Genomic DNA, 71,863 nt, shown 5'->3' on the forward strand with positions numbered 1-71,863 from the left:
CATGTTTATTGTAGCAATATTCATAAAAGTCAAGTTATAGAATCAGCCTATATGTCCACCAACAGATGAATAGATAAAGAAAAAGTGATACACACACACACACACACACACACACACACACACACACACACACATGCTCAATGGAATTTTACCCAGCCATATGGAATAATGAAATGGAACTGAGGTATTTGCAGAAAAATCAATACAACTGGAGAGCATCATGAGAAATTAGGAATTAGACACCTTTGTTGGCACACAGACAAGGAGAGGAGCCATGGCTAGGCAATAAAGGTGCAGAATTTCCAAAATGGCCTATTTTCTTCCTCACCTTCCTGACTTGAGACAAAGGCCTGGCAGTTTAAAACAAATGCCTTGTAAGCTTTTGTCTCCCACCAGCAGGCCCCCTGCTGATGGACTGGTTCAACAAGTTCAAGACCTGACCAGGTTATGTTACACAACAGTTGTGGGCCAATGAGCCATCCTATATTTCTTCAAACTGACCAACCCTAAGTTAGGGAAGGAACACTCTTCAGAGATTTTAAAAGTAAATTATAAAAAGTAAATAAAATATAGAACTTAAAAATTTGTTAAAAGCTGAACATGGTCATTCACTGCTAGTACTTGAAACTGAGGTAAGAGAAGGTTTGTCTCAATAGTCCCCCTTATATTTTCATGCCATGTAAAGTGAGTTCCAGGACAAACAGGGATACACACAGAGAAACTCTGTCTTGAAAAACAAAACAAAACAAAAAATAAAACAAAACAAAAACAAAAAAGAAAAAATATGTAGCAGGAATCTTAAAAGTTCTTATTAATAAAATCAAACCCAAGGCCAGTTATTGGGGTCAATGCTGGTAGATCAGAGAGACAGAACAAGCCACAGCTATCTCACCTCGCCGGATCCTCAGCTGGTCTTGTTTCCTCAGACTGGATGCTTCTGTGTCTTCATCCCAAATGGCTCTCAGCTGAACTGCTGCTGGAAAGCCTGAAGCTTAACCAGCTAAAAGCTTAACCAGCCAAATGCCACTAGTTTCTGGTCTCCACGCCTTATATATCTTCCTGTTTTTGCCATCACTCCCTGGGATTAAAGGCTCACTTTTTGGGATTAAAGGCGTGTGTCACCATGCCTGGCTGTTTCCAATGTGTCCTTGAACTCACAGAGATCCAGAGGGATTTCTACCTCTGGAATGCCAGGATTAAAGGTGTGAGTGCCACCATTTTCTAGCCTTTGTATCTAGTGGCTGTTCTGTCTCTGACCCCAGAGAAGTTTATTAGGGTGCACAATATTTTGGGGAATACATACCACCACAAAAATATCTGTGCACAGAGAACATTTATATAATTGAAATGTCAAGGTTTTTGACCAACAGGAGTAAAAAGATAATTTTAAGTCAGCTAACATATTATTGTAATATAGATGCTAAAGTTGAGGAGATGCTTAGAGGAAGAAGCCTATCGTACAGATTTTATGTTTGAAGCAAAGTGTCACTGAATAGTCAAGGCTGATCTCAAACTTGAAACCCATTATTTTGTATGCTAACTAAATTATAAAAATAAATAAAATACAGAACTTAAAAATTTGTTAAAGACTGAACATGGCCATGCACTGCTAGTACTTAGAAACTGAGGTAGAAGGATTGCTTCAAGTTTGAGATCAGCCTTGACTACTCAATGACACTTTGTTTCAAACATAAAATCTAGACTACACACAAGATAAAATGTGGTATTTGTTTATAAAACTCAGTGAATTCTTACTATTGTTTTCAAACACAAGTTTTTCTCCTGCAGCTTCTAGCTCGCTAAATTGATCCTGGGGCAAGGCAGGGTTAACTCTTTTGCTACAGATGGAAACTGTGGCTGAGATTGTCTGCCTGAAGGGAATGACCTTTCTCTTCCTTGCTCCATCACTCACTCACTCAAGAAAGGAGCTACCATCAGTTAGATGGAGGCTCAATAGGAGTTAGGGAACCTTCTGACTCCCAATCCTCGAAGTTGCCCTTAATTTCTTGTAGAGAATCAACAGAATTCATTGAATTTTATAATTTGGAATAGTGATAGATCAAAATATAAGCAATTCTTGAAATCATGTGCAACTCATAAAGTCTAGGGTTATTGATTGGATTTGTTTTCTCTTCCAGTTGAAGAATTAAAAGGCAGGAAAATTCTGAAGCACCACAGATGGCAGTGGAAAAATCTCATGCACCACAGACAGAAACAGCAATTGAAGAAAGGCGTTTATTGGGCATGAGGAAACATACATATGTAGCAGATGCACAAAGGACACAGAGAAAAAGACCCTCTGTAAAGTGGGGTGGAGATCAGGAAATGGAAAAGTCCAGTCTCTTTTCCAGGGCTGACGTTTTTTAAAGCCTCTGAAGACTTTTCCTTGCCTGATTTAGGTAGGGTTGGTTTGAAGAAATATAGGATGGTTGATTGGCCTGTAACTGTTATGAGGCATGTCCTCATCTGGCCTTGAATTTGTTGAGTCAGTCCATCAGCAAGGAGACTGCTTCTGGGAGACAAAAACCTACAAAGCCTTTGTTTCAGGAAGGTGAGGAAGAAGCTGGCCATCTCAGAAATTCACCACCTTTATTACCTAGCCGTGGCCCCTCTCTAAATCAGTGTGCCTACCAGGGAGTCTAACTCCCAGTTTTTCACAACCATAACCACGATGCCATTTTTAGAACATTTCTGTAATTTAAAAACACCCTAAGTAGAACTAAATATGGTGGCATATGCCTTTGAAGTCAGAGGCAGGCAGATTTCTGAGTTCAAGGGTAGCCTGATCTACAAACCAAGCTCCAGGCTATTTCAGGGCTACACACTAAGACCCTATAACAAACAAACAAACAAACAACAACAACACACACACTGTATTTCATTCCTTTTTATGGCTGAATACTGTTGCAATGTATAGATAAACCTCATTTCATTCATGTACTGATAAAAATTTGAGCTGTTTCCAAATTTTGGCTGTTGTGAATACTTCTATGAACATCTTTTGTGGGGAAATCCAGTTTGGTTCTATTTTGTAAGCCTGAGAATCTTCTAGGAGTTAGGTATATAGGAGTGAACTAAATAGATAAAAATCTCCCTGCATTCATAAAGCTAACATTCTGTGTAAGGACAGCTAATAAACAGCAGAAGGAAGAAGTATAAAAGCCCCAAGATGGGGGAGTACCTCTGAAACAGCCAAAGGACATTGTTGCCAGAGTTGGGGTCGAAGCCTGTGTCCCAACAAGGTAAGTTTTGCCACCCATCCTTCAGAAGCCAACGAAAACAGCCAAATTAACAGGGAAAAGTAGAAAAATATTTATTCAATATGGCCACATTGGGAAGAGGGACAAAGAGACTCAGTGACTCCTTCTACAGTCCATTTCTGTTTCCTGAGGTGAGATTTAAGTTTAAACAGGGTGCCAGGGGATATGTACATCTAAGCAGTCCCAGTAAAGGTGTGATCCCTGCCTATCAGTTACCTATTACTGTGTAGAATTTAGTTTCATTCTTTAAGGGGGTCTGACAAATTGTCAGGACTGTGTGAAATCTCTTTCTGGAAGAAAAGTTTTACCTCTGGCTAGCCCAGGTTTTAAGTTTTCTCTTCTCTCAGCATGAGATTCCCGGAAGAATTCCACTTTCTTGGGTCCATTGTTGCAATGGCCTCACTGCCAAAGTAAGGGCAACAAGTGTCTGTTTAGAGTATCTTCACTCCTGCCAAGCCGGTTACAGCATCATGGCAGGAAGGGGAGAATAAGACCAAGTGGAAAGACAGGAACTCAGAAGAGAACTATTTGCACAACCCTTGCAAGGATTCTGGCTTTTGCTCTTAGTGAGACGGTTTATGAGTTTCCTAGTATATATTAAGTTACTTAAACCCTAGAAATTTAGTCTTTCACAGCACTGAAGACTAGAAATCTGAAAGTACTCAATCTTTGCCTGTTTTATTATTGTTGTTGCAGAGAAGGAGTGAAACAAGGTCTCACTGTGCCCCTAGTCAAGCTTCAAGCTCACATTCTCCTGTTCAGCCTTCTTTCTTCTGTGATGACAGCTGTGCCAGTCAAGTTTGCATTCATTTTCACATGGGATTTTCCTCCTGTCTGTGTATCTTTCCTCTTACAAAGACACTTGCTATTGGTTTTCAGGCCCACCCACTTAATACTGGATGACCTTATCTCAGGATTCTTATTTTCACCAGGCAAGGTGGTACACATCTGTAATCCCAGTAATAGGGAGACTAAGGGAACATTTTGGTGTGAGTTCAAGGCCATCCCTGTCTCAACCCTATCTTCTTAAAACAAACAAAAACAAAAAACTCCAAATCCTTATTTTCATTATATTTGCATATACCCCTTTTCAAATGAGGTCGCATTCAGGGTGGTCTGGAGGTTAGATTGTAGACATAGCTTCACTCTTTTTTTTTTTTTTTCTCGAGACAAGGTTTCTCTGTATGGTCCTGGCAATCCTGGAATTCACTCTATATATCAGGCTAGACAATGCTGGCCTGAAACTCAGAGATCTGCCTGCCTCTGCCTCTCCAGTGCTGGGATTAAAGACATGGGTCACCACCACTCAGCTTGGAGGGATCATTCTTTAACTCACTATAGAACCCTTAAAGGATTATTTATTTATTTATTTATTTATTTATTTATTTATTTATTTATATATTTATTTAGCAATATGAGAATCAAGCCTAAGGCTTTGGGTATTCTGGGCAAGCACTCCACTGCTGAACCTTATCACCAACGCTTAAAGTATTTTAAGCACAGACAGGACCTGAGTTTAATGGCACTTTCAGGCTTCTGTGTTAAGACAATGTATTTAGGAAAAGTAAAAAAAGGTGGGCCTGCAGGAGGCCACTGGAGAAATAGAGACATTATTTATTTGTGAGACATTATTAGTAGTGAGAGAAGGGTGAAGAAAAACCACCAGATTCTGGAACTCTCTGAAAGCAAAATCTTTCCTAAAAGATTTTAGCATAGATATAGGACAAAGATGAAGCCAGTGGACAAATGGAGAATGAGTATATTTACTACTGGGGCATTATAAAACAATAATCCTTAGTTCAAATGGTTTTATCTGTAAATAGTCAATTCTGATCATCACCATTATTACCAAAATAAATTCCAGAAAGACTAACTACTGGGCAAGGAAACACCGAAATAAGTCACAGTAAAAAAAAAAAAAAAAAAAATCTAATCTTGGCAGTGCAGATCAGAAGAAAAGGAACAAATTTTTTGTTGTTGTCAGCAGCAACTAACTGGAAAACTATTGGCAAACGATTCCATTTACAATGAAGTATTAGATAACTAATGATTTATCAAATTCACTAGAGCTAGGTTATGTATCCAGAAAGTCAAAAGAATTTACCGAGGTTGAATAGGCAATAGGGTGGCGGATATTCCAGAGATTTAACATGAAATAACAGACAGAATAACAGACAGAAGAATCTACCAGACAAAAGTCGAGGCTCAATCCTGGAGCTGTTACTTCCTGGCTGTTACATATTGCAGCCACTAGATCCCGGCTGTGGATTTAGAACTGAGGCGTATAGTTTAAATGTGAGACACACACTGGAAAAACTTCATGCAGGAAAAAAAGTAAAATATCACATATTGCTACATATTGCTTCCATGTTAAAATAACATTTCAGATGTGCAGGATTATGTAAAATTAACTATTGAGAATCATTTTCATTCTTTTTAGTCTGATGAGGCTGCTAGACAATTTTAAAAGTTCACACGGGGCTCGCACTCAATTCCTACTGGCCAATACAGTCATAACTTGATAGGGATTTCAAGAAGTAAACGGCTTTCACTTTCACTTTATTCTTCAACGCTTTTTTTCAACTGAGACTGGAATGGTAATAAACAGAAAATGTCTGTATAAGTTAGCACTAGATAATATTTATAGAGCGCTAGTAGGTGCTGAAGCAGAAGATAGATTGAAACCGCAACACTAGTATATGCCCACCCGCTCCAGACTGCCGCTGTAGACGCCTCCTAGAGGTTCCAAAACGGATACATAAGAGTTGGGAGGAGTTTTCAAACGCATGCGCAGTCGCACCTCAGTGGGCCAGCCAATGGGATTGAGCAGACAGCCCGCGCATTCCTTGAGACTTCTCCCCACCCCCTTCACTACCCATCCTCCTCACCACTTCCCTTTGCTTGTCCCATCAAGCTAGGGGCGGTGCAACGGTGGGCGGGTCCTAGCGGCGGCCTGACGGGCCTCAGACGGTAGGAATCTGCAGTTTCTAGCTGTTGGCGGCTTGGGCGGGACCCACGCGGTGCGGTGCAAGATGGCGGATGCAGAAGGTAAGGGTTACGGGTGTCCGTCCCGTGAGACCCCTGAGCTAGTGATAGTGAGGTTGTATTGTGATCCGCGGTTCTGCACTTTCCAGCCCTCACTTTGGCCGCTTCGCCGCTAGGCCCGAGCTCTAGGCGAGTGCACGAGTGCGAGAACCCTCCAGTGCCTAGGCTCCATTAGGTCCGGGCCTCGCGCAAAAGACTACACCCGGTCCCCTTCCATAGGCATCTCAGCCGTGGAGGCGACTGTGTCGTGATAAGGAGACGTGGTAGCATTTCTGCTGCCACTAGACAGGATATTACTGAAATGAGGGTAGCAAAGGAAGGAGTAAAGGAGCCGGGAGCTAGTGTAACTCACACTTGTAAGAAAAATTTAAGAGATCACAAGCCCTTACGGACGGTGCAGTGGTTATTTGTGGAACTTTCCAGCCTGTGGACAAGCGCTTCCCTAAGTATATTTGGCCTTGCCACAGCCACGTGGAGAACACGAAGGGAAACCAACACGTGCTAGAGTAATTTACTAGCCAAGCCATCTAGTGCTTGGCCTCACAAACTTAAGTTTTCTTCAGTAATGCTAGTCTTAATATTTTCTTCTGTCTGTCCTGTTTAGACTTAATTTTAAATTTTGGTTTTAGTTTTCAAAGAAATCTCCAAATCTTGAGTTTGTTTCTTGTAGTAATTACTTTCCCAAAGAAGCATAAGAAGAAAAAAGACCGGAAGCCATTACAAGAAGAAGATGTAGCTGTGAGTAGGAAATGTTTTACTTTGCTTTGAGTGAGAGAGATTGAGATAATTCAAACACATTAAAGGGGGAAAATGCTTTAAAAATATTCTCAAGCAATATGTTGGTACAAAACCTGAAATAACACAACTCCCAGAGAAGTTTTCTATCATGCATGGCTTACTAAATGGTGAAATGTTCTCCCTGAATTTTTCTTCCTTATTCCATCAGCAGACTCACAGTTTTGTTAAAATATTGGACTCAACTCACTATCCCTAGAGTTTAGTGAGCTCCTTTTTCAATTCACTTTTAGAGGTCCTATTGACACCCACTTTCAGAAATTTACACCCCTCCTTCCCCCTTTGTTTAAAAGGGTGCACTTCTGTCCTAGTATTAGAATTGCCCAAAGTCAGGTGAGAAGATAATTTGTTTCTGCTCTATTGAAGGAAATACAACATGCTGAAGAATTTCTTATCAAACCAGAATCCAAAGTGGCTCAATTGGACACTTCTCAGTGGCCCTTGTTACTAAAGGTATGTGCTGTGTGTATCAGATGAATGCTTGAATTTCATATTTCTAATTAAACAGCTAATAAAGAATGCTTACTGCTGGGCTGGGCATGGTGATGCATGCCTTTAATCCCAGTGGGCCAGGCCAGCCTGGTTTACATAGAGAGACCCTGTCTCAAAGAAAAAAAAAAGAAAGAATGCCTAGTGCCAGCATATTTTACATTTAGAAACCTGCCAAATGATTAAGACAGTCTTTCAATGTATCTGAGATGAAGGACTCATTTATTTAAATTTGTAATTCATCCAATGTTGTTCTGGAATATAGTACATCACCAAAATGTTAATTGCTGTCAGTTTTTAAACAATTGCACATCTGAAATCATGTCTTGTAGAATGTTTCAGTGCCTAAGAACATGAGTTTTGAAGCCAGACAGACACCTTTGAATCAAGATTGTATGTGACCTTAGGCTAGACATTTAACTAACCTCATTGAATCTTAGTTGCTCATGATATTTTCTCTTTGGATGATGTCGTGGGAGTTACAGCAGGTATTCTATGAAGCATGCTTAACAGTTCCTGATTGCATGTCATAGATTTTATGATTATTATTTAGGGATTTAAATGGTGACATTGAATAATGGGTTGAACTAAAATTTATAATTTTCAGCCGGGCAGTGGTGGCGCACGCCTTTAATCCCAGCACTGGGAGGCAGAGCCAGGCGGATCTCTGTGAGTTCGAGGCCAGCCTGGGCTACCAAGTGAGTTCCAGGAAAGGCACAAAGCTACACAGAGAAACCCTGTCTCGAAAAAACCAAAAAAAAAAAAAATTTATAATTTTCACAAAATGGATACCAGCTATAAAGTTGAGACGTCTCTTAAGAAAGAGTTTTTTTTTTTTTTTTTTTTTTTTTAAAGATTTTTTTATGGTATTTTGCCTGCATGTATGTCTGTATGAAGATGTCAGACCCACTGGAACTTGGGTTACAGACTGTTGTGAGCTGCCATGTGGGTGCTGGGAATTGAACCTGGGTTCTGGAAGAGCAGCTAGTGCTCTAATCAATGAGCCATCTCTCCAGCCCCAAAGAAGGTCTTTAAATATAAATTTTTATTTCACTTATTAGAGTGTATGGGTGACACAGGGGGAGCACACCACACATGATATGCATGTGAAAGTCAAAGAACAACTTGCAGAAGTCCATTCTCAACTACAATGTGAGTTCCAGAAGTTGAACTTGAGTTATCAGGCTTGGCAGCAGACATCCTTACCCATTGAGCCATCTCACTGGCCTGACCAAGAATTTTAATAAACCATATGTATGTATTGGTAAAATAGTGAGGTTTGTTTATATCATTTAACCAAGTTGATTTTCTGCTTGATTATAATTCACTATCATTTGAATGGCATCTGCGTTTCTTATGTTGTCCCTGGAAAAATAGCTAGCACACAGAGATGGGAGAGACAATTAAACAAGCATTGCTATTTGTAGTAGGCATACTGAAACTAAACTGATATATCAAGATGGGCTTCAGTTGGTGAATTCTTCCTAACTGGTGGCTAAGCCTTAGGCAGGAGACTGAAAAGGACCAGACAGATAAAGAGCAGTGGTAGGTATCTAGAGCATAACCAAACTGCTCATGTTGAGGAATGTTGCCAGCCATCTTCAGTTTGGGTGATCTGAGAAAGTCAAAGCTACTTTGTGTTTTATAGTACTCTCAACAGGTCTTTTTAGAGCATTAACTATAAATTCTCAGATTTGTCCTTTTCTCAATAGTATTGGGAGTTTCCCCAGTATATAAGAAGGCTTGATAGTGGTGTTTATAATAGGAACAAAACTATACAATTATAGACTTGAAGGGCTGCCATGCATGGTTGGTGGTGGTACTTACTGACTTGTTTTACTTCTATCGATGTGTTATTAAACTTACGTTATTGCTTTCTAGAATTTTGATAAGCTAAATGTAAGGACAACACACTATACACCTATTCCTTGTGGTTCAAATCCTTTGAAGAGGGAGATTGGGGACTATATCAGGTAAGCATGGTGAAATGGCTCTGTCCAAACTTAAATTATTTTGAAACTGATGCTTTCACATTAGTTATTCATGGAAGTAGTGGCAGCTTAGAACAGCTTTGCCCTGAATATATAGTCTATACATGTGATTTGCTTTTCTTTGTAACTCTTCACACTGTTTTTAGACCACAAGAACAGGTGGTACAATTACTTTTTTTTCTATTCTAGGACAGGTTTCATTAATCTTGACAAGCCCTCTAACCCCTCTTCCCATGAGGTGGTAGCCTGGATCCGACGAATACTTCGGGTAGAGAAGACAGGCCACAGTGGCACACTAGATCCCAAAGTGACTGGTTGTTTAATTGTGTGCATTGAACGAGCTACTCGTTTGGTGAAATCACAACAGAGTGCAGGTGTGTAGAAGAAAGAGTAGGGGGCTATCTTTAGTGATTGGAAAACATTCTGTACATGTTTCACTTCTACATTTTGGCTCTTGGAAACTTTCTTTAGAAAATAAAATCATAATGCAGGAGTGTCATTTGGTTTCTATATAATAATTCTATTCTCTGTCAAAATCTGGTGGTTCTTTTTTTAAAAGTCCAGACACTAGGGAGGTGTATATTGAACTAACTAGTCCGTTCCTGTTGCTGGGGCATGTCCAATTCTATGCTTGCTGCCGTTGGTTTTTATTGTTTGTTGTTTTTTGTTTTGTTTTTGTTTGTTTTTTTGAGACAGGGTTTCTCTGTAGACCAGACTGGCCTCAAACTCAAAAGATCTGCCAGCCTCTGCCTCCCAAGTGCTGGGATTAAAAGCGTGCGCCACCACTGCCCAGCATGCTTGCTGCTGCTTAACTTTCTGGTCATGCTTCTATTCCAAGTGTCTTTCCATCGTTTTTATTAGAGAAAATTATTCTTAAAGTGCAAGGTGGTTTCCAGTCAGACTAAACAGTAGGTACTCCATCTGCCATCACATTTGGCATTAAAGTGTGTGTATGTTCTTTTTACCTTCCTTTTTTTTTTTTTTTTTTTTCGTGACAGGGTTTCTCTGCGTAGTTTTACGCCTTTCCTGGAGCTCACTTGGTAGCCCAGGCTGGCCTCGAACTCACAGCGAACTCACAGCGATCCGCCTGGCTCTGCCTCCCGAGTGCTGGGATTAAAGGCGTGCGCCACCACCACCCGGTCCTTTATTTTTTTGAGACAAGGTTTTGCTGTGTACCTCATGCTGCCTTGGAAACCTGATTCTTTCCATCCTGGCCTCCAAACTGCTGGGTTTAGGTTGTAGGCATGTGCTATGCCTGACCCAAGAAAAAACATCTGTCAATATAGATTTTATTGAAACGTGATGTTGGATTCCCTGCTGCTTCTCCCATGTAAAATGGCAATGGTAGAACACAATATAAAACAGAAAACTCAGTGGCCACACCTGACTACTCTTTTGTCATTTTTCAGGCAAAGAGTATGTGGGAATTGTTCGGCTGCACAATGCTATTGAAGGGGGTACTCAGCTTTCTAGGGTAAGTCTATAACTGTAGGGAGGGTGCCTTTGGTGATTTGGGTGTCTGAACTCCTAAATATCTAGAAACAGGGAAGTTTTCCTGGTTAGTAGATCTTGTACCCTTTTATGAGTTGTCCTAGCCTCCTGGGTGAAGAACAACCGGTCATGTCTTTCCTCAGGAAGAAGTTCTGATTAGCACTGAGCTATAGTGTGAATCCTAATTGGTCTTAATAATAAAAGACCGAGCCAGATATTGGGGTAAATGCTGAAAGATCAGAGAGACAAAGGAGCAAGCCACAGTCACTTCTTACCTCGCCAACTCCTAAGCCTGAAATTACCCCAATATCTGGGCTTTTATTATTAAGACCAATTAGGATTCACGCTACGCTGAGCCATCCCTCGATTGAAGAAGAGGAAACTGAACTAAAGGGCCGTTAGCTCTTAAGTTATTGAAAGAAAACTTTTATATTTGAATTATGTCCTTAAACTCCCTAAATATGCCCTTTTGTCTTATTTAAAAATGAGCCCACATAATGAATGTTTTTTGGTTTGTGCTTTGTTCTTAGGCCCTAGAAACTCTGACAGGTGCCCTGTTTCAGCGACCCCCACTTATTGCTGCAGTAAAGAGGCAGCTTCGAGTGAGGACTATCTACGAGAGCAAAATGATAGAATATGATCCTGAAAGACGATTAGGTGGGTCATTGGGCCTAAGCCAAGCTGAATTGCTTTAGACCCACAACAGGTGGGAATGCATTCTCAAGGATTCTTTTATGAGTAGAAACTATGAGGAAGTTGTGTAGTCATACACTATTCCCTATGTCTCTTAACTCCAATCTTTTTACTTGGTTTAGATAGGGTCTCTCAGTTATGTAGCTCTGGTTCGTCTGGAACTTGCTATGTATGTAATCCAGACTGTCCTTGAATTCACAGAGATCCACTTGTCTCTGAGATTAAAGTTGGGTACCACCATGTCCAGGGTATCTCTAATCATGGTTCAGTTGGAGAAGGGGAATATCATGTGTTTGCTCTAGAAAATAGGTCCTACTTGTTTGTGTGTGTGTATGTTTGTCTTATCTTAGGAATCTTTTGGGTGAGCTGTGAAGCTGGCACCTACATTCGGACACTATGTGTACACCTTGGCTTGCTACTGGGAGTTGGTGGTCAGATGCAGGAACTTCGGAGGGTGCGTTCTGGAGTCATGAGTGAAAAGGTATGCAGTTATGGGACTAGACAGTTTTGGAACTGATTCTTAAGACTCTGCCCTTGGTAGAACTCTGCTTTACATCTTATGAAAGATTCCAAAGTGTTGAGTTCAGTTCAGGGCAGCTTCCCTGTTCTGTTAATTAAACTTTGGGACATTGAAATTGGCTAAGGGAAATGACCGAATAGAGAGTATTACTCTATTCATACACTTCCTAGTCTACACCAAGCTTGCTTAGAGCTTGCAGGTGTGACTCAGTGTTAAGAGCACTTGGCAAGCATTTACAAACACCACCTGGGTTCCATCCCTAGCAGTACCAAAAATTGGAGTGCCTACCTAGATCTAACTAAGATGGCAACATGTACAAATACCCCAAAGTAGATTCTGAAGTCTCATGATGAGCCTGGACTAGAAGACAATGTATAGTTACATTCAGTTGTCAAAAGTTTAGGGGTCTGATGGATGGATATACAGTATGAAGACACAGAATTTAATATCTGACTGCTTTTCAGGACCACATGGTGACAATGCATGATGTACTCGATGCTCAGTGGCTGTATGATAACCATAAGGATGAGAGTTACTTGCGGCGTGTTGTTTACCCTTTGGAAAAGCTGTTGACATCTCATAAACGTCTGGTTATGAAAGATAGTGCAGTAAGTTATGGATTAAGAGTCCATGTTTGCAGAGAATGTGGCTCCAAAGATGAAATGTTAACATTATAAAGTCATATTTATTGTATTTTTATTTTCCTTGTGGTTACTCTTCCCCCTTTTAGTTGTATAGATTCTCTTTTGTGCCACTAATAGGAAACAGTTATGGCTAGATTTGTTAAATAAGTTAAAACCAGGTATATCACTTTAAAGTAGAATTTCAATAATGTAAATTTAACATTGAAAGAGTCTTTCCCAAGCTACTTTATTCAAGTCCTAAACTATCAATGATATCTAAAAATTTGCCCTCCTTTAATTTGTTGCTCTGTCTGTGCCTAAAATAATCTTGATTTATTTAAGTTACTATAAAAGATTGTTTCAGTAGGTAAAGGTTAGGACTGGAGAGTTTAGAGGTATGTTATTTACCCTGTAGGGACTTCAATGAAATGCTTTCTTCAGTTAAAGTATATTATCATTTTAGACAATATAATCCAGACTTCACTAAGCTGATCATCAGCTCTTATTGTATATTTACTTATTACCTTGTAATTAGAAATGGTCCTAATAATTTAAATATATAGTCATAAGATTTTTTGAAAGACAAATTTCTGTATGTGTAACAGTTTGTGGTTAGATACTTAAGCATATTTAAATCTTAAAATATTTGTAAGTCTTCTGAAAACTTACGTTGTAGCTCATAATAGAGGGGAAAAATTGAAGAGATATATATTAAGGTGTGACACTAACAGGAACTGAGAAAGCTTAACCACATAATTGTATAAATGTATCTTTCTTGTGCTGGGGTCAGACTGTTGGCTTCTGAGTGAATTTAAAGAGAAATTAGAATACGGTCAGCAAGAGATCTAATTGAGTAAAGACAAGATGATAAGAGGTGAAGTGAAATACATGTGCATTGGGGGGTCACAGAACTGGAGAAGTGGCCTTAATTTGTACTTATGGGATAATAAATTCCATATAGAAATGTGGATGTGATTTAATAGGTCTGGTAGTTTTGTTTGCAAGTTGCTTTGGTTGTTTGTTAATTGCTTCATCTCTAGTAAATGTACTATTTTGTCCTGACAAAGATTCAAGAGCAGTTCTGTGGAACAGTCTGATAGAAATTTGAGGCAGGTTTTTTTTTTAAATTATGCTTTATTTGTATGTATGTGCATACATATACACGGAGGATGATTGAGGACAACTTGTGAAAATTGGTTCTCTCCTTCCACCACATGGATTCCAAGGATCAAACTTGGGTAATCAGGCTTCAGGGCAAGTACCTTTACCTGCTGAGCCATTTCTCTGGCACCTAAGACAGGATTTATTTTGTTTTATGTGTATGAGTATTTTGTTTGCATGTATGTCTGTACTACATGCATACCTGGGGCCTACAAAGGTCAAGGACCCTCTTGGACTGGAGTTACATATGTTTGAGAGCCACCGAATGGGTGCTGGGAAACCCAGGTCCCCTATAAGAACAAGCTCTTAACCATCTCTCCAGCCCCTAAGTTTTGGTTTATTATTCTAGATGACAATATTCATGGGTCATGTGATAAAAGTAGAGTCCAATACCCTACTTGTATAGACCAGTGAAGCATTCTAACTTATTTTTATTATGTATATGTTGTGATGTATGTATATGTGTGAACATATGCATACTGTAGTGTCTCTGGAGCTCAGAGCTTAATTTTGTGAAGTCAGTTTCCTCCTTCCATCTTTATGTGTGTTTTAGGTTTGAACATGGGCCATCAGACTTGTTGAATCATCTCTAAAGTTTTCTTTAGTATTTTGTAGCATTTGTGAAAATTTTAGAGCAGTGCTAGCACATGATAGGTGTTTGTTACTGTTCTGTGTTCCTTCATACTGCATTGTAGTCAGTGAACTATTTTCCACTCTCAGGCTACCTCCCTCCTTGTACTCTTGCTCTGTTCTGGTATGGAAGTAGAACAGGAATAATGGATAACATCTGGCCCTTATGTGTTACTGTCTCCATAGGTGAATGCAATCTGCTATGGGGCCAAGATCATGCTTCCTGGTGTTCTCCGATATGAGGATGGCATTGAGGTCAACCAGGAGATTGTGGTCATTACCACCAAGGGGGAAGCTATCTGCATGGGTAAGGAGGGGAGTAGCCCTCATTTCTGGAATTGGCTCTGCACCATCAAATCTAGGCTCATTGTAGGCTGGTCCCATGTCATGGTCCCTTAGTTTTACCTAATTATGGTGTCTCCTAGGGTTTGTATGAATGATTTATGAACAGACAGGTTAGTCAGGTACAGATTAAGGATTGTTGTACGTTTATATGCTCTTGGCTCTAGTGAAATTCCAAGAGTAAAAGTAGTGATGGCTCTCTGTGATGATTAAAGGAGAGATTTTAGTTCACTCCTTGTTTGCTGTCAGGTAACTTGTAGTTAGTATCAGTGACTTTTTTTGGTTTTTCAAGACCGGGTTTCTGTTTTAGACTTGGCTGTCCTGGAACTCGCTCTGTAGACCAGGCTGGTTTCCGACTCAGAGATTCACCTGCCTCTATCTGACTGCTGGGATTAAAGGCGTGTGCCACCACCGCCTGGCACATCACTGACTTTTAATTTGTAAAGGCTTAGCTTCTATTGGATTGATAATCCTTAAAATTTACAGTGCTCTGTGGCCTTCTCAGTTAAATCCAGGTTATTTGTTTAATATCCTAATTTGCACCAGAAATAAGTCATATCACTGGGATCCCTTGTCTTAGTTATATGAACAGATGGGGTACCTGTGGGAGGTCCATTCTGATACACAGTAGGAAAGAGATTCTTAAAACTAAATGCTCTATAGACCTGAGGGTGGTATTATACATCATCCCTGTACCTATCCAGAGATACATGCCTTGTTACATTTTCTTCAGTTGCTTTTGTTGAGTGGTTTTTAATTTGGTAAATTTAATACTACTTCAAATGCTTCTTGCAAATGCAAAGAAAAAGCTCAGGATTTAATGAGTTCTAAGAAGGCTTAAAACAGTAGAACTCATCTATTACCAAATCATTCTTTTTTTTTCTCTTTCTAATGCCTGCAGCTATTGCATTGATGACTACAGCAGTGATATCTACCTGTGACCATGGTATAGTAGCCAAGATAAAGAGGGTAATTATGGAGAGAGACACCTATCCTCGCAAGTGGGGTTTAGGTCCAAAGGTCAGTGACACTAGGTGGTAGCCCTTGCTGTTTATATTTGTGTTACTAAATACCCACTCAAGCAGCTCTTTGTATATCTCCATTGCCACAGCCTTTTATTATTTGGGGCTGTAGATTATTGATGGTGAGCAGAGGCATGCCCTATCTTGGACTTAAGAGATTCTCAGTCTAGTTGAGGGAAACACTTGGGCATTACTTACGTAAATAATCACAGTTGGGTCGTGAACTATGACTGTCAAGAACATGAAGCTTGGTTCCTAGAATATCCACAGTGAAAGTTCTTTTTCTTCCTGGTTTTTCCAGTCAGGTTTCTCTTGTGTAGCCCTGGCTGTCCTGGAACCTGCTCTGTAGTCCAGACTGGCCTTGAACTCATAGATATCCACCTGCTTCTATGCTGAGACCAAAGGCATGGGCCACCACTGCCGGCTACAGTGAAGTTTTAATCCCATCATAGATCTGGGCAAGGACTTTTACCTTGTGAAGAATAGGTTAGATATTGATGATGATAAGAGGAGGGAAGAATTCAAGACAGTTTTGTAAGGGGCATGAAGCCCTGCTGAGAATACATAAAAATAAACCTTGTAACAGTCTGTGCAGACTGTGTCTAAGCTATGGTGTGTGATAATAATGGCTACTTCTGTATTGATAATAATCTAATGTTTGAAATGTCTCCAGGCAAGTCAGAAAAAGATGATGATCAAGCAAGGCCTTTTGGACAAGCATGGCAAACCTACAGACAACACCCCTGCCACCTGGAAACAGGACTACATTGACTATACGTAAGGATAGGGTTTTCCTAGGACTGGGGTAATGTATACTTACCATTTGGTCATTGATTATAAGTGAGGACAGGAGACTGGATAGCCAAGGGGAGATGGAGGGTTTTATTTATTTGGGGGCAACTGCTAAATGCTAGGCCACAGGTCCTAACAGTGCAGCTCAGTTTTCTTTTCCTTGCTTGGCTCTTAGGCCTGGTCTAGGTAGTAACTACTACTGTACAGGCCTGAGCCTACCTGCTAGACAGGGTATGGACTATGGAGAGAATCAATCTGCAAAAACACCTGGTGGGTTCTTAAACCCCTAGACTTTAGGGGTTGCCAAGTATCATTGAATAACAGGGGACATGACATGATAGGACCACCATGGAAAGCTCTTCCAAGAATTTAACCTCATATTTGTTTGTCTTTCAGTGATTCTGGCAAGAAAGCACTGGTTGCTGAAGCAGTACAAGCCCCTCAGTTAGCTGGTGAAACAGTAAAAGTCATAAAAGTGAGTGGCATCACCTGTTTGAAATGTGCTTCAAGTCAGGCTAGCCTCTACAAAGTGAGTTCCTAGACAGCCAGGGCTACACAGAGAAACCCTGTCTCGAAAAACAAAACCACACACACACACACACACACACACACACACACACACACACACACGGAGACAGAATGCTAAGATACACCAAATGTTTAACAAAGTAGTCCAGCCCCATGTCTTAGCTAGCAAGGCAGGCTTTATCCATGCTGTGGTCCACACACAAATATTGTTTGATACTTGATGCTTATTGGGTTCAGTGGCATTTGTGTTATGTCTGTTGTAGAGGGAGTGTGAGCTTAAAAAGACTGACCTTGGCTCCTACCTCTGATGTGGTAGTCACCTTATATGGAATGTATGTGACACATTTGACTTTACCCTGGGTCAAATGATAGGTAGCATAAGTGTGCTGCAATCAGAGGCCCAGAGGAAACTCAGCAGGGAGCAGAATTGTCAAAAATATCTTCAGACACTGTTTAAAGGAAAAGAGTGAAGCATATGATGGTGACTTAGCTTCCCAAGTTTGGGGGACCACTGTCAGAGCCCCAAATGGTATGTCTGCAGTTATAAACTTGGGTGACTAGTAATAAGCTACGTGGGTGGAATTTGTGTTTTGTGCTTGTTTGAGCACCTAAGGGAACACTTGCAGGTTCTTGGAGGTCTTGGAGTTGGTTGACTGAGACAGTTTCTCAAGGTCTTCTATACCCCAAACTGCTTTGGCACACCCATCATGCCCCATGGCCTTCTGTACTATTTAGTGAGATACTGTCTTTTCAAATCTTTAATAAATCAGACACTATTCAAGTTTATAGACACAATTTACTCTTGGGTTTACTTGGAAACTTTCTTGGTAACTTCTCACATTTCTAACTGGATGAATTATTTTTTTAATCTCAGAGGAAGCGGGAAAGTGAGAGTGAAAGTGATGAGACCTCTCCAGTTGTTCCCCAGTTGATGAAGAAGGAAAAGAAGAAGAATAAGAAGAATAAGAAGCCTAAAACCGTGCTAGAAAGTGGGGGCGAGGCTGGAGATGGGGTATGTGTAAACCATGGGTACCTTTGTGCTGGCTGAGTCTTTGACAGGAATTGTGGTACAGAAGTAGGGTTCTACCATTGCCACTTTTGGTACTGCCCTGTGTTCTGGATTTGCCCTGTCCACTCTCCTTGGACAGACAAGTAGAGACACCCAGCATTTTAGAGCAGGGGATCATGGTTTGAATTATGTTGCTGATGGGTGGGGAAGATGTATAGCTTGATTGCTCAGTGCCCTTTTGAAAGTAGATCTCTAGAACTTCACTGAGAAGGTCACAGGCAAAATTTGTTTGACCCCAAATGTCCTTACAGATCCTTGACTGCAATTTACCAGATTTCTTTTGGGAAGTCATAAATGTTTTGGCAATGGGTATTTTGAACTTACTTTCTCTTTCTTTAGGACAGTGACATCATGAAAAAGAAAAAGAAGAAGAAAGTAAAAGTGGTGGAAAAGATGTCTGAATAGTAAAAGCCACTTGAAGCATTATGTCCAGCTAGGAGGAGAAATGAAAACCTTATTGAAAAACATTTTGTTGAGGAGTAGAACAGAGGTCCCAAACAGAGTACAGAGTTCTGGTACACTTTAGCCTACACTTGTGACCTCAGTGGTTAGGGTGTGGCCATTTCATCCTATCCTGTCCTGTCCTGTTTTAAGGATATGAGAGATGAAAAGCAGTTTTTGCCACTGACCCCTCTGCTTGCTTGAGTGGGGGAGCATACCTTCAGACATGGCACTGCCTAGTAACTGTCTGCAGCTGTTTACTAATGGCCATTTTAAACAATGCCATAGATAGTCCTCTCCTAGTTTGTTTGTTTTTTAATGTTTGTAAAATTTAAATCTGCTAAATAAAATGGTATAGAACCTTCTGTGAGTAGAAGAATATAAATGAACCATGTTCACTTGGGAAATCTTATCTCCAGTATCTTGTGAGGGCTGCTCTGGTATCAGATATGGGTCTTGCTGGCCTGGTAGTATTCATAGTGTTTGGGCAAGCACTCTGTTGTTGTGTACAACAGGATTTATCCAATTCCATTTGGCTACTTGTGTTTGTGGGGGAAGCCAAAGCATTCCTATACCCTCCTGTTCTAATGTTTATTTTCTTTTGAAGAATGGATTTGTTCATTGCTAGGAAAAGAATGTGATTTGTAGCTTTTTAAAAGTATTCCTGTTGGGTTTTCTAATTGATAATCTTAGGCTGACAGAACAAAAATGAAAATATTTTTATTAAAAATCTGGGAATCTTTTTTTCCTACTTGAAATTTGCTTTTCCTTTTGCTACTTTTAAATTTCTTGTTTCTGTGTCTTACATTGGCATTGGGGCCTATCACCTGTGGTCGACTGCTCTCAAGGGGGATCATTACAAATCCAGTGTTTGCCAAAACAGTGGAGTGTTAAAAATGATTGCTTAAATATGTGTCCAAAGCCAAGAATACAAGCAGAAGTTTTAAACATTGTGGTACAGCAAGAGCCTGGGCCTAGGCAGGTATGAAGTGCCTCACCTCACCCCTAAGCTCCTGCTTCTGTGAGATGTATTTTCATTCATTCTGGTATGACTTAATAGGAAGCCTAAAAATGCCCACAGTGGCTTCTACCTAGAGCAGACAATTTTATGCTCTGTTAACACCATTTCTTAGAGACCTATATTGGCAGTGACAGGTTTTCCAAGGATACTGCTGTAAAAAAAAACTCACCTGTATGTTAAATCCAGAGAAGCATCTTGCCTGGGTGGTAGTGGCGCATGCCTTTAATCCAAGCACTTGGGAGGCAGAGCCAGGCGGATCTCTGAGAGTTCGAGGCCAGCCTGGTCTACAGAGCAAGATCCAGGACAGGCCCAAAGATACATAGAGAAACCCTGTCTTGAAAAAACCAAAAAAAGAAAGAAAGAAAAGATAACACCCGGCTTTTTTGGGGGATTGTGGTGCAGATGGAAATACAGTTATAAGGCCATTGGCATCTTAACACAGCAGAATTTTTATTGCTTTGGAGGGTTTCTCTAGAGCAGATACTCTATTGCACAGCTGATTGATTTTGGCATTTTAGAAAGTTTCAGAATATACTTATCCCAGAGTAAAAAACAAGATAGTATAGTTGAAGGTAAAAGAGCTCAGGCATTAGAGGCATGAGGAGAGTTACTTTTTCTGTGCAGCAGTTGTATTTGGATAGTACTTACTGCCAGTTTTCAGAGATCATTTTGAAATCTAAATAGGAAAATTAAACCAGCCCTTTTAGGAGCCTGAGTGAGAAGACATGAATCCTACTGACATACTTAGGATAGTTGCAGATAGCTAGAAGTTGAAGCAGCCCTGTTTGGATTAAGCAAGGGGGATGGCATTCCAAATGCTGGGGAGGGGCTGGAACAGGTTCTCCAATTCTGTAAGCTTAGTAAACCCAGGAGACAGGTACCCATTGTGGAGAACTGCAAGCCTGGTCAAAGGCTTCTTGCAATTTCTTAAGAGTTTCATCAACACCATTATTCACCAAAGAGAGGTCAAAGTAGTGAGCATATTGACTACGGATGGCCTCAGAGTCCTTCTGCAGCTGCTGCAGGGCTTCAGTCTGCAAAGAAGAAAGCCATAGCTGAAGCAGCAGCCCCAACTCAGCAGCCAAGGGGAGATTTTGAACAGGTATTGGTTACATTAACTAGTTCCCTATCTACTATTTTGTTTCCATATTGGGGATCCACAATCAATTAAGAACACAACCTTCCTAATGCTGTGACCCTTTATGTTGTGATGACCCCTAAACATAACTGTAATTCTGTTACGATTCATAGTGTAAATTTTTGGATATAAGTATTTGCCAAAGGTGTCGTGACCCACAAGTTGAGAACCACTATACTAAAGGATCCCAAATTAACCCTAATTATAAATAGAGCCCTCTGAAAGGCCAAAAGCAACATAGCATAGGCTTCACTAGAATTATCCACTTAGTTTCATCTGTTCGTACATGGAAAAGCCATTTTAACAGCTACTAGAGTTGTAATCCCAGGATAAGGACAAAGATTATTGATAATAGGCTTCTGGCTCCAGTGGTCAATTAACTACATAAAAGTAAAAATGTATAGAGAAAAACAGGCTGGGGGTGTATTTGTAACTGATTATCAGAGTGAAATACCCAAATACAGAATTCTTATAAATGGATAAGATCAAGCCACTGACCCAATGAGCTAAGGACAGTCAGATAAGTCACATTACAAGCAACACAAGTAGCTGTTTTGTTTGTGTGGCAGTCTCACTAATTTGCTCTGACTGGCTTTGAACTCTAGCCCAGGCTAGCCTCAAATGGTGTTTTGAGATAGTCTTAGGTAGTCCAGACTGGCCTTGAGCTTGCTATGTAACTAACTGGCTTTGGACTCCTGATCCTCCTTTTACCCCTCAAGTGCTGGGATTGTAACTCTGAATAGTAAGTAAACAATCTCTTAGAAATACCACACTTCTAAAATGCTAGCTAAAAAATTAAAAAAAATTAAAATGCAAATGACATGCTATTAGAGGAAAGGAAACAGCTACTCCTAACAGGCAGGCTCCTTTCCCTTTGTAGCCATACTGCACCACATGGTGGATCTGGTGCCACCTCTGTCTGTCCTTCATAGCTCCCTCTACTTGGTGATGAATCCACATCACATCAGAATCAGGATTTACTCAACTGTCCATCTTAGTCATTAGATCTGTATTATCAGGGACAATGACTGGACCTGACTTGTTTATTAACTATCTCTTGAATGAGTAAAGTATGCATGCCCTTTGTCTTGGCCTTGGAGGAAACAGCTGACCATGATTTAGAACTCTCCACCCACCTTGCATGACCCCTTTCCCACCTGAGTGCCCTGGTCAGTAGGTTCGATGAACACAATGAAAGGTGAAAGCTCAGCTGTTCGAACAATCTTCAGGGTCTAGGAAAAGAGGAAGGAAGAAAAACAAAAGTCCCAGCTGTCTGTCAAAATGTATTCCTTCTAATAAGTGTCACCAATCCCCAATACCACTTTGCATTGTTCCTAGTACTACTATTCTCGCATCAGGCTGACCCCACTAAAAGTTAGGAAGCAAGCCTGAACTTCCAGGTTTCCAGGAGCTCCCCTTTTTATCACTCCCTTCCCCCATTATATGGCTGAACCCATTGTTCCTGCCTTTGTATGCCTACCTACCTGGGGCTCAATGTCAAGGATGGCAATCTTGTCCTGCTTATGAATCTGGTGCACTGTTTCAAATTTGGTGCCAAACATGTTGCCCTGATAGCTGCCAAACTCCAAGAACTCATTGGCAGAGATGTTCCTTGTCATTTCCTCTGTTGAGATGAAGTGATACTCCTTTCCGTCTTCTTCGCTCTTCCTTGGTGGCCGTGTTGTATCTGTGTACAAGGACTCAAATCCTTGATGAGCTCTTGATCCTTGCCATCTATTAATGGCTTGGCCCAAAGTGTCTGTATGGAAACCCTACCCATGTTTTGGGCAGATAATACAGATATTCTTCCCATGAACTCGTGAAGGGCTGATGCTAGGAAGTAGTAGTACAGACCAGAAAATTCTCTATCTACCCAGAATATATTTAAGTTTCAAGAGACAGCCCCATGTAGAATATTCACACTATCTTCCTACATGAAACCAACAAACCCCAGGAATACTGAAACTCAGAAATGACAGCTAAAATTTAATATAAATCTATGGGCTGTGGTAGAGAATTTATGGAAATTGGTTTCCTTTAAAAAATAGTTTATATGTGTATGTGCATGTGTGTTCTGCCCATGGAGGCCAGAAGAAGGCATCAGACCCCTGGATCTGGAGGTACAGGTGGTTATGAACTGCCTAATGTGGGTGCTAAGAAACAAACTGGTCTTAAAGAGCAGCAAGCACTCAACCACAAAGTCCTGTTTCTTTTTTTATGACATAGAAAGAAGAACACATTGATTTGGTTTAAACATTTTGTTAAAAAGTTAAAATGTTGGGGCTGGCAATTTCGCAGTAGGTAAAAGCACTTGCCACAGGCCAGGCGGCGGCGGTAGTGGTGCACACCTTTAATCCCAGCACTCAGGAGACAGAGGCAGGTGGATCTCTGTGAGTTCAAGGCCAGCCTGGTCTACAGAGCGAGATCCAGGACAGGCACCAAAACTACACAGAGAAACCCTGTCTTGAAACAAACAAACAATAACAACAAAAAAACAAACAAAAAACACTTGCCACAGAAGGCTTATGACCTGAGTTCAACTCCTGGAACCACATATGGAAAGGAAAGAACCAACTCCTATAAATTGTCCTTTGACAGATGCACACACACAGAGTAATCATTCTTTTAAAGAGTTAAAATGTTAAGAAATAACATTCTAGTGCAGAGATAAATTATATATTCCCAGCCTCTTCTTTTTATCCTCTCATGAACCATCTCCTTTACCTTCCCCTCAACTTACAATTTCATCTCAGGCTCTTTCTGTTTATTAAAAAAAAAAACTCTAGACATCTATTTTCTGCTCTACTGGAATGACTCTCACTATGTTCCTAGGAGCAATTCTCAATCAATGATGCATGTGTAAAAAGACAAACAAGTAAAGAATGAAAAAAAAATCAGGCTCACATCCTTATTTTCTAATTTGATTAGCGGTACCTCTTCTAAGAATATAAAGAACTGTACTGTATAGATTCACCTGGTAATGGGAGAGTTATCTACTGGTTTAATTGACCATTGGCTTTATTTTCTTTTATATCTGTCACTGTGATTGATCAGGCCTTCCCTAAGCACTACTCTGGCTTAAAAGACATTCTATGAGCATTAGAGGCAGCCTAAATATCAAACAATAGTAAAATAGCCAAAAGAACTATAGTGTATCCACTATCTAAATATATTATCTATATAAAAGGACTATAAAATAGCAGACAGTAGAGGACACTGAGAAATTATAAAGTAATACACACAAAATTTAATTCTTGTTTAATATTTTTTTCCTTATTGTTTTTCAAGACAGGGTTTCTCTATGGACCTCTGGCTGTCCTGGAATTCACTTCCTAGACCAGGGTGGCCTTGAACTCACAGGGATCCGCCTGCCTCTGCCTCCCAAGTGCTTAGATTAAAGGTGTGTGCTACTACACCCAGCCTTAATAATTTTTTAAAAATGAGGTTTACTGCAAGTACTGTTATATGGAATAAGAGAATAAGAAAACAAGTTATTTTGTTATTTCAAGCAATTGTAAGTTCATGCTGTGGTGTGTGTGTGCGTGTATATGAGATATGCCATGATGTGCATATGAAAGAGTACAGCCTGTGGGAGTCAGTTTCTGCTACCATGTGGGTTCTAGGGATTCAATTCATGTTGTCATGGTTAGCAGTCCTCTCCCTAGCCCCAAAAGTACACCTATATTTCCAAATTTTTAGGGTGTGTGTGTGTGTGTGTGTGTGTGTGTGTGTGTGTGTGTGTGTGTGTTGGTGCATATACTCATGTATAGAGGACAGAAGACACCCTTGGGTAACATTCCTCAGGTGATGTACACCTCTTCTTTTTGTTTTTTTGTTTTTTCGAGACAGGGTTTCTCTGTGTAGCTTTGTGCCTTTTCCTGGAACTCACTTGGTAGCCCAGGCTGGCCTCGAACTCACAAAGATCCACCTGGCTCTGCCTCCCGAGTGCTGGGATTAAAGGCGTGCACCACCACCGCCCGTCTCACCTCTTCTTTTTTTAAGACTGGATCTTCTCATTGGACTTGAACACTACCAAGAAGGCTATAGATCTTTTATCTCCACCTCTATGAGATTAAAACTGCATGCCACCATGCCAGGCTTCTCAATGTGGATTCCAAAGACTGAAATCAGGACCTCACATTTTCCAAGAACTTTACTAACAGAGTTACCTCCCCAACCCCCAAAATTTCGTTTTTCATAATTGAACATTTAAACTAAACAAGAACAAGACCACACGACATTTCAGAAAAATACTCATGCTAAATTCAGTAACATGACATTGCTGCCTGTTTCTTAGGCATAATGTTCCCCTCCAAGGCACCTGAGAAATACTTACATGGGGCAGGGTACACAAACTTCTCTGGATTCTGCCTGAGCAGAGCATTCTTAATATGGCTGCGACCTACCCCACTGGCTCCTGTGTAAGGATAAAGAAAGGCTTTCATCACTTTCACCCAGAGACATTAGTGGGGACAAGATAGGTAATGGGAGATGGATTTCTATATCTCAGTGCTCAAAGTGGGTAGTAGATGAAAACAGTTTGGTGTTGTATCTAGGCTGCAACTGAGTCCTTAGAACCGTCAAGAAGATTTGGGGCCACCAAGTAGCTTCAATCCTTTGTATCCATTTGGGTGAGAAGTCTTTCTAAGGCCTAAAAGTTAAGATGTAGAACATAATTGCTATTTCTACAAAGGAACCATCTAGTGTGGAGTTTTCTGTTTATTTTGTAAGCCAGTCAAACAGGTGGACAAATAGCAAACCTAATCTAAAAGAATTATATGCTAAGTAGTAGAAAAACTTATAATGTGAATTGGATCCAGATAGATTACTTATAAGATTCAGAAACTTTATAACTACACTATATGAGGTATGAAGTATCCAAGAGACCACACTTCATTTCTTCCTCACTGCCTTTCCTGAAGAAGGGTGGACACATAACACAGGAATGGAAATAAGGACAGAATTGTGCTTTTGAATTAGCAAGCTGTGAAAAGATACCGATCAGCACCAGGGTCTTCCTCTTGAATGCTGGGAGTCGGACAACCTCCTCATATGAAACAACATCCAACTGATCAAAAACTAGAGACAAAGAAAACCAAATCATATTAATTTCCAGAGGTTGGGTGGTAAAGCACTAGCTGGGGCTAAGGAGCTGACACCTGATCCAGCAAGGAGAGAAAGTTGGGCATGGTAGTGCAGGCCTGCAGTCCTAGCACTGAGGTCTTTTCTCCAAAAAAGAAAACAAAATACAGGGTGAGAGACAATGGGCATGAAATTAGGCGGGGGTTTCCGGGAGGGATGTTGGATATTTCTATGTGATAAGGAAATCTAATACATAATAAAGCAAAGCAGAAAGTATCTCCTATGAGAGTTCTGAGGAAAGGACTGACAGGAGACCCCATTTAGATTCTCAATGAACTATCTAGAATGTTGGATAAGAAACAAACTGCAGGGGCTGGAATTTAAGCAGAGACTCAGCCACACCAAACTCCAGTTCAACTCCATGCCTAACTGTCTATGTTATGAAAAAAAATCAAAGTCCAAACTTACCAAGGAATGCAGAATGCTTTGCTAATTGGATATGTTAGCACAATGGCTGCAGCAGCTAGAGGAGGTGCTAATAACAAATTGAAGAACAGGATGTGAGAGCAGGCTCGTTCTGTATTACAGATGCACATGCTCCTTTTAGTCCTTGGTTTGATTTTCCCAGCATCCTCCATCTGAACTCTTTATAGGCTCTGTAGGCCAGTCTTTAGGATTCTGATTTTGTATATATATGTTTTATAACTCTATGCTCTCCTCTCTATCCTTCTGACCTGATCTTTTCAGTCTTTTGCAGTCTTAGTAATGTAATGGTTCTTTATTTCCAACACAGATTCCAGCTTTCTAGAACATGGAACTTGGCTGTCTCATTGGCACTTAGAATGCTATAATATCAGAACCATAACTGTAGTTCTTCAAACATCCCTTATTTTAGGGAACAGAACCAATAGTGACCCAACCACTTAAGATGGAAAAAGAGCTCTTAGGCAAACACTCTTCTTCTCCTTCACAGATGATTATGCCATGGTGAGTACAGGTACTATGATTTGTTCATGCACTTGTCACTGTCTCAAATGCTCCCAAAAAGATGTAAACATTGAATAAATGGTAGATTAATATTCATTTATTATCATCAACCCATTTGAACTCATGATATTGGAATATATATTCAGCCCTCCATATCTATAAGCCCTGCTTCCTCAGATTCAATCAACCACAAAATGAAATATTTAAAAAAATTTTGCATCTATATTGAACATGTACAGACTTTTTCTTATCATCATTCCCTAAACAGTATAGCATGATTATTTACAAAGAAATTGCACTGTATTAGAAAATCAAGATTTTCTTGAGTTAAGGTCTCACTATGTAGTTCTGCCTTGCCTAGAACTTGCTAAGTAGGTCAGGTTAGACTTGAACTCAGAGGTATGCCTATCTCTGCCTCCTGAGTGCTGAGATTAAAGATGTATGCCTACCACACCCAGCCTACCTATCAAGATGGTTTAAAATTGCACAGGAGGATATGCATAAGTACTATATAAATTCTACACCATTTTATTTGAGAGTATTGAGCAAAAGTGGATGTAGATACTAAAGTTGGTGATAAGCAGAATAAAGGTAACTATGGAAAAAAGTCTGGAAGACTTGTTCAGTTGGTTACCTAAGGGATGAGGTGATGAGTAGGAGTGGACAGACCACTAGCCTTCCAGAATAGGCACTGGCATTGTCTCTCACTGCAGTGAGTTTATGAAGATGAAACGAGTAAGGGAAAACCAAAAGAAATGAATACTTTCTATACACTATACATTCCACTGCATATTGCATCCTCACCTCTTTCCTTCTGGTTAAAGAGGTGAGGAAACACTAATGCTAATGGGACCTTGGAGGAAGGGGACACAGAAAACTTACTTGAACTATGCTTAGCCAGATACTTGTCTTTATACTTCTTCTTCTTCCCAAAGGGACTGCAGCTTGGAGCTTCACTTGGAGCAGACTGAGCCACACTTGCCACTCTCCTGTGAGGAACAGATGACCAAAGCTCAGTAGGTCCTTAGTGTAAAAGCCTGTGACAGACTAGGCTACCTCCTTTCTTTTCTATAGTAAATTTTGAGACTGACCTACTTCCTTGACTCTGTAAAATTCTTCAGGCAGAGATGCCCTTACCCACTTCCCTTTCTTCTCTGCAGTTTTATGTGGTCACCCAGGCACCTGGCAGTGGAAATGTTTCCAGGAGGAAAAAATAATTTCTTCACCTTAGTGCAGCCTGACTATTCTTCCACCTTTGAGTTGAGACCTGGAAAATCGGGCTGACACTTACTTCACCATAAGAAATATATTATCCACAACAACTCTAATCTATAAATAAAGCACAGGTATGTACATATAACTACATACATGACTAAAACAATAACTTTAATAACAATACCACCTATTTCTATGTAATCTATACTGATATTTCTATGCAACATCTTTTGTTTTGAGACAGGGTCTATGTAGCCCAGATGGCCTTGAATCTGCCTTAGCCTTCTGAGCACTCTGAATTACAGACTTGAGATATGATACCTGGCCCTCACTTAAAAAAAATACATGTTACAGCCTACTAAATTGACTCATGCCTCATTAAGAAGTCATGAGCCACAGTTTCACCTTGTGTTCTCCTGAGCCTTTCTCAGCTATCTGCCTTTCCTGATCTTCCAATTCTCTTCACCACGTGTTAGCTCTGAAAATGGCCCAGAAGATACAGCATGCTCATGGCTTTGACCAGTATCTTCAAGGTCTGCACTGTATTTCCTCTGTTGCTCTAATATTAAACATTTATTGGTGCTATTTATCATCATTGGAAATAGGATCAACCAGAACTCTGTCTTAAAACTAAAAGTCTGTATGTATGTTTGCAGGGCTGACCATTTGGTATTTGATAGACAACTGAGCAGGATGCACTCATGTATTTAGGAATGTGTGTGTGTGTGTGTGTGTGTGTGTGTGTGTGTGTGTGTGTGCATCAACAGTTAGTGAAAAAGAAGTCATGAATTTCAAAGACTATAAAAAGGGATATATGGGAGGTTTGGAAGGAAGAAAGGGAAGGGAGAAATGATATAATTATATTATAATCTCAAAAAAAAAGAAATAATTAGTTCTGGTATAGGAACTAACACTCTTTGAGGCAGAAGGTCAACAGTGGATATGGATTTTTCTACCACTGTAAGGGTTATGTGGGGCAGCCTTGCACTAAGTGAGCAATCTGACTGGAGGACAAGAATCTGCATAAAGGACATATACTTAAAATGTAACTGTTTTCAGAAGTTTTCTTACAAACAGTACTGAGTGGTTGAAGGAGTGCAGGAAGCAGGATGAGGGCTCTATAACTGGTGAGAGAGCATTTGAAGAAACAGGCCCATAAAAGGCTCCTTTCCCTGCAACAAATGGCCTTAAAATGAACAGCATCAGCTCCTGTGGACCCTTCCTCATCCATTATATAAAGGAAACTAGGACATATGTTTAGGAGATACGGAAAATATGCACAAAACAGCAGATTTCTGAAGCTAAGCAATTAGCTACAGCAGGGGCTTTCCATCAGCACAAACGTGGCTCACCATTCCTGCAGCTCAGGAGAAGGGATCAATCCTGCAGACTCCTTGGAGGAGCCTTCCACTCGTCCCTGCCACCAATTGCTGTCATCTTTGTTGATGATCTGGATAATGTCTCCAGTAACAAACTTCAGTCCTGCCTCCTTGCAAGGGATAAGATTGTCCTTTTTGGGATCATAGTCAAACTGTGCTCTCATGAACATCTGTAAAAGAAGGCAAAGAGGACCTCAGAAAAAAACACTGGCACTAGAGCATGTACATAAGAAGTCCTGCTGTAAGGAAATGGGAAATGAGCAAGCGTGAGGCAAGAATGGTAGGGGAACACCCAAACATGTGCAGCTGGAATGTTCAAATGTTCCTAATTACTTACTGTTGTGTTTGTAGAAGAATCAAAACTGATCCTTTTAATAAGAAGGCATTCCCATGAAATGCCTTTCTGGGTCAACATGTTTCCAGCTATTGAATCTGAGTTGTCCATCTCAGAGTACAGAGCTGCTACCATCCATCTGAAATGGATCTGTTTCCCTGACAAAATACTCTCATGAATATGGTAAAGTTGATAAACATTTCTCTAGAGGACAGTCTAGCAATATACATGTGCCCATCATCTTCAAATGTTGACATTCTTTGCCTTGATTACTATGCATTTATCTTACATGAAACAGAGATGCCAGTAATGATTATGTGGATAAGCATGTGTATCACAGCATTATTTATAAGAGTGAAGTATTGGAAACAATTTAATTTCCTAAGGCATTCTTATTTGTCCATGATAAATGGTTAAGTATCTGCTGAGTATATCACCAGTATATAATATATTTTGTAACACAAAAACCCAACTTGTAGAAGAATATCTAATGTCCTTGGCAATCCTGCTGACATTATATGAAATAAGAACATTATTAAACAAAATAATCCTAGAATGGTCAAAATTTTAAAAAGAAATGTTCATTCTAGAAAAAAATGACTAGAAGAAATTATTCTAGAATTTAATACTGATTTTCTTGGTTAGTTTTTATCATCAACGTAACACAACCTAGAGTCATCTGGGAAAGGGAACCTCATGTGAAGAATAGCTTCAGAGTGACCTGTGGCCATGTCTGTTATAAATTGTCCTGACTGATGATGATATGAGAGGACCCAGCCTACTATGGACAGCATCATCCTTAGGCAAGAAAGCTTGGGTTGTGTAAGAAAGCTAGCAGAGAGCAAACAAGAGAGCAAGCCAGTAAATGGCATTCTTCCATGTTCCAGCCTCAGATTCCTGCTTTGAGTTCTTACCCTAGCTTCCCTCAATGATACATTGTGATCTGGAAGTGTAAGCTGAAATAAACCCTTTCCTCCCAAGTTGCTTTAAGTCAGAATGTTCTATTACAGCAACAGAAAGCAAACTTGGACACTGGTTATCTGTGGTAGTAACATTAGAGAGCATAAATATAGCTCAAACAAATAAGGAAAGAAATAATAAGGAGCAGCAAGAATTAAAATAGAAAACACCATTTAGAAAACCAAAAAGGGCCAACTGGTTCTTTGAAAAGATTAATGAAATTAAGAAAACAAAGGTTACAAATTACTAGTAAAAAAGCCAGGTGTAGTGGCCCACTCCTTTAATTCCAGCAGTTGGTCTCTGTGAGTTCAAGGCCAGCTTGGTCTACATAGTGAGTTCCAGAACAGCCAGAACTACATAGTAAGACCCTGTTTCCAAAAACAAAACCAAAAAACAATTTACTAGTAAAGATCCTAAAGATATCCAAAAGGTTTTAATAGGATATTGTGATAATTAGGCATGACTGCCCACATCTGTAACCTCAACAGACAGGGGCACATAGGTGAATCTCAGAAATGTGCTGGCCTTACTGAAATGGTGAGCTTCAGATTCAGTAAGAGACCCTGTTTAAAGGGAATATGACATCGAGTGGCAATGCAAGATACCCAGGGTCCTTCTCTGTCTCTGAGAGTACACACAACTTTACACACATGTGCAAATGTATACACACACTCAAAAAGTCATCTTATGAACAATTTCACACCAATACATTTGACAAGACCTGATGGTTTTTCTCTGGTCAAATTTTGAAACAGTTGAAGAAATAGGTTATTCTCACCCAAATACAAATAGCAGAGAATTCTAGAGCCTCCCAACTCATAACCATAATACCAAAATCTAACAAGAGCCTTCCATTCTCTCTGAGGATCAGGGATATAAAAATCCAAAATGAGCCGGGCGATGGTGGCGCACGCCTTTAATCCCAGCACTCGGGAGGCAGAGGCAGGCGGATCTCTGTGAGTTTTAGGCCAGCCTGGGCTACCAAGTGAGTTCCAGGAAAGGCGCAAAGCTACACAGAGAAACCCTGTAGTGGGTAGCCATTCCAACTTGGTTCTGGAAGTTCCAACCCCCATTGAGACTCTGCAACTGTCACGCCTACGAGGCGGGCGAGGGAGGCGCCTGGGACCGAGAGCTGGATGGGCAGCGCTCGCTCTGGCGCTCTCTCGTGCCGGACGCTGACTGGTGCAGATTGACTGTGTAGAGCTCCGGAGAACACCGTTGGACTGCATTACACCTTCCCCAGACCCTGCGACCTACCCATTACTTAATTTGTGAGTTCGCCATTAAATAAATATCCTTTTAACTACGTGGAGTGGCCAAAATAATTTCTCCAATAAAACCCTGTCTCGAAAAACAAAAAAAAAAAAAAAATCCAAAATGAAATAATAAATCAAACACAGCAATTTATCGTAAGGATATGAAGTCACAATCAAACAGGATCTAGTTCAGCAACACAAAGTTTGGGACATTAACATAAAAGAATGGAGAACAATCACATGATCTTGTCACTAGGTGCACAGATAAAATTCAACACTCAACCAATATTAAAATTTTAACAAATGTGGAACAGAAGGGAGCTCCTTGAATCTAATGAATACCTTCAAAAACCTTACATCTTGGGGCTGGAGGGATGGTTCAGATGGCAAGTACTGCTCTTCCAGTGGACCTGAGTATGACTTTCAGCACCCATATTAGGTGGCTCACAACCAGCTCCAGGGAAATCTTGATACCTCTGGCCTCTATGAGCACTTGTACTTATGTGCACATACATACAGACACATAATTAAAATAATAAAAATAAACTAAAAAAACCTACAGCCAACTGTAGGTGGAAGTTTCTCTCCCGCCTGCCTGTTCCCAAATACCCAGAAACCACTTCCCAAATAATTGACTTGGAGGCTTAATATTACTTATAAGTGCTTGGCCGGTGGCTCAGGCTTATTACTAACTAACTCTTACACTTAAATTAACCCATGATCTATGTTTAGCCACATACCTTGGCCCTTTTCTCAGTATGACATTCTCATCTTGCTTCCTCTGTGTCTGGCTGGCAACTCCTGACTCCTCCCTTCCTCTTCCCAGCATTCTTAATTTGGTTGCCCCACCTATACTTCCTGCCTGGCTACTGGCCAATCAGTGTTTTATTAAACCAATTTGAGTGACAAATCTTTACAGTATACAACAGCATTATCCCACAGCAGCCAACATACTTTACAATGAAAAAAGATTTCTCTTCTATACTGAAAAATAGAGAAGGATTCTGCCATTACCATTTCTATTGGGATTTTGTGAAGATGTCTCCTTTCCTAAAAATGATATGGAGATTTAATGCAAGGGTAAACAGACTAATTACACGGAATATGCCTACATATATGACTTAAGATAGGTGATGGTGCATATAATATGAATAGGATCTTTACTTCAATTAATAGTATTGAGTCCACTGATATCCATATGGAAAAAGTGAACTCTTGACCTCTTACTTTACAATATCCTACACAAAAAATCCATTTAATTCTACATGGGTTTAGAAGAAAATATAAGAGTGTCCTTTTGACCTTGTAGTAAGCAAAAAGAAAACAAAGTACTAATTATATGAGGGGAAAAAGGTAGTAATTTTGATTTCATTAAGAATCTTCTTCGCCTTTAATCCCAGCACTCGGGAGGCAGAGCCAGGCGGATCTCTGTGAGTTCAAGGCCAGCCTGGGCTACCAAGTGAGCTCCAGGAAAGGCGCAAAGCTAATGCAGAGAAACCCTGTCTTGAAAAACCAAAAAAAAAAAAAAAATCTTCTTTAGTCATTAATGGTACCATGAAGAAAATAAAAAAGCAAATTTGAGATACATAGTACAAAGTACTCTTTGCTTTAGCAAATATGAGGGACTCCTACAATTTGGTAAGAAAAATTCAAGCTTTACCAAAAAAGTATATTCAAGTAGAAAAAACATATATAAATAGTAAATGGAGCATTCCCCAAGTATCAGAGAAATACAAATGAGAATCATGATGTAATACTACCCCGATAATGGCCAAACAAACAAAACCAGACAATTCTAAGTTTTGGTGAAAATATGGAATAAGTGTCATACAAGCAAGCACATTTGAGACTATAAAATGGAACAACTACTTTCAAAGACCGCTGGGCAATATTCCTAACATCAAAACACACCTGTGTCTTAAAATCCATCAATTCTACCCCTCAAAATAAAGGTATAAAACACACATCCCAGAAAGTTCATAGTGACCACCATGTCACGCAGCTGGGCCTGCTGAAGTCAGTTCCAGAGGCAACAGTGTGGTGTGGGCCCCTGGCCCGGGCTGCCAAGATAAACATCCACAATGCCCAGCCCGAGGACCTGATGAACATGCAGCACTGCAACCTGCTCTGCCTGCCGGAGAACTACCAGATGAAGTACTACTTCTACCACGGTCTGTCGTGGCCCCAGCTCTCCTACCTCACCAAGGATGAGGATGGCAAGATAGTGGGCTATGTCCTGGCCAAGATGGAGGAGGACCCCAATTATGTTCCCCATGAGCCCATCACCTCTCTGGCCGTGAAGCACTCACACCAGCACCTCGGCCTGGCCCAGAGGCTGATGGACCAGGCCTCATGGGCGATGATGGAGAACTTCTGCTCCAAATATGTGTCCCTGAACATCATGAAGAACAACAGGGTGGCCCTGCATCTCTATTCTAAGACCCTCGACTTCCAGCATTGCTTGTCTACATGTCTCAGCCACATCTATCCTGTGAACAAACCCTGGCTTAGCCGTCTACTCTGCAGTGTTTTCTCTGGAGTTACCTCACAGTGACTCCAATGGCTTCTCATTTTCAACTCTCCATGACCTTCCACATAAAGCTACTGTGATCATGAAGATACCTCAGCACAAGAACCTGCTGTACAAGAGCCAAGGAAGCTTGAGGCCTGCCATGAGAGAGCATCCCCGACCTCCTCTCACCATGCTGCCACTGTACTGTTTGCAGTGGTCCTACCTTGGCCTGTGGTCATGTGGCACAGTTGTCTCCTAGAAATGCCAAACAGAAAGCAGGGACAACTCTTGAAACTTCCAGTTTGCAGATTTCGCCTTTATTTATCTGGGTTTCCATCATTAAGAGGGTAGTTGGCACCATCAAGTTAGACCTCATTCCCCCTTCCTCGTCCAGTGCAAGTTGTCTGTTTACTCTCGCTTTCTCTGGAACTCCGTGTCCTGTTCTCTGCCTTCAAGGGGTATTTTTCCCCCTTTCCCAGTGGGAGAATGTGATAAAGAAGAGCTCTACTACACCACACAAGCAGAGTGTATGGATTTTAAGAAAAGAACAAGCAGTAATTAAACTGGACAATCATCTGCTTGCTCACATCAGTTGCTTTCTGTCTCTGTGTTTGCTTTCTGTTGTAATGATGTCACTTGCCATTCTTGAGGTCGGAGAGTGCACATGCAGTGCTACGGCATTTACTAACATGTAATCCTGTGGGTCACCCTGCGAGGTGGGCATTATTAATTATCTCTGTTTTACAGATAAACAGAAGCAGTGCAGCAAATAGCTGTTCGGGACTTCAGCCCAACCTGGCTCCTGTTGCTCCTGTTCAGATTCTGTATTTATGTGCAAAACAATGTTAAAATGTCACAGAAAGGAGACTGCTGTTTGAAACTGTTCAGTGTTGTTGACTTAATATATGACAATCACATGCCAAATGTTTATATTTATCTAATCTTCAATTGTAGTCCCTGTTAGTGACTTAGGAAATATAAGTGAAGGAAAAGGGCTTTGACGCTGCAGAAGTCACAGGTAGATCAATTTAGAACTGAGTAATGTTTTCATGTTCTCTGAATTTTAATTACCAAAATATCCGTTTATGTTTAGATTTTTATGAAACTGGAGTATATGGATTTATATCTAAGCCCTGACATTAACCAGCTAATGGCAAGAGATAAGTCTGTTCTCTGTAATCCATATCAGCCCTGATAAGTATGTCTTACAGATATACCTCAGTATGTGGAGAATGCCTAAGGGTGAAGGATTACCTGAGGCAGAGCTAGAACTCCATCTTGTGTGTCTACATGGTCCTCTCTGTCTTTCCATTTTCCTTTTTAATTTTCTCCTTTAACTCTTTCCCCTCAAGCATGTGATTACCTCTTTATTTTTAAATATTACCACTTCCTAATATCTGTCTCTAGGGCAGCATAATCTTACTGATGAAACATTTCATGTTTTCCTTGAGCCCTGGGCAATGTCTTCGTGTTAACAGCTCAGCAGATGGAGAAACAGAAGGAGTAGCCTCAGCTTACCTGAGTGATTTCTCTCCAGCTCAGCACCAGCCACATCGAGTCTCTAGTAACCTGATGTTAATCATCGGAGCAATTGGGAAATAAGAAAGGTTTCCAGACATTTGCAGTGCCACTGACTAAAACTATTGGCACTTTTCTTTGTTACCAGGGGACAACAGAAACCCAGCAATGCAGCAGCCTACCTAGTTTGGGGTATGCCTGTTTAGATAATAAGAGTAAACAGTATTTAACATTGTTTAGGGCATGAATTAACAAGTTCTGGGTGATCCCACGAGAGCGCTGCTGACTGAGCAGAAGCAGCGGTTTCTCCCAACTCTGGGATGGGTACCTCATGCTGCTTTTGTAACAGCATTGTTCTTTTCAGACAGCAAATTATGATTTTTTTTCTGAATAGACTACTTACTTTTTACTTAAGCCTGATCCTAGAGAGACCAAATCAAGGATGTAGAATGGTTCATGGTATGAGTACAGATGTGCCGGCTGTAGAGAATGACTCATACCCCTTCTTAATGTGTGGCTTTACTGAAACTATTGAGTGGACCTGGGTCTGTCAGCAAATTGTTCAAATGTATTACTCACCAGGATGTTAAAGTTTTGTTTAGTTGTGGCATCTACTTGTGAATGAAGCCTGTTAAAAATTTGGTTTTCCCTTTGAGATAAGAGCAATAAGCAAGAGATGATGGAATATGGGAGTGAGTGAGATACATGGAGTAGTACTGAAAATGGAATCAAAGCTTATAAGCTTTGAAGGATCAAGAAATAAAGAAATTTTTCTAATTAAAAAAAAAAGAAAGTTCATAGCAGAAACAAAGCTGGAAACCCAAAAGTCCATCAACATCAAAATGGATGAGTAACTGCCCCACATTTATAGAATGAATCAGAGAAACTGAATCATCTACTGCTACAAGTAACCTGGATGACTCATTTAAATATAATACTGAATAAATGCAGTGGCATTCAAAAGAATTTCTACTATATAGTTCAATTTATATAAATTTCAAAATGAGGCAAAATTCTTCTCTTATGTTACAAGTCAGGGTTGTGGTGAGCCTTAAAGAAATACGGTGAGGAGTCATAGCTGCTGGACATATTCTGTCTTTTGAATTGGGTGCTATTTAGAAGGATGTGCTCAGTTTATGAATACATAACCAGTTTTATACTTATGATCTATTTACTTTGTTATATGAATGTACACAAACAGCAAAACTTCAATTTAAAAGTTTAAGACTATACTATCATACTACAGGTAACTTATAGAAATTTCAGGTTTGATATTTTAATATTTATTTTTATTTCTGTTTTTACTTATGTGTATGCATGTACAGTTGCCTGTGGAGGGCAGAAGATCAGATTCCCTAGAGCTAGAGTTATAGACTACTGTGAGGTACCTGATGTGGGTACTGTGAACCAAACTCAGGTCCTCTGCCATTTCTCCAGCCCGAGGTTTGGTATTTAAAGAACTTTTGCACATTCATTTTCCAAGGTCCTGTTCTATCTATTCCTTAGCTACTAATAACCTGTTTCTATCACCTCCATCAGTGTCTTTTTCCTCAAAGAAAAAGGAATTAAGCGATGAGGAGACTGATCAGTTGAGTTTATAAAGTGCTTGCCTCCCAAGGATGAGGGAATTGAGTTTGATCCTCAGAACTCACATTAAAAAGTTGAGCCTAGTGGCATACACTTATAAACCCAGAGCTGGGAAGGCAGAGACAGAAGGATTCCTGAGGTTCACTAGCCAATCAACCTAACCTAATTGATGAGATTTAGACTAGCGTGGGGGTGGGGTGGAACTTTGTCGTCCCCCCCCCATGGAGACTGGTGAGATACCTCAGTTGATAAACTGCCTACCACACAACTATGAGGACCTTAGTTCAGATCCCCAGAATCCACTAAAAACGCTAGGCACAATGATGTGCTTCCTGTAATCCTAGTATTAGGGGTAAGAGGATTGAGAAGAAGAGACAGGTGAATCCCTGAAGCTCATTGGCCAACCATTCTAGACAAATTCGTGAATTTCAGTTTCTCTGAGAGACACTGCCTCAAAAAAAAAAAAAAAAACAAAAAAAACAAAGGTGAAGTGAGGTAAATAAAAGACATTTAATATCAACCTCTGGTGTCCACATTCATACACACATATGTGCACATGTACATACACACTCATAAGCACACCCCCTACATACACACAAAGATGAATGACACCTGAGGAATAACAACCAAGGTGGTCCTTTGCCCTCCACACATGTGCACTTGAATAGACATGAACAAGCACAAGAGAGAAGAAAAGAAAAGAAAAGGATATGAGCTCTTTTATTTTAGTTGAGAGAGTGGATAACAGGATCCTACGGCAAGCAGCTAAATACCTGTGAGAGACTCAGAACTTAAAGTTATAGGATTGTGTCACTTTCAGTAAAATCTCAAAGAAAACAAAACAAAAAATGGCATTACATACCTGTAGTGCAGGAAGACGACTCTGCTGATTAGGAATTACTTTTAATGAGATCATTCCTTTGGTTTCCTTCTATTAAAAAAAGAAAAGAAAATGATAATGTAAAGAAAACTAACTTGGGTGACATGGGGTTTTATAGAATCAGAGCTTTCACTACAGAATCATCTTCATAGTTTGAGATTTTGTCAGATAATACCTCCTGAACCACGAGAGTGTCATATGCTCCCTATACCAGCATTACTGAAGACAAAAATAATAAAGCAAAAGCTCATAACTTTCTCCTCTTTTGCTTTTGGTTCCCAAAGGTCCCCAGAAGTTCCTAAAATGAGCACAAATATACTTTTTTCTACCCCAATAAGAACATTGCAAATATTATAGTTATGTATAAATATGATGCACACATATGTATTTTTGTGTTTCTTTTGGATTTTGTTTTTCTGTATAGCTGAGGCTTGCCTTAAAGTATGATCTGTAGTAGTATTTTCTAATCAGGACTGTCAGCCTGCAAATAATGACACAGAGACTTATTAATTATGAAAGCTTGGCCTTAGCTTAGGCTTTTTCCCAACTAGCTCTTATAACTTAATTAACCTGCTCTTATCAATCTATGTTCTGCCACATGGCTTGGTTACCTTGCCTTTGTACCATATGTCCAACCTTTTCAATGTCTTGCTGGCAGCTCTCAAGTGCCTAGATTCATCCCAAGTTCCCCTCTTTTCCCAGAAGTCCTGCCTATTCTCTCCTGCCTAGCTATGGGCCATTCAGCTCTTTATTAAACCAATTACAGTGACACATCTTCATACAATGTAAATATTTCACAATGATCCTTCTGTGTAGTCAGATTTTTCTTTGGGCAACCAGCTCACAAATGACATGGAGACTTATTAATTATGAAAGCTTGGCCTTAGCTTAGGCTTATCTCACTAGTTCTTGTAACTTAAATTAACTCATTTATTTTAATATACATTCTGTCATGTGGCTCATTACCTCATCTCTCCATACTGCCTATGCTGCTTACTCTGTGTCTGGCTGGCAACTCTGCCTTCTTTTTCCCAGAGTTTCCTCTCTGCCCAGAAGTTCAATCTATACTTCCTGCCTAGCTACTGGCCATTCAGCTTTTTATTATGCCAATCACAGGAACACATTTTCACAAAGTGTACAAATATCCCATAACATTTGCCTCTGGGTCCCAAGTGCTACCACAACTAGAAGTATATACAAGTTTAACTTGTAATTTTTTTTAAAAAAAATATTCATTTTGGTTTTGTTTGCTTGTTTTGAGCCAGGTATCACTCTGGAATATAGCCTGGAACTTACTACATGGCTCAGGCTAGCCTGGAACTCAAGTGATAGTCTGCCTTGGCCTCCTAAGAGCTGTTATTACAGGTATGAGCTATTGCACCCAGCTCAATGATTTATTTTGTAATTTTGTCACCATAACTACAGGTGACCATCCCCTTTTTTTCTTGCAATTTGAATAATAAAATACACATAAAAATGTTTTCAAATTATGTATATATTGTATAATGGCTAAACAGTTAATTAATGTATTACCTCACTACTTTTTTTTTAAATTTTTTTATTATTTATTTATTATGTACACAGTGTTCTGTCTGCATGTGTCCCTGCAGGCCAGAAGAGGGCACCAGATATCATTACAGATGGTTGTGAGCCACCATGTGGTTGCTGGGAATTGAACTCAGGACCTTTGGAAGAACAGTCTGTGCTCTTATCCACTGAGCCATCTCTTTTGTTGTGAGAATACTCGAGATCTACTCTCAGCATTTTTTTAAGAATATAATTCATAGTTATTATAGTAACCATGCGGTACTGTAGAGTTTTAAAATTTTTTTAACCTTTATTTATTTAACGACTTATTTATTTATTATATAGACAGTGTTCTGCCTGCACATATGCCTGCAGGCCAGAAGAGGGCAGCAGATCTCATTATAGATGGTTGTGAGCCACCATGTGGTTGCTGGGAATTGAACTCAACACCTCTAGAAGAGCAGCCAGTGCTCTTAACCTCTAAGCCATCTCTCCAGCCCATCCACAGAGTTTTTTTAAATGTATTATTCTTATTTATGTGGAATTTTATAACCTTTGATCAACATTCCTCCATGATCCCCACCAATTCCCAGTCTCTGATCAGCACCATTCCATCCTCTACTTCTACAGGTTTGCCTTTCTGGATTCCACATATATATCAGTTTATGTGATGTCTATCTTTCTGTGTCTGGCTTATTCATATAATGTCTTTCTCTTAGTGCACCCATGTTATAACAAGTAATGGGATTTTCTTCTTGTATAAGACAGGACAGTATTCCATAGTGTGTATATACCATATATTTCTAATGTATTAGACCACTGACTCCATAGCCTGCCTAGAATGAATTGTGCAGTAGTAATTAAGTATATTTTCAAAAAGTTATTGGTCAATAGCTTTTTGTTTATTTTGCCTGGTTTCCTATTTGCTTATTTTTTCTAATAAAAATTAGATTTCTCTAGAATGATTAGCTCTTTTCTAGTGTACTGTCTTCTCAGCATATGCTCATTTACAAGCAGCCCAATGTCAGAGGCCCACTTAAAGGGCCAATTTTCTGACATCACTCCTGGTACTAACTATGATATTACTGGGGAATCCAGTAATAATTAGGTAGCACATTAAAAAAGGGAGTTTGAAGAGTTTCATGAAGGATGTATTCACACAGGCGTGCATATATTCAGGAAGAACTCTCTCCTTTGCTGGATCTTTTGAGGATGCCCACACCTGTGTGAAACTGGTACCTACAGGAGCAAGTTTGGCAAGTAAGAATAGGAACATAAATACCTTTTCAAACTGCTTGCTGAAGCCCAACTGATATAGATATTACAATCAGCCTGCTGAGGCACAAGACAGAGTCAAGAAAGATGACAAAGAATCAGGAAGGGCAAACAGGAGAGGCAGCACAAACACCAAGTACAATGCTGCAGATAACAGATTCTGAGAATACAGATTGAATGAAGCTAATTCACCTGTTCAAAGCCATAGAGCAATATACACTACAATCTTCAGATGCCCAGCGCAATATTCTAGTCATTTTATGAGATTGATGCTCTCAGTTATTGGCCCTGCTTTGCAGTTTTACTAAATTAAAGCAGAGAAAAATCATTTCTTGGACAGAATATCAGAAGTGATAACAGCCCTCTCAATAAGGTAACCATGCTTTTGCAGAGAAATGAGATAAAATGACACCAGTGCCCATTAACCCTTCATGAACACAGAAGACAATCTTTATTTAGTACAGAAAATACCTACCATTGCCTTCTGCAGCTGGTCTACTGAGTGATTAGTCACATTTGTGCCATTGATTTCTAGGATTTCATCCCCCACGTGAAGGGAGCCTGCCATTAAACAAACAAAAAAACTCAATGCACAAAAGAATAAAAATTCAAACAAGAGGTGTCAGTATAGTTCAAGAATACCACACAAAAGAAATCACAATCTAGGGCATTTTATAAAATAAATAAAACTCATTCATTAGAAATATTTAATTAAGAGAGATAAAAAACAAATATGGTTCTGAATTCATCTAGGACAGTTCAATACTGCCTCATCCTTCTTGATATTAGTCATCCAAGAGCTTTGTAAAAGCATCTCATCCTTGTATTCCTGGAATTAGAGCAGCTGCCAACCAACCACAGGAGACTATTATCCAGTGAGTTCAATGTTTCTTTGTTATTGTTAAACTAAATCTCCAATGTGTTCTTAAATGGTTAGTCAATGTTAAAATTCTATGTGAAGGGTGGTTACCAAATTCATGTCATGTTACCTTGGATTAAAAAAAAAAGTAAAACATAAAAGGGTAAGAATTAATGAGGTAGGAGACTCACTGGAATAGCCATACTCCAACATTAGGAATAGTTTCTAGTACCATACAGGCTATCACCAGCTGCTGAAAATATGCCATATTTTAACTTATTATTCTGTTCTCTCATTGCTCCCTAAAATATGCATCTGAAAATTGCTGGTACTCTAACATTAAGGAATTACAATAGTTAATTATAATTACTTAAATTTGGTTTTCTCATTTAAGCTGTTAGTACAAGAGGGTACAAGATACAGATTTGTTTACTGTTACATATCAGTCATATGTAATGTGTGCATATAGACATTACTTACTAACTAAATGGGAAAAATATCATTATAAAACAATATATAAGAAGGTGCAGAGGGCCAGGTGGTGGTGGCAGCTGCGCATGCCTTTACTTTTAGTACTCAGGAAGCAGAAGCAGGCAGATCTCTGAGTTCAATACCAGCCTGATCTACAGAACGAGTTCCAGGATGGCCAGGGCTTCACAGAAAAATCCTATCTTGAAAAAAAATGAAGGTGCAGAGGGAGATATGGTGGTACTGAGTAGTTCATACTAAGATCTTATCATGCAATTTTCTAAATAAAGGGTCAGTATGGTTTTTTTTTTTTTGACAGGTTTTATTTTCTGTGTAGCCCTGGCTGTCCTAGAACTCAGTTTGTAGATCAAGCTGGCCTCAAACTCAGAGATCTGCCTACTTCTGCCTCCTGAGTGCTGGGATTAAAGGTGTGCGCCACCACACCTGCCTTAAAGAGTCAGTTATTAAGTCACAGGATCTCTTGGCACTCTCAGAAAAATGCTATCAGTTTTAAGGACTATAAGCTTCACGTCCCACACCACTGAACAGAAAGTAAATAATTAATCCCAGGATAAAACTAGACTTAGGACCCCTCCTCCCTGCCAGAGTACCTTGTCTATGAATCATGCCACCATGGAGAATTCTGGCCACAGTACATGACTGTTTTTCATTAAGCTTCAAAGTAATTCCCTGGAATAAAGGCAATGGAACAGTAAGCTTTATTTTAGTCTTTTCTGAGGATATCTTCAAAGCATCTTAATGAAAAATTGCAGGGAAAATCATTTCCATTTATATCAGGGACAATTCTCAAGGAGAAAGAGCAGGAAGCTTGCTCTGAAAGAAGCTTGAGATGGGGACAAAGAAACACAGCAGTGAACCTGGCAGAGTGTATAATTCCATGAGTGGCCTTTGGCAGTTTTATGGCCCAATGACTTCACTAGTAGAGTGTAAATGATGAATGACGATAGGACAAGAGATTACCATGGGCTCCTCGGTGATCTTCTCAAACTGTATGAGGCGTACTTTCCTTGCCTCTTGCCCTTTAGCATGGGCAGGGCTACCTGGAACAGTAGACCCATTGGTGTACATGTCCTCAGTGGCAACATTCAACTGGTTCAATGCAGACTGTCAAATGAAAACAAATTAGTGGATAAAGTAAACAGCAAAGGCACATGGTCAGTCAATTATCTGTAATTAGAATCTAAAAGGCTTTGAAAACCCAATTCTTTCATAAGGTTGACATCTACTCTCATTTGAATCCATGTGAAACTATTTTGTAAACTTTACTTATTCAACTTAACACACATATTTCATTAGACCATTGCAGATAAAGGAGTGATTTTTATTAAAATTATTCTGAGGGACTAGAATGCTCAGTGGTTAAGAGCACCAACTGCTTTTTGTGAGAACTTGGGTTCAATTATCAACAACAATTATCATGGCAGCTTACTAATGTCTATTGAGATACAAAATGGTACAGAAACTGCAAAAGGCAAACATAAACACCCATTTATTCTGTGGTTCAGCAATCCTATTCTTAGGGGTTCATTCAAGATGAAAAAAAAATCTGTCCACATAGAAACTTGTATGCAGATATACATAGCAGGTTTGTGTTCCCAATAGAAACAATAAAGATGCTGACACACAGGAAAATACACAAGACAGTTGTTGATGCATACAAGAGCTCAAACTACAAAATAAAAAAGATGAACTCAGAAACCTGTTGAATAAAGAAGTCCTATTAAAAAGAATATATACAATATCATAAAATTTATGTGACATTTTAGAACAAACAAAACTGTTGTAAATAATTAAAACAGTGGTTTTCTTGAGGGAAAAGGACTGGCATGAGAGAATTAGAATTCTGGTAATATTCTATACTATGATACAGTGTAAAATAGCATATTCAAGATTTTTGTATTTTATTGTGTTTAAATTTTACCTTAAAAAGTAACCATAAACAAGCAGTGGTGGTACACACCTTTAATCCCAGCCCTTGGGAGGCAGAGGAAGGTGGATTTCTTTGAGTTCCAGGCTAGCTTGGTTAACAAAGAGAGTTCTAGGACAGCCAGGACCGTTACACAGAGAAATGCTGTCTTGAAAAACCAAAAAAAAAAAAAAAAGAAAGAAAGAAAAAAAAGTAACCATAAATACTGAACTCTAGGCTGTGATATACACACTGAAGCTCTTTGAGGTGAAGTACTCTGACAACTGCAGCTTGCTTTCAAATGCAAAAAAAAAGTGAATAGATAGATGTTTTTAGGTAGATATATGTGTTAAGGCAAACAAAGCAATATGTCAATTATAGAAGCCAGAATGATAATTTTTTTCATCTTTTCAGTAAGTTTGAATTTTTCCAAATGATATCAGTGAAGAATAGCATTAAGAGAGTAAAGGGGGAGACTGGAGAGATTGCTCAATGGTTAAAAGCACTTGTTGCTCTTGCAGAGGACCTGGATTTGGTTCCCAGCACCCACATAATGGCTCACAACCACCTGTAACTCCAGTTCTAGAGCATCGGATGCCCTCTTTTGGCCTCTGTGCATAAAAGGGGTGCACAGACTTATACATAGGTGAAAACACAACTATAAATAAATATTTTAAAAGAGTGGGAGACTAAAAAGGGAGCTGGGGAGATGGCTCAGTAGGTAAGAGTGTTTGCTGTCTAGGCACAAATACCTGAATTTAAATTCTCAACACCCACATAAAAAGCTCAGCATGACCATCTATAATCCCAGTACTGTCTGGGGTAAAGGCAAGAGGACTAGCAGGGCTTACTGGCCACCAGTATAGCTCTAGGTTCAGTGAGAGACCCTGTCTTGAGAAAGTAAGATAAAATGTGATAGGACAGGACACCTGGCCTCTGTGTTAGTGCATGACCGCACACATCTGTATACATGTATACATACAACACACAGAAAGAGACTAAGCTTTAAAAAAGAGTAAAGAGGCAAGCTATTAGGTCTGGAACTGGAACTCTTGTACCTACAGGTAGGCACATAAACTGGGAAAATCATATTGGGGTATCTCTCCACCGATTTTCATTAGAGTTACTTGCACAAGCACAGATGAGAGGTCATTTATTGGAGCAAGGGCAACTTACTAATGACTACACCACCCATTTAGCAATCATTAACTGCCAATAGACCTACAGGGAGGGTCAAATATATCCACAAAGAAATGCTGGGCTCAATCTTGTATAGGTCTTTTAGTATTTTTTTTTTTTTTTTTTGGTTTTTCGAGACAGGGTTTCTCTGTGTAGCTTTGCGCCTTTCCTGGAACTCACTTGGTAGACCAGGCTGGCCTCGAACTCACAGAGATCCGCCTGCCTCTGCCTCCCGAGTGCTGGGATTAAAGGCGTGCGCCACCACCGCCCGGCCCTAGTATTGTTTTTTAATGTCATAAAATAAAGTTTTAATTATTTGAGAGTAATTTAAAGACCTCATGCCTTTGTTATCCTACAAATATTCATGCATAAAATATTAAATTGAACCCAACACATCAAGTCAGAGGAGGAAGAACTAATGTCAGGCTGTTATTTGGGTACAAGCTGAAAATGGAGAGCAGGTATATATATATACTAGCCACATCCAGGGGTAGTCCTCAAGGACACTGGGAAGATGAGGAAGGTCTTCTCAATAAGCAGAGCTGTCAACATCTTGCCATTCATTTTTCTGGGGGAAAGAGGAAGTCTTATGTGGGAATGTATATAGCAGTGGGATGAGTTCACTGGCTTGCCCATGGGCACAGAAGGAAAAGGGTAGAAAGAGAGACAAGGAGGTCTTGCCCAGAAACTTGAGAGGTTATATCTTATAATATAGGTATGCTCTTCAAAAACTAAGTCATCTTAACTTACTGCTTCCTTTTTTTTTTTTTTTTTTTTTTTTTTTTCGAGACAGGGTTTCTTACTGCTTCCTTTCTAACTGAAATGACAATGAAGACTGAAGTAGTGTCATTTACTGAGTAATCTCAGATGAGTGAAAGTGTTGCAAAAGAGAAACTGCCTTGTTTTGCAGCTAAAATGTCCAAAATTCACATGACACTGTCATATGGCATTTATGTTGTAACATTGTTGAAAAGGTTGTAATTTGGAAATTAACTTAGAATGCCTGGCAACACAGATCTTCACACAAATTCCAGTTACTCTACAACAAACAATTCAGTAACACTATAGTCACTAGTGGGAAGACACCATGTAGCCATGACAAGGAAGCTCTGAGGTAATTTTGAAACTATCTGTTTATGTGGAAAATAAAACAGTTTCAAGACAATTATGCTATCTTCATCACAAACAGTGAAAAAAATTAATGTATTCACATTTTCTTAGAAAGATACAAATAATCTCTGGAAGGAACAGCGATTGTTTCTAGGAAGGAGGAAATTGGTTGGCTACAAGATGGAGTGAGAAGGAAATTGCCTTCATAGGCTAACTTTACTCACCATACCTTCTAAATTATGTACTATGTGTTTGAATTACTTTAAGAAAATAATTTAGAGGCTGGGTGGTGGTGGTGGTGGTGGTGGTGGTGGTGGTGGTGGTGGTGGTGCACGCCTTTAATCCTAGCACTAAGGAGGCAGAAGCAGGCAGATTTCTGTGAGTTTGAGGCCAGCCTAGTCTATAGAGCTAGTTCCAGGACAGCCAGGACTACACAAAGAAACCCTGTCTCGAAAAATAAATAAATGAATAAATAAATAAAAGAAAATAATTTAGCAAAGTAATATATTAAGTAGAACTTAAAAACCTAGAACACACCACTTCACAGAAAAATGCACTGTCTGGGTTAGATTCCTGACTCTTTTACTAATAGCTGGGTAACTTTGGATTCTTAACCTTCTTGCACTTCTGTTTCTTCAACTGTAAAATGAGGATGGTAACAGAATGACTTTACTGGGTTGCAAGCTTAATATAATACTTAAAAGCACTTGGTAAATGTGGGCTATGGTTACTATGCCTCTGTATAGCTCTGTGTTGGGAGTGGTGACATACTAACAATACTGAAAGATGCCTCTAAAAAATACTCAGCATTCAAAGCCTCATGTATCCCTCCATTTTTATGTCACAATGATTAATTTCTATTCAGAAAAATGGAAGTCTACTGTTCCCACCAAGCTCTCAAAACCACATTCTTTCCTACAACTGGCAAGATGGAATTTTCTGACATGAGTAGAAATCCTAGTCAAGTTGGCAGCCTAAATACTTACATGGATCTCCTCCTCTCTCACTCCTTAGTCTATCTGTTTGGATCTTTTGAGACAGGGTCTCCTTATGTATCCCAAGGTGGGCTGGAATCACAATCCTCCTGACTCAGACTTCCAAACACAAAGATTATAGGCACAGACTACCACACCCAGGTTTTCAGAGCAAAGTGGGGATAAGAAAAAGAACACACACTTTCCATATCACCCACAGAGAAAACATTAAACATCACCAGGGATAAGAGATTTCATTCAATAACTCTCTAGAAGACAGAAAGTAGGCAAACGAATAGTTATTGATCACTCAAGTCCTTAGCTGAGAAGGAGGGTCATACTGCTCCACAGATCATCAGCCTGAGGTCAGAAATCCAAGAAGGGAGTCATGGATTGGAAACACATATTCAAAAGCTGTGACTCTGTGGATCAGCTCAAGGCAAGAAGGCAGAAAGGCCAGGTCAGCTGGACCCAGACCAGAACTATCCCAGAGGACAGCTTTTCTTGTCTCATTGGCCAGAACTGCAGAAGATAGCCACACAACCATCTCAAGCTGCAAAAAAGGCTGGAAAAATTAGAATTTGGTTGGACATCTTGCCATCTCAAGCAGTATCAAGGATCTAGAAAAAGTGTAACATTAGTTCAGCAACCAACTATAGCAAGATAAAAACCACTTACAGACTTTCACATTTTAGAATCCACCCACAGACAAATCTTGAAACTGTTATAAAGAACATATTGTAAATGCAAGCAATGTGACAAATTAAAATATATATGTAATAGAGGCTGAGAAGTTTAAAGAAATGGAGAAGAGTACCTAATCTTAGATTGTCCCCTTAGAAAGCTGAGCATCAAAGGTAGTATCTGCACTGCTTGGACAGCTACTCAAAAAATGTATAATTTTCTTTCTTTCTTTTTTTGTTTTGTTTTTGAGACATGGTTTCTCTGTGTAGCCCTGGCTGTCCTGGAACTCACTCTGTAGACCAGGCTGGCCTTGAACTCACAGAGATCCACCTGCCTCTGCCTCCCAAGTGCTGGGATTAAAGGCATGTGCCATCACCTTCCAGCTATAATTTGCTTTATTGTGACTACATATCTTTGATTTGTTGTTGTTGATTTTTATTTTTTCGAGACAGGGTTTCTCTGTGTAGCTTTGTGCCTTTCCTGGAACTCACTTGGTAGCCCAGGCTGGTCTCGAACTCACAGAGATCCACCTGGCTCTGCCTCCCAAGTGCTGGGATTAAAGGCGTGTGCCACCACCGCCCAGCTGTTGTTGATTTTTTTTAAAGATTATTTATTATGTATATAGTGTTTGCCTTCAGGCCAGAAGAGGGCACCAGATCTCATTACAGATGGTTGTGAGCCACCATGTGGTTGCTGGGAATTGAACTCAGGACCTCTGGAAGAGCAGCCAGTGCTCTTAACCTCTGAGTCATCTCTCCAACCCCCTCTTTGATTTGTTTAATTAAAAAAATCAGTAAATTCAGTCCAGGTGACCCAGCTATTGTTCTCCACTTATGCCTAGGACCAGAGGCTGGTGTCAGGGGTCAATAACCCTGTACCTGGGGTATTATTTTTCTTATACATAAGTGGTTTCACTCACCTGGTCTGTTGAAATTACAGTCAAAGTACCTCTAGACAATTTGGCCTTTTAAAAATTGTAAACATGATCGAAGGGCATAGACCTATCTATGAATAGCAAAACTAATTTTGAAAGAGAAGTGAGAAATATCAGTCTAACCACTTTCAAAATGTATTATATAGTTTCAATAAAGTCTTATTTATAACTAGGTATGGTAGCACATACCTGTAAACCTAGCACATACGAGGTTGGGGCAAGAGGATAAGTCTGAGGGCAACCTGGAACACAAAGTGATTTTGCAGGAATCCTGGGCTACAAAACAAGACCTGGTATTGTGTTGTCTTCTTCAATTCTATTTTAACTAACGCCTGGAGTCTAAGGTTTATAATTTTATTGCAAATGGTTTCTAAACATTATTTTTTTGCCTTCAAATATTGGTCACAAAGTAGAGGCAAGAGTTTAATTTTAATCAGCTAGGCCTGGTGGTATAGGTTTGTAATCTCAATTCTCAGGAGGCTGAGACAAGGAGGGCTGCCAAGAGTTTGAAGTCTGCCTAGGCTATATAGTGAGACTCTATTTAAAAAATAAAACAGAACAAACAACAAAAACTGCCAGGCATAGTAGGATTAAAGGTATGCCTTTAATTCCAGCACTCTGGAGGCAGAGTCAGGCAGATCTCTTTTGAGTTTGAGGCCATCCTAGTTTACATAGTGAGTTCTAGGCCAGCTAAGGCTACATAGTAAGACCATATCTTAAAAAACAACAACAACAAATAAACAAATAATAAGAATAAAGAGAAATAGTTTAATTTAATGAATGATGTTTCATACACAATCTCAACACTGGTCTAATGGCTATGCAGGAACCAAGAGCCAAGTATTTGGAAATACAGTTTGGTGTTCCAGGTGGAATGGAGCTGCTTGTGTTTCCTGTTTTATTTCAGTGAAATAAGAAGCCTATGCATGTGTCCAGAGTGCACTGGGCAGATAAAGCAAATCAGCCAAGGACGTTAAAACATGTGGCCTTTGGATTGATATATTTATTTAGTGCCTGAGAAACAAAGCTCTAGTTAATGTATGATTTTAAGACAACACCTGCCAGAAAATCCTGATTCTTGGGCCTTCCTGTCTCCCCAGCTCTTATCATTTATAGTTAAATAATTCTAATCTCTATACTTCCTTAGGGAATTGTTGGTTTCATGGCTTCTCTAGCTTTTTTGTTTAGTTCCCGCCCCTCCCCCCCACAAAGTCAAACAGGTTATGTCCATGTGAAGGGTGGGTACTTGTGGACATCAGATGGGCCCAGCCAGGGGTCTACACAAAGCTGGCAGGTGGTGTTAAGGAGCTCCCAAGCTCTTCTGTATTTAGGGTCACTCATCTCCCTGGACTGGGCATTCTAAGTTCTCCATGTGGAAGCAGCTGGCAGAGAGCCTAACAGTAAGTTGAACAAATGTTTGTTCATTCCTGTGCTCACTAGTTTACTGTCACTTGTTCTGAAGCCAATTAGTTTAAATAAGAAAGTCAGAGTTGCCCCTGCTCTAATCACCCCCACTACCTCTGCCCCTATCCCTGCCAAGTTATTTTCATCTATTTTTTTTTATTTCAACTTCCTTTGAGAAACTGTCTCTGCCCTTTGAACTGTGCTGCAGATGTTTCCTCTGAAGGAGGTGTAGGGGGCTGTGAAGCACTGCAGAGTGCCCAGAATTGCTGAAGCATGCATTTTGTAGAATCCAGGATGTAAGGGGCAATCAGGACTCTAGGCAAAATAGAACAGCCTACGAAGAAGACACTAAGGTTCAATGCCATACATTTCATGTAGAATAGCAGAAAGCAAGTCTTGGCTGAGTCAATAGGGAGCATGGTCAATGAGTCTGCTCCTGATTATCATTCTATCAAAGAAACAGCTCCTTCTTGGGTCTGATTGTCTCATTTGAGAAGGGGATATTTCCATTTAAGGTCTGTGTTTTCAGAGAATGTATACTAGAAAATAAATTGTCATTTTCAAATTATTTAGTCTTTGCCCCAGTTTTCTCAGTACCTAGTATGGTCTCTTAGTTTTCTTCCTTCCCTGTCCTTCACTTCCAGGATATTTATGACTTTTATTTTTCAAAACCTGGAAGACTTAGATACCTTACAGATAGGAATCTGGTTTTATTGTAGCCACAGAGGCTTAAGTAGACTAGAGTTTTACCACATTTCTGCTCTTTGCTCTTTATTTGCTAACCTTAAATAAGACACTGAACTAGAACACCAGGGACAGATGTTTCTTTCAGCAGTCATGACATTTGGGGGGTCTGATAATTCCTTGCTTTAAAAAATTAAATCCGTCTAGTTGTGACAATTAAAAATGTCCTGAAGTGTGCCTTGCTGGCTTAAGCCTATAATCCCACCACTCTGGAGGCTGAGGCAGGAGAACTGCCAGGAGTTCAAAGCCAGTCAGGACAATAAATACAGTGAGTTACAAGCTAGCCTGAACTACAGGGTGAGACCTTGTCTCAAAACAACAAACAAAAAGCAAAATGTCTTCCTACTTGCCAGCAGGAGAGATAAAATTTGCTGACATTTAATTGGTACACAGGTTCTTCTCCTAAGCACTGAATTGCTCTGTCAGGGTTACTAAAAGAGTACTGTGGGTGTGGAGCATAGACAGGCAAGATTAAATAACTGTATTTCCAAAACTGGCTGGGGGAGGGAAAATGACACCAGAGGTGAGGAAAAGGAAACAAAGCTCCAGAATTGAGGAACCAAAATACAAGTGTCATAACATGGATTTTTTTCTTACCAATTCTTTACTTTTTTCTTTTTCTTTTCCCTTCATCTAAAAAAGTGATCAAAACATATAACAGGGTTTTTTGCTCAAGATACCATTCCTACAAGGTTTTTGTACTTATTTTTCTCACTTTCACCTAGTATCATCTTTGAACATTTTGTTTAAGTAACATATGTTGTTTAACCAGCTTGTCACAAAGCCAGCTTTGCTGTATCACAAGCAGCTCCATAAATCTCCCAGGAGAAGGGTCTAGAGAGTAGAGGGAGCAGGGTAAGTAGGTGGGTCAGCATTATAACCTACTGAATTTGGGGGCGGGGGGAGACATGCTACACAGAATATAATCATAACCTCCTCTGGGGGCCTCTCTGACACCAGAGATTAATAGCTATTTACTGTTTAACACTGGAAATATGAAGTCTACCCTAATTTACAAGGTAGCACAAGGGGACCTGCTGAAATGAAATGCAGAGGGACACTGAGTGAGCTTTTTAGAGCACGAAGTTGGGTTTCATAATAATATCTGTGAGACTGAACACAAACGCTCACCAACCAGGCAGATCTTCTCTTGGATGTGTTCCTTAAAGTCTTCTATTTTTCTTCTTAAAGTCTTTCTGTTACTCGACTTTCATCCATGAGCAAGTTTTCTTTGACCTCAGTAAGCATTGGGTCCTGGCCGGCCTCTCGGGATTTTCACCCAAGAAGGCTGCCCCAGGCAACTATCCACCACACCCAGATCTCAGCATGAACCCTGCCCAAAGCTAAGGCCTCCACCCTAGGGACAGGACTCTCAAGATCAGGCCATTCCGGGCAGACCGCCTAGGAACAAGGCTACGGATAGGACAAATCCAGAAGCAGACGGAAAGGCCTAGAGCCAAGATCCAATCCCAACCCCGAGGACCCCAGGGGTCCCTCTAACCTCAGGTCGGTTGCGCTTCTGTAGCAAGTGCTCCAGGTAGAGGTCCGAGAGCGCGGTGCGCATGCTGTTGCCACTCTCTCCTTTGCTCGACTTGAGCGTCATCTCGCAGGAGCAGGGACACCGAGACGCTGGAGTGGTAGAGCCTTGAGCCCGGGAACCGCAAACCGAGTTACTGCGGCCTGCTCGGAGGCGTGGGAGACTGGGGCGGCCGAGGTGGCGCGGGCAGTGGAGGAGGAAGAGACCTAGAGCTGCGCCAGCCACAACCCTGCAGGCTCGGAGCCAGAAGGGACGGGTATAGCATTACCCACGCTCCGCCTACTTCCCGCCCTGGCCCGCCCATAAGCCCACCCACGCCTTGGCCTTCCTGGTGCCTAGCGATTGGAGAAGGAGTAGCTTAGAGCTGCTTGGAAGCTCCGCTCTTGCCACGCCTCTGCGGGCACTGACGAGATGCGCAGCCTGCATCCCTGAAAGATGGAATTCTGAGACTTCCATCTCGCTTTTACCCGCACGGCCTGTGAACTACCGGAGCAGATTCTGAAACGTTCAGCTACTGCATCTGCCGCCCCTTTACTACCCACGAGTTGCAACGAGCAGGCCCCTGGTTCCTGGCTGAAGCAACCCAGGAGTGGATTTTACATCCAGATAGCTCAGACCATCAGGAATCAGCCAGCTTCCCAATGGAGCCTAAAGAATGTAGGGGGTTGACAAGAGTCAAGGCTCTTAAATCAATGTGGTCACAAGGCCAATGCACCTTTCCAGGTTTAGACTTGTGAAAATGCCTTTATACTCCTGTGCTGCTGGTACCATCATTTACATTGGTGTTTGCTGTTCAGTGATGAAAGACGAGATTGCCCTCAAGAGCAAACTGGTTTTATTTACCTTAGGCCATCTCTCCCGCTGATTGCCCTCAAGAGCAAACTGGTTTTATTTACCTTAGGCCATCTCTCCTGCCGTTGATGCCACACAATTTCTAGGAATCAGCGAAAGCAAATGGAACAATCTTTAAGGATCAGAGTAAGATCCCTAAACATCCAAATGTCCTGGATAAGAATGAAAGGCTTTCTGAGCAAAATGAATGTCTACTGGGCCTACAGGCTCCTTGGGAACCCTGTCCTAAAACCCTGAGTTCACATGATTGATAACTTATACCCTACCCATATCCCTAGAGGAACTAGTTTTAGGTGAAGAGAGAATAAAAGAGGGGAGGGGAGAAGGGAGTAGGAGGGGAGATTGGTTCAGAGAAAGGGGATACATCGAACAATGTTACAGAATAGACAACCCTGTAACACACTTGTGCACATATACAAGGGTACTAAACAATAAAAATGGCTAGGTGAGGAAAGAGAGCCTTTCATTAACTGAAGCTGGAACTGGAAAAGATGAAATTGGAACCTTGCTTTATGTGATATCCAAATAGGGATGAACTTCAGTTGGTGTACTACCTAGCTAGCATGCTCAAACCAACAAAACAAAACCAAAAACCCTCGTAATACACACACTACTCAGTGCATGCCTATTAGTCCTAGCATTTGAGAGGTGGAGGTAAGAGGATCAGAAGTTCAAAGCCATCCTCAGTCACATAGTGAGTTTGAAGGCAGCCTAGGATACTAAGACCTTGTCTCCAAAAACAAAAACAAAAAATAAAGGAAAAAGAAGAACATTTTTTAAAAAACAAAACAAAAGAGAACCAGGCATAGTGGCACATATCTGTAATCTCAGTACTTGGGTGGCAAATACAGGAGGATCTTGAGTTTAAATCCAGCTTTACTACATGGTGAATTGAGGCCAACTTGTGCTGCATCAGACATTTTCTAAAACACAAACAAGCCCTAAACTATAAGGGAATGGGAAGATGACTCATTGACTAAGATTACTTTCTATTCAAGCATCAGGACCTGAGGTTTTTGTTTTATTCTGGTTCTCTAGTTTTTATTTTTTTAATTAAATTATTTTCTCATACATTACATACCTACTGCAGTTTCCTCTCCCTCCACTACTCGTAGTCCCCACCCTACCTCACTTCTCCCCCAGATCCACTCCTTCTCTATTTCTCTTAAAAAAACAAAAAATAAAAAAACAAACAAACAAAAAAAAAAACCACATCAGGTCTCCCAGAGATATCCACCGAATATGACCTAACACGTTACAATAAGACTAGGCACATAGCTTCACATCAAGGCTGCACAAGGCAATTCAGCAGGAGGAAACTGGCTCCAAAAAAGAAAAAGAAAAAGAGTCAGAGACAGCCCCACTCCAACTATTAGGAGTGCCACAAGAACACCAAGCTACATAATCATAACGTATATGCAGAGGACCTAGCTCAGACCCATACAGAGACTATTGTTTCAGTCTCTGTGAGCCCCTATGAGCCCTGGTTAGTTGATTCTGTGAGTGTGTTCTTGGGATATTTTTGACTCCTCTGCTTCTTACGATCCTTCCCACTCCCCTATTCTACAGGGTTCCCCTGGTTGCATCTAGTGTGTGACTGTGGGTCTCTGCATCTGCTCCCCTCAGTTGGGGATGATGCCTCTCTGAGGACAATTATCCTAGGCACTGATCTATGAGTATAGCAAAATATCACTAGGAATTATCTCATTGACTTTTTTTTTTTTTTTTTTTTTTTTTTGGTTTTTCGAGACAGGGTTTCTCTGTGTAGCTTTGTGCCTTTCCTGGATCTCACTCTGTAGACCAGGCTGGCCTCGAACTCACAGAGATCCGCCTGCCTCTGCCTCCCGAGTGCTGGGATTAAAGGCGTGCACCACCACCACCCGGCGACTTTTTTTTTTTTTTTTTTAATGCCAGTGATATTTGGTTCTATCCTGGGTCTCTGGGATAACCAGCCTCTGATTCCTAGCCATCCATGTAGTGTTATTATGGGCTCCCTCTCATGGTGTGGGTGGGCCTCAAGTTGGACCAGTCATTGTTTGGCCATTCCCGCAAGTTCTGTGCCACGATTACCCCAGTACATCTTTCAGGCAGAACAGATTCTAAGTCGAAGGTTTTGTGCTGGGTTGATGTTCAATCCCACTGATAAGAGCCTTGCCTTGTCATAGAAGATGGCTGGTTCAGGCTCCATATCCTTCATTACTAGGAGACTTCTCTAGGGTCACTCTTGTAGAATCTAGGGAGTTTCTACTGCGCTAGGTTTCTACATGGCTCCCCGAATACCCCCCAATTCCAGTCGTCTCTTCCAGTACTCTTTCCATCCATCACTCCCCTATCACCTGATCCTGCCTATTCACATCCCCACCTGCCCACAGTCCACCCTCAAAATCTATTCCATTTCCCCTTCTCAGGGAGATCCATGTATCTCCCCTTGAGCCTTTCTTATTACTTAGCTTCTCTGAGTCTGTGGATTGTAGCATGATTAGCCTTTACTTAACAGCTAATGTCCACTTATAAGTGAGTACATTGCATGTTTGTCTTTCTGGGTCTGGGTTACCTCACTCAGGATGAGTTTTTTCTAGTTCCATCCATTTGCCTGCAAATTTCATAATGTCATTACTTTTTAAACAGCTGAGTATATTCCATTGTGTAAATGCACCACATTTTCTTTATCTATTCTTTGGCTGAGGGACATTTAGGTTGTTTTTCAGTTTCTGGATATTATGAAAAAAAGCTGCTATGAACATAGTTGAGCAAGTAACCTCATGGTATGATGGAGCATCCTTTGGGTCTATGTCCAAGAGTGGTATAGCTGTGTAGCTAGAGTTTTCCTGCCTTGCCCACAGTCAGGACAAATCTCTGTCACCCACCAGTCCCCCAGCCACTCAGACCCAACCAAGTAAACACAGAGACTTATATTGCTTACAGACTGTATGGCCATGCAAGCTTCTTACTAACTGTTCTTATATCTTAAATTAATCCATTTCCATAAATCTATACCTTGCCACGTGGCTTGTGGCTTACCGGAGTCTTTACATCCTGCTTGTCATGGCGGTGGCTGGCAGTGTCTCTCTGCCTCAGCCTTCTGCTTCCCAGAATTCTCCTCTCTCCTTGTCCCACCTACTTCCTGCCTGGCCACTGGCCAATCAGTGTTTTATTTATTGACCAATCAGAGCAATTTGACATATAGACCATCCCACAGCATAGCTGGGTCTTGAGGTATATCAATTCCTAATTTTCAGAGGAACTGCAATATTGATTTTCATAGTGGCTGTACAAGTTTGCACTCCCACTAGCAATAGAGGAGTGATTCCCTTGCTCCACATTTTCTCCAACATGAGCTGTCACTTGTGTTTTTTTATACTTAGACATTCTGACAAGTGTTAAGATGGAATCTCAAGGTAGTTTTGATCTGCATATCCCTGATGATAAGGATGTTGAACAATAAGTGTTTCTCAGCAATTTGAGATTCCTCTGTTGAGAATTCTCTGTTTAGATCTGTACCCCATTTTTAATTAGATTGTTTGGTGATATCTAGTTTCTTGAGTTCTTTACAATTTTGGATATTAACCCTCTGACAGATGTGGAGTTGGTGAAAATCTTTTCCCATTCTGTAGGCTGCTGTTTTGTCCTATTGACAGTGGAGGACCTGAGTTGAATTCCCAGCATCCACTTAAAATGGTGGTCATGGCCACACATGCCTATAACCCCAGAGCTATAGGGATAAGATCTGTTGGCTGTCAGCATAGCTCCAGTTTCAGTGAGAGACCTTGTCTTAAGGAAATAGGGTGAAGAGTGATAGAACAGAACACATAGGTCATCCTCCTTTTTCTGTATATGCATGGTGTGTGTGTGAACCTACACATACATGGGTGTACTCACCTCTCTCTTTCTGTATGTCTCTCATATACACATGTAGACACACAAAAGAAAAATTAATAATAAATATAATGACAAAAAGGACTTGATGTACATTAGCAGAAAATATTTTCAATATGTAAAAGCAACAAAGGTTTCCTATCATGAATGTATAAAGATGTTGTGCAGCACTATCCTCTGAGCCAAACAGCTGCCATCTTCATTAATTCATCTGTGTCTGCTAGCAAAAGATCATCATAGATGGGTGTATTAACTGTATATCTTCCCTCATAGAAGGAGGGCACATGGGAGATCATAGGACGCTCACTTAAGTTTTCAGCCATTCTTCTCAACCAGTTGTACATAATTTTGTCCTAATTGTTCAAAGTCTTGGGGAATGACTAGTGTATATAAACTGAGGAAGATTAACAGAATGAAGCGCTATCTGTGCAGTTATGGAGAAGTCATCATTCATGTGGGATAAAGACTTTCCGGTGTGGGTGCTTTGCTCTAATCAGTAACCCTTCACCCATGCTCTATAAGTAAGCCCAATAAATTCTTTTGTTTCCCAGGAAGAGCATCCACAGACTACAACTTTGGTTTGTTACTGGGGCCTTAATAGGACTGGGAACAAAAGGACTACAAACTAACAAGAACAACAGTCCAGTAAAGAAATGGACAAAAGACATGAGTAAACATTTTACAATGGAGGAAACACACACACAGCCAGTGGCCTCCATATGCTCATATATTTGAATGTCTAGTCACCAGGGAGTGGAACTTTTTGATAGTATTAGAAGGATTAGGAAGGAAGTGTGGCCTTCCTGGAGTAGGTGCGGCCTTGTTGGAGGAAGTGTATCACTGGGGGTGGGCTTTGGGATTTTAAAAGCCAGGCTCAGTGCCACTCTCTATAGTTCTGTCTATGGATCAGGATATAGCTTTCGGCTACTGCTCCAACACCTGCCCACATGCTGCCATGCTCCCTGCCATAATGATAATGGGCTAAAACTCTGTGACTGTAAGCAAGCCCCCAATTAAATGCTTTCTTTCATAAGCGTTCCCTTGGTCATGGTGTCTCTTCACAGCAATAGAACAGTGACTAAGACAGCCAATATATATATGAAGATATGGATTGAATGCAAATTAAGATTATAATGAAATGCTGTTGCACTCCCCCATTCATTACCAAATTAAAAATTTAGCAGTATTAAATACTGGAGAGCATGTGAATCCACACAATTTGTTGAAAAAAATATTGTCTTAGTCACTGTTCTACTGTTGTGAAGAGACACCATGACCATAGCAACTCTTATTTTTTTCATAAATGTTCTTTTTTAAAAAAGGTTGTACTTATTTATTTTATGTATATGAGTGCTCTATCTGCATGTGCACCTTTATGGTGGAAGAGGGTATCAGATCCCACTATAGATGGTTGTGAGCCACCATGTGGTTGCTGGGAATTGAACTCAGGACCTCTGGAGCAGCCAGTGTTCTTAACCACTGAGCCATCTCTCTAGCCCCAATGTAGCAACTCTTATAAAAGAAAGCATTTAAGTGAAGTTTGTTTACAGTTCAGAGGTTTAGTCCATTGTCATTCATCATTGTGGGGAGCATGGCAACACTCAGACAGACATGGTGCTGAAGAAGTAGCTGAGAGTTCTACATCTGGAACCACTGAGGTGGCTTTTTACAGTAATAGGGAAAGGATAGTCTCATTGGGTAGTACTAGGCATACTAGGTACTCATATAAAAACAGAAACTGAGATTAACTAAAGGTGATGCAAATACTGAATCCACACTACTGTAGTTGGAAGAACTGAATACAGAGTGACTCCTTGAGCAAAAATCAGCTGATGTGCTTCCTGGGGCAAAGGTGAGAATGGAAAAGTACTGGAGGGCAAGGTGGCTGACTCAGAGCACAGGATAGGTGCTCACACAGCTGTCTTTCAACATTTCCATGCCTTTTATGGTTGGTCAGCTTCAGTTCAAGGTAGTCATTGTTCAGAATCTGCTCTTGCTCCTTGGAATTTATTGCTTCTTGGAATTTATGACAACTATTTGTTTTTCTTGATTCCTAGAACTGCCTTTAGGTATAGAAGTTCAGCTCAAAGTTCATGTGTGGAAAATTGTGACTTTCAAAGATATGAAATAATGAAATTGTAGTCATACTACAAAAAAATCAATTTCAAGTAGCTTGAGGACATAAACATAAAAGGCAAAATTGGAAACTTTCAGAAAAACAACGTTAGAATTCCTCCATGTCTTTGGTGGAGAAAAAGATTTTGTAAATACCAAGAGCAACAATTATCACATTAAATACTTCTCATTTAAAACATATCATGGGGTGGAGCACATACCTTTAATCCCAGCACTCAGCCACAGAGGCAGGTGAATCTATGAGTTCAAGGCCAACCTAGTCCTCAGAGTGTGTTCCAGGACAACCAGGGCTACACAGAGTAACCCTACATGGAAAAACAAAACAAAACAACAACAAAAATAAATAAAAAATAAAATAAAAATTAAAAAATCATGCCAATAGTGAAAATGTAATCTTCACATTAAATAAAAAAATTTCCCATATACATCATTGTGTGTGTATACACAAATTGCCTTATAAAAGATTAGTATATAGATTATAAAAGGAGTTCATACTGACCAATAAGCAAAAGTACTAATCTCAAAAATAAGCAAAGGGGCTGAGGGGGCAACTCAGTAGTTAAGAGCACTTGATGGTTTTGCAGAAGGCTGGGGTTTAATTACTAGAACCCACATGGTGGCCGGCAACCCTCTGCAACTCCAGTTCTAAGAGGTCTGTGGGGCATTTACCCACCACCCCCACAGCTTCCCAGAGTTTTCTTGAGTGCAAGCAGCAGGAAATATTAGATAGAAGGATTTATAACGGAGAATCTTGTGGAGATAAACAGATAGAAAATAAAGGATAGCCTCGAGAGGGCCTGGAACCTATTCCAACGAGCCCTGACTGTCTCTGCCCCAGGGTTTTTATAGAGATGCCAAGGGGTGGAGCAAAAGACCTCCTCCCCCAGCACAGCCAAGTGCAGACCATCTCAGACACTTGCACTCAGGCCCGTGGTCCTGATCATCCTCTATTCTGACCTGTTGGGTAAAGCCACAAGGAACCCAAAAACGGGCTCCCACAGGTCCCCCCTTCTTAATATATAAAAAAATAACTATTAATGGCTTACAGCAATCTCCATAGCTGTTACACCTCCCAGTATGGAGTAGAGGATGATATAGATGGCATTTCTCTTTTGAATTAGGTCCAAGGTGACTACAGCAGTCTTAGCTGCCTCAAGCCCTTTCTAAACCAGAAACTCTTAAGGCAACTACAAACTTAAAGAATCCCTTAGCTTCATCATTACAATTAACAGGTTAACATAAATATTGCTATACATAGTCACAATTCTCTCAATCTTACAGCTCAAAGCAAACTCTTAACAGAACCATTTGAATTAGCATATATGGTGCTATATATAGTTAATAATTTTCTCCGTCTTACAACTTTCATTTGAATTTTCTTGTTAACAGAACATAGGAAAAACTTCGATGTATTCACATCAAACTTAAACATTTCCTCAACTCCACAAAACCAGGGTGCCTTAATATCAATAGGTTTCTGCGAACATAATTCAATCTCATAGCTCCTCCTTTTCTTTATAATTTTTAAACAAAAACTCAAACCTAGTTAGAGGAACCCAAACTTATATAATTCCTACAAACCCATATTGAAAAGCAATATTTTCAATCTAACCATTAACACTTTGAAAACTTTTAGCAAAACATCCAAAAGCAGTTTCTTAATAAAACTCTTTACACACTTTAAAAGTAGTCTCAGTATACCCCATTTGCATTTCTTACTAACAAAACATGACATTAATCCACTCAAACAACAATTTAAATTAAATAGACTAAGGAATATTAACTCTCTCTTTTCTTTATAATTTTAAGCAAAATCTCAAGCCTAGTTAGAAAACCCAAACTTTTCTGTTTAAATAGTTCCATTTGTAACACAAAACCAGTTCCATAAGTAATTCCATTTTCACATAAACAGTTCCATAAAACAATTCATAAATCACCAGTTAATAAAGCATATATGCATACACAAAACTGCATTTGTGAATCTTGATTCTAGGTAGAAATAGATTTCTTCATTTAAACAGTTCCATTTTTAACCCAATTCCAGAAAACCGTTCCTAGGTCATTACTCAAAACTGTCCCATTGCAATGAAATCTATTGTTTATTTCATTTAAGTCTTAAAATTCAAATGATAAATTCTGGTACTAGCCTTCCAAATATGAAAAATCCATAACCAAAATGCTTTTGTAATTTTATCTCATTTTTAAGTTCAAAAAGTTCAAACAAGAAAAATTCTGATATCAGGCTTTCACTTCCAAATATGAAGAGACGTTTTTCAACCAAAACTTTTTGCAGTTAATAATTTTTTGTTCAAACAAGCATCTCTGCAACTTTTGTTCTTACAGACAGACCTTTTTAGTTATAATAATATTTTAAACTGCACCGGTTTTGCTGGTTAGCTCAGGTTTTTCTGTGCTGTGTTGATATTCCACGGATATCAGCTGCTGCGGATGCCTTGTGCTGGTTCTGACGTCCGCCATTCTTAGCTTCTTAGCGGCTTCTGGAGCTTTTGAAACCATTCAGACTGCCTACTTTGCAGTCTACTAGGACACTATCTCCTGTGTCTCAGGGGTTTTCACCATATACATTAATAGACTCACGCTTAACATTTACACTTTTTCACAAACTCACATATAACATTTTTTGCCTTGCAAAGCATTTAGACTCATATTCAACATTTACACGTTTTTACAAACTCACATACAACATATTAACATCTACTTATTTATACTTTAAGGAAACTATAGAACTACTTTAGCAAATATATTTCTTACTAGTTCTTATATACTTATATTCATTCCATCTTATTTCTTATTTAAACTTACATTTACAACTAGCATCTTACAAGCTTATTACTACATGTCTTCATGTCTTAAGACTACCTTAGATACTTCTTACAAGCTTATATTCTTTTTTTTTTGTACCATAGCAAGATTTTTTTTTTATTTACAGTGGGAAAAACAAAGGAGGATTTTTTTTTCTTTTTTGCCATTGTTGGTCAGCAATGGAAGAGATGAGTGAGTGATTCCTATCTTTGCTCTCCAGCTGTGAACGTCCCAAATTCCAGAGATTTCCAAATGGAATCTGTCTCCTTCAGGATAGACGTTCTGCAGAGCATCTCCACCCTGCATAAGGGAATCCATCCCAAAGGAAGACACAAATAACAAAACTCAGAATAATATCACTGAACTGAGCATAGTCATGTTAAGATATAGCTGTCCTTACTCCTCGGAACAAGCTTATATTCTTAAAGGAACTCTATAGATCTATTTTACAACCTTATATAGGGCTACCATTAGCATATACATAACTTAGCAAACACCTAAAGATTTCTTAACACAGATATAACAAGACAGAATTTTTACAAACTCACATATCTTATTTTCATCTTTCTACTTCTTACTCTTAATTATTATCACCATCTCTATTAGAAAGATTCTCTTAACTAGACGGGAAGTACGTACATCATTTCTAAAGTTTAGAGTTTATAGTCAGCTTTGTTATAAAGCACTGGGATTTAATGAGTGTTGTCATTATAGAGTTGTGATACTTGTTGCTAGGGGATTGTAACATTCTCGGGATGAAGCCACACTCCAAAGTTGCTGAGTTCTCTCAACCTTTCCGGACCTGCAGAGATGCACTGTCAGCGGTAGACAGTTTTTTTTTTTTTTTTTTTTTTTTTTGGTTTTTCGAGACAGGGTTTCTCTGTGTAGCTTTGCGCCTTTCCTGGAGCTCACTTGGTAGCCCAGGCTGGCCTCGAACTCACAGAGATCCGCCTGGCTCTGCCTCCCGAGTGCTGGGATTAAAGGCGTGCGCCACCACCGCCCGGCAACAGTTTTTAACTAGAGGCTGTCCCTTCACCCAAATTCATAATAGCTCCTCTAAGAACTTCAATTCAGACAAACGTTTCTATTACAGCAGCACTTTTGGTTTGTTCTACGGAAAAAATTCACTTCACGCTGAGGGTGAAATTACCGTATTTAGCTTCTGTAAAGCTATTCCCCAATACTGCACAGCTATTAGGTGATATAAAGTATTTTTCTAAAGAAGCTAGTAAAACCAAAAGTGGCACAGCTTTGAACTCTGTTTCCTCACTGTTTGCATTAGCCAGTGACAAAACCTCAGAAATACTAATCAAACCACTTTCATTCTGGTTCCTTTATAGGAAATGTCATTGGAGCTGACTTTTCTTAGTTCCACGCTCCTTACCACGCTCCGGTAACCACCGAGCTTCATTTTCTTGTGAAAAAACACAAACATGTCCTCGACCCCATATTAACACACAGGATCTGGACCCTTCCATAATCCCGAACAGGGATCTTTCCATTTCACTTGAGTTTCAGGATTTAGTATTTTTGCTTCATTAGCTTTTACTCCTGATGTTATTAGCATTGGTGATATTTAGCATTGATTTCTTGTAAGGAACTTTCAAGTAAAGCAACTCTTTTATAAGAGAGCTAGATTTTCTGAAGTTTGTTTCCCATCTATAAAGCAGTCATTTCTTTTCTGAATGCCTGTTTCCTTGTCTCCTTATTAGATTTGCAAAGGAATTACTCATTGCAGGCAGTTTGTTCAAAAGGCAAAGAACTTTTTTTTAATTTCAACATAAGTTTCTTCATATCTAAGACAACGTTCAGTGTATAAACTGCTTTCCCTTGTTTTAAGGATTTTAAAGTGGCTTGTTTGCTCTTATAGGTAGCTTGTTGTCATCCAACTACCGTAAAAACTTTGCACAGCTATTAGGGTAAATAAGGCATTTTACCAACGGAGCCCCAAACCGCGAAGCACCTAGTTCCATATCCTTTCAGTTTTTCATTGGAACTGACACTTAAACCCTTAGACGATTTTCCTCCTTATTTTTAAAAGCTGTATTTTAATTTTAGAGCTGACAAAAGTGTTTCAGGGCAATGTCGCCATCTTTAGCAGAAAAACTACCTTTCCCAGAATGCATTTCCCTTATATCAATCAGTCCATAATAATATCAGTCCCTTATATCAGTCCCTTATATCATTTCCCATATTTCTTATCGGGTTTGAGAGTCAACTGGTTCTCTTTTACCAGACTTGCTTACAAATTCTTGCCCGGGAGGTTTGAGCAAAGTGTTTTGCTTTTGCAACGGGAGATTTGAACAAGCATTTTACATTTTCAGCTATGGGACATTGGGAGGTTTCTATTCTCCTCAGCTGGCTTTAACAGGTGTCTCTCCTTCATTTGACACTGGCCCCGGATCAGAACTGCACTTGCCTCGTTAGCCGGCATTGAGGCTGGCATTTCTGATAGCAACTTTGCTCGGGGCTTGTGCTTGCTTTAGCCAGTCAGTGAAAAACAAGATCAATTACAACAGCTTTTCCATAGCTCCTTCAGAGATTTTCTCCCACTGATCTTATTCTCATTTTGCTTGTTCCTTCCCCCCCCCAGATGCAGAGCTTCAGCTGTCTGTGGCTCTGTACCTCTGCTTAGCTGCCTTTGGAAGAAGGGTTTTTTTTTTCTCCCCTGAATCTGCCTTAAACTCTAGCAGCTTTTTCAGGTCATATATTTTCTGGGGAGGATTATGTCCCTTCTCTGTTTCTTCAGAGTCTTTCTCCCAGACAGTTCCCAGTTTGGTCTCAATTTATCCCCTCTACCCCAGAAACAGTTTCCGACACTACAGTGGCGGCTTTCCCTGCTACTGAAGGTAGGGGCTTTAGTCCGTTTCTGTTTTCGGGGTCTGTGTGGTTTGCATACAGACTGAAAATCTAACAAGGGAGGTTTTCACCATCTCTAAACTCCCATTAGGACAGGTGTTTTGCCTCATCAGGCCTTCACCTGGCCCAGTCCCCCAGTGGGTTGTGTTTGCTTGTCTGGGTGCTCAAGGACAGGGCTTATGCCAGAGGCAATCACCCCTCAGGGCTACACTCCCTCATCTCAGGGAGTCAGTTGAAACAAAGCTTTTTTCAAAGAGATGCTTTCTCTGACAGAAAAGAAAGCTTTACTCCTGGATAGTTCTGTCCTGCCCTGGCTGGGCTCTTTCCCCAGACAGCGTTCTGACTCAGCAGCACAACTGCTTCAGACCCAGTTCAGCTTTACTGTTTTCCCAGAAAGGTCCTTGCTCTGATAGGAAAGCTTTTCTCAGATTTCTTTTTGCAGCTGTGGACCTATCAACCTGGGACTTGTAGGAAAGTGGACAATTGTGCGGTTCCCACCGGCTTTAGCTTCGTTTGTTCATTAGCAATCTTCCCCTAGGTCCTGCACCTTCCTGCCTCAGCTCTGTGCTCCAGGAAGTTTACCACTGCAGGAACCCTAGTATCCCCGAAATGCACTCCAACTCAGAGATGCTGGCCAGTCGCCTCTGGGTTTTTGGTCAGAAGAGAGGATACAATGCTAACAGAGTTTCAGGGGATCTTTGCATTAGGATGATTAGGAGCACCTTTTCATTCTGAAATGCTCACTCAGAAACAAAACCCTTGATGCCTCAGCTTGGCTGTAACTGAAAAACTTGGCTTTTTTGCTTTTCTCAGGTAAAGTTTCCTGCCCTTTTGGGCTCTCTGTAGCTCTTCACCCACACTCTCCCAAGCGTTTCCCTCAGGGGACTCTGACCCACTGTCTTTTACTAGCTTGAAGAGACAGAGCTTAGAAGAGGTTTTTAGAAACTTGTTCCTGCCTCCTGCATTGCAGGGAGGATTGTTAAAGCTTGAAATAACTTAGAGAGGTTTTGCTGTCTTAAGTTTGTTGTTTTCCCTTAGAGCTAATCATAGGTGGTCCCCATACTAATATCTTCAGGTGATTCTAATTTTTGTCCTCTCTCAGAAGGACAAATTTAGTTTTTAAGTTTAAGAGAGCTTTTGAGAAAGATTAAGGCTTTTTAGAGTTTTTTCCCCCCAAATTTTCCAAGAAAAGCTTTATAGTTCAAGAGAAAGATTTTTTTTTCCCCCAGGAGAAAGACCAACTTTTCTCAAAACTTCCCAACTTTAAACTTTTTGGCTTCTTACACCCCCATTTTTGCCTCAGGGAGAAAACACTTTCTCCTGACGCTTGGACTTAGCATTTCAGCTGTCCCCAGGTCAAAAGCTTCCATAGGAAACTTTTTCTTCCCCATAAGCTCAAAGAAGAGCATTTTTACTACCCATAAAGCCCAAAGAAAGATTTTTTCCCCAGTTTGCTTTCATAGCCCCCGAAGTTAGAAAATTGAAGAGTTTCTCTGTCTAGTTGCCTTACTTATTTTTTCCTACACAATCTTACACTTCTAAGTTTTTCCTACACTATATTACTACCCTATACCTTATACTTATTTTTCAGATAGAAATTGAGAAAGGGATAGAAGATTGAAAATTTTGACAGAAGAGAATTTCGCTGCAGCATTGGACATCCTTCCAGTCTGCTTTCCTTTTCTCTCGAGGATAAAACCCCTGCCTTCCCAAATATATATATATATATATATTTTCATAACACCGGCATGCCTTTCCACTGGCAGGGCTGACTCAGCACTTTCACCAAAAACTCTGTATTAAAACTATTATTTTCCTTTATCTTTAGTCCCTATTACTTTGTCTTAAGTCCCTGTTCATTTGTCTTTAGTCCCTCTTTTTTTGTCCCCCCTTTTTTTCTTCAGTCCCTTTTTTTTTCTTTTTTCTTTAGTCCCTGTTCACGGCGCCATTCTGTGGGGCATTTACCCACCACCCCCACAGCTTCCCAGAGTTTTCTTGAGTGCAAGCAGCAGGAAATATTAGATAGAAGGATTTATAGCAGAGAATCTTGTGGAGATAAACAGAAAATAAAGGATAGCCTCGAGAGGGCCTGGAACCTATTCCAACGGGCCCTGACTGTCTCTGCCCCAGGGTTTTTATAGAGATGCCAAGGGGTGGAGCAAAAGACCTCCTCCCCCAGCACAGCCAAGTGCAGACCATCTCAGACACCTGCACTCAGGCCCGTGGTCCTGATCATCCTCTATTCTGACCTGCTGGGTAAAGCCACAAGGACCCCGAGAACGGGCTCCCACAGAGGTCTGATACCCTCTTCTGGCCCTTGCTGGTATTGCACACATGTGGTACACATACATGCAGGTAAAATGCCTGTGTAAGTGAAATAAAAACAAATCTTAAAAAATAAAGAAAACCAATGACAACAAATGCTGGCAAGGATGTAGGGGGAAAGGAACCCTCATTCACTGCTGGTGGGAATGTAAACTGGTGCATCCCACTATGGAAATCAGTACAGATATTCCTTAAAAAACTTGAAATAGAACAATATTCAGATATATCCTTGCAGAGTACATACCCAAATGAATTAACATTAGCATATGTTGTACAGGGATTTCCTATGAATTGAAACATTATCTTACATAAGAAAGAGGAAGAAAAAGGAAGGAAGTAAAAAAAAAAAACTTTAGAAGACTCAGAAAATTGAAACAAGATTTACAAGGCCCCTCTCTAAGGTTATATAAGCAGCAAACAATTGTTATGGGGGAGAAACTCTCCCAACAGGCTGTCTGCAAGTTTTACAGGGAGCTATTGGGATACAGCTTTTTCGAGTGATTTCCCATGCTGAAGTGGACTTTTCAGTGATGCACCCACCTTTGAGTTAGCCATACTCCTGTATGTAACCCTTTACCAATTGTGCTACCTAGCCTTATGTCAAGTTGACACACAAATCTGAATTGATGGAATCTTAATTGAGAAAATGCCTCCATGTGATCCAGCTGTAAGGCATTTTCTCACTTAGTGATGAATGGTGGAGGGACCAGCCCTTGGTGGGTGGTGCCATCCCTAGGTTGCTGGTCCTGGGTTCTATAAGAAAGCAGGCTGAGCAAGCCATGAGGAGCAAGCCAGTAAGCAGCTCCCCTTCATGGCCTCTACATCAATCAGCTCCTGCCTCCAGGATCCTGCCCCGTTTGAATTACTGTCCTGACTTCCTTTGATGATGAACAGCAATGTGGAAGTGTAAGCTGAATAAACCCTTTCCTCTCCAACTTGGTTTTGGTCGTGGTGTTTTGTTGCAGTAATAGAAACCCTAACTAAGATACCAATACTCCTGTAAGTAATCCCAATAAGCACATTAGTTAACCAAGCTAATGAGGGTGGGATTGTTTCTTTGGTCTGTTGTTGGTGCCTTATCTGGAGTGAATAGATGTTTGTTTGCGTCTCCTCAGAAAACATCACACAACATCACACAATAGAGTTATCTACATACCCATGTTTATTGTGGTACAATTCACAATGTCAAGTCATAGAAGCAGCCTGGGGCATGCCCATGGGTGAATGGAAAAAGAAAATATGTGACCTATGCACAATAAGGCTTTATTTAGTCACAATCTTGTCATTTTTTTAGGAAGTGGATGGAAGTGCAGATCATCATATTAAGCAAAATAAGCCAGACTCAGAAAATCAAGTATTGCATGTTTCACTCATGTGAATTGACCTGTGTGTGTGTGTGTGTGTGTGTGTGTGTGTGTGTGTGTGTGAGAACTATTAGGGATATGGATGTGGACAGGAACAAGAAAAAGGGGGGGTAAGTGTGAGTTGGGGAGTAAATATGATCAAAAGGCCTTATACATATGTGTAATTTCACAGTGATGCCAGGAATTAGTGGTGCATGCCTATAATCTCAGCACTTGGGAAGTAGAAGCAGGTGTTAGAATTCCTAGCCACTCCCCCAGCTACATGACTACACATGTGCTATCCAGTAGCCAGGCAAGATGCTTAGTTATCCCAGGGCCTTACGACCTATGTAATTCATGTGCTGCATGATCATGTAACTTGCACACAGCTTGATCACATAATCTATGTGCATGCGTGGCATAGCTACATAAGCCCATATGTGCATGTGCAGGGGAATCTATAAAAGTGGGTTCCACCTATTCCTCCCCTCTCTTCCTGAATGGTCATTCCATAGGCTTATGCATATCTTCTCTATTCCCTTTCCTTAATAAACTCTTATAGTGGGCTTTGTTGTACCTTGTGGCTTCTCTCACATGGTAAACAGTGCCGCTTAATAAATAACAATGGTGACAAAACAAAGCAGTCCCTCCCAGTGCTCTGTGCCTGGGACCCTGTACTGAGGTTTATTCTACCTACAACTGCTCACCTTTCCATATGCCTGGCCACCAGAATGCTTCGCACAACACTGACTGCTTCAATTGCTGAGTTTTCCCTTTCCAGCCAGTATAAACAGTCCCCTGGACCCATGGAAATGACTGTAGGTTGTCCGGCATCTTTCTGGTGTCCCAGGGTTTGTGGGAACCCTCATCCATGGCCTTCAATGGCCATGGTTGGTCCCCATCACAGGCTTAAATCTCTAGCTATTTCCCATGACTGCGGTCTGAGATATTGTTCTTGTTGTCAGACCTGAGTACTCAGGCTGCATAACCCCACCCTCATTCTCTAACTTGATGAAGACTTGTGCCTGCCACTGTAGGACCCTTGTCCTTGGGCTATGTACGCCTTGGTCCTCATTCTCTTGCTTGACAAAGCATTGAATGACTTGTGTCAATCACCAGTCCTCACTTGATCTTGGGGACGCCTGAGATTGTAGTCTTGGTTCACGTTTGCTTTTTTATTTTTTTCTCTCTGCTATGGCCATGGGAAATAAGGCTTCCAACCCTATTAGTGCCACCTCTCCCCTAGGATGTCTAGAAACTCTTAAGCCTCTCAGCTTAATGCCTTACTTAAAGACCTCTGAGCTTGTCCGCCTTTGCACTAAATGTCCCTTAGATAACAATAAAAAATGGCTATCTAGTGGCTCCTTGGACCCCAATATCTTACGGGAATTATCTAACTTCTGTCAGTGAATGGGCTAATGGAAAGAGTTCCCTTATATCCAGGCTTTTTTTTTTTTTTAACCTAAGCTCCAAACCCTGCCTTCTTGCTTCCTCTCTTCTGCCCATGTGCTCCTAGCTATGCAACCTGAACCTGAGGAATCACTGACTACTGCTCTGCTCTTTTTATTAGAATAAAAAGGGGAAATGTGGTGGTATTTTATTTGTGCTGAAATGTGATTTTATTTGTATGTTAATAAATAAAGAATGCCTGAGGCTTAGTGAGCCATAAACAGAAGTCAGGTGGTGGTAGCACATGCCCTTAATCTGATCACATGGCAGGCAGAGTTTCTGTGTGGTCAAGGACACAGCCAAGTGTGGTGATACATGCCTTTAATCCCAGTACCAACCATAGAGACCTGGAGGTCTGTATAGACAAGCACCTCTGTCTATCCGACCTCCTGCTCCTGCTCCTCAGGTGTCTGCCCCTTTGGCTCCTCCTCTAGCCCCCTCATCATCTCCCGGGCTGCTCCAATTGCCTGACTCTGGCTCCCACCTTCACTCCTCCTGTCACTCATTCTCTAGCTGCTAAGGGACCCAACTCCAACCATGCCAACCCGGCGACCATTCTCCATTTGTGGGAAGTGGCCAGGGTGAATGGACTGGTTAAGGTTCACATCCCTTTCTCTGTAGATGAATTTCTAAACAGTCTTATTAAATAATAAAAACAGAGCCAAATACAGGGGTAGTAGCTGAAGAGATCAGAGAAATAGCGAAAAGCCACTGACTAAGCTTATCTTACTGCCTCACTGTAGCTTTCCAAGAGAGAGCTTCTTCTTGTCTAACCTGCACTTTTATTGCCTTCCTGTTCTGCCTTCTCATTGGCTCT

At 40.4% G+C, this 71,863-nt stretch overlaps 3 protein-coding genes and 1 non-coding gene across 6 annotated transcripts; 3 read left to right on the forward strand and 1 right to left on the reverse strand.

The window, feature by feature from the left end:
• The first annotated feature begins 6,153 nt into the window (after window positions 1-6,153).
• Dkc1 (dyskerin pseudouridine synthase 1) lies at window positions 6,154-19,495 on the forward strand. The gene is made up of 15 exons (XM_028888544.2): window positions 6,154-6,308; window positions 6,976-7,043; window positions 7,467-7,553; window positions 9,471-9,562; window positions 9,770-9,954; window positions 10,990-11,054; window positions 11,602-11,728; window positions 12,115-12,245; window positions 12,749-12,892; window positions 14,885-15,005; window positions 15,942-16,060; window positions 16,736-16,839; window positions 17,251-17,329; window positions 18,257-18,394; window positions 18,791-19,495. The coding sequence occupies exons 1-15, from the start codon at window positions 6,293-6,295 to the stop codon at window positions 18,854-18,856; spliced, it is 1,542 nt and encodes a 513-aa protein (XP_028744377.1). The 5' UTR covers window positions 6,154-6,292; the 3' UTR covers window positions 18,857-19,495.
• On the forward strand, window positions 12,332-12,463 carry LOC114706260. Its single transcript, XR_003736501.1, has one exon. It is a non-coding gene; the product is annotated as a small nucleolar RNA SNORA36 family (small nucleolar RNA).
• An 843-nt stretch (window positions 19,496-20,338) lies between the features above and the next one.
• On the reverse strand, window positions 20,339-53,648 carry Mpp1 (membrane palmitoylated protein 1). Of its 3 annotated transcripts, none has more exons than XM_028888513.2 (12): window positions 53,348-53,648; window positions 43,872-44,015; window positions 43,502-43,580; window positions 42,039-42,124; window positions 38,744-38,812; window positions 29,688-29,884; window positions 28,003-28,109; window positions 26,050-26,130; window positions 25,388-25,468; window positions 22,536-22,738; window positions 22,209-22,283; window positions 20,339-20,947 (listed from the first exon to the last, which is right to left on the reverse strand). In XM_028888513.2, the coding sequence occupies exons 1-12, from the start codon at window positions 53,447-53,449 to the stop codon at window positions 20,771-20,773; spliced, it is 1,401 nt and encodes a 466-aa protein (XP_028744346.1). In that variant the 5' UTR covers window positions 53,450-53,648; the 3' UTR covers window positions 20,339-20,770. The 3 variants fall into 3 exon arrangements, with proteins under 3 accessions (XP_028744346.1, XP_037055268.1, XP_037055267.1); XM_037199373.1 differs by lacking the exon at window positions 53,348-53,648 and adding an exon at window positions 52,982-53,156; XM_037199372.1 differs by lacking the exon at window positions 53,348-53,648 and adding an exon at window positions 52,978-53,156.
• On the forward strand, window positions 34,324-37,414 carry LOC114706186 (N-alpha-acetyltransferase 11-like). The gene has a single exon (XM_037199374.1). It carries the CDS (start codon window positions 34,366-34,368, stop codon window positions 34,816-34,818), a length of 453 nt encoding a protein of 150 aa, XP_037055269.1. The 5' UTR covers window positions 34,324-34,365; the 3' UTR covers window positions 34,819-37,414.
• Window positions 53,649-71,863: the final 18,215 nt, after the last annotated feature.

Source organism: Peromyscus leucopus, chromosome X, assembly GCF_004664715.2.
Source record: "Peromyscus leucopus breed LL Stock chromosome X, UCI_PerLeu_2.1, whole genome shotgun sequence".
NCBI lineage: Eukaryota > Metazoa > Chordata > Mammalia > Rodentia > Cricetidae > Peromyscus > Peromyscus leucopus.

Coding starts and splice junctions, on each gene's coding strand:
- Dkc1 (XM_028888544.2), top strand. Junction 9,955..10,989: donor GAAATCACAACAGAGTGCAG/GTGTGTAGAAGA, acceptor GTCATTTTTCAG/GCAAAGAGTATGTGGGAATT. Junction 12,893..14,884: donor TGGTTATGAAAGATAGTGCA/GTAAGTTATGGA, acceptor CTGTCTCCATAG/GTGAATGCAATCTGCTATGG.
- LOC114706186 (XM_037199374.1), top strand. CDS start 34,366: ATGAACATGCAGCACTGCAACCTGCTCTGCCTGCCGGAGAACTACCAG.
- Mpp1 (XM_028888513.2), bottom strand. CDS start 53,449: ATGACGCTCAAGTCGAGCAAAGGAGAGAGTGGCAACAGCATGCGCACC. Junction 22,739..25,387: donor GTTTGTGTACCCTGCCCCAT/GTAAGTATTTCT, acceptor CCTTGTACACAG/ATACAACACGGCCACCAAGG. Junction 22,284..22,535: donor TCCTTGACATTGAGCCCCAG/GTAGGTAGGCAT, acceptor CTCTTTTCCTAG/ACCCTGAAGATTGTTCGAAC.